This window comes from Vigna umbellata, chromosome 4 (genome assembly GCF_029865625.1).
Source record: "Vigna umbellata cultivar VRB3 chromosome 4, Vumbellata_1.0, whole genome shotgun sequence".
Classification (NCBI taxonomy): domain Eukaryota; kingdom Viridiplantae; phylum Streptophyta; class Magnoliopsida; order Fabales; family Fabaceae; genus Vigna; species Vigna umbellata.
In genome coordinates this window covers 58530573-58602661 of record NC_142168.1, presented here as the reverse complement: position 1 = coordinate 58602661, position 72089 = coordinate 58530573, and the positions used below count along the sequence as shown (strand labels likewise).

Here is a 72089-nt window from a genome sequence, read left to right as displayed (position 1 = left end):
CTGATCCAATCTTCTTCAGAATCTGATAGGGTCCTACGTACTTTGGTGACAGCTTCTTTGGACGAAGAACTCTTCCCACTCCAGTGATTGGATTCAATCTCAGAAAAACGTGATCACCAGCAGAGAACTCTAAGGGTCTTCTTCTCTTATCAGCATAAGATTTCTGTCTGCTTTGAGACGTTTTCAAACGTTCCTGGATCAGTTTCACCTTCTCGGTTGTTTGCTGGATCAAGTCAGGTCCGGTTAACACATTCTCGCCTTCTTGGAACCAACACAAAGGAGTTCTACACTTCCTTCCATAAAGAGCTTCAAACGGTGCCATTCCTATGCTTGCTTGAAAGCTGTTATTGTATGTGAATTCAACAAGCGGCAGAACTTCATCCCACACTCCCATATGATCTATAACGCAAGTCCTCAACAAGTCTTCAAGAGTCTGGATGGTTCGCTCAGATTGGCCATCCGTCTGAGGGTGATAAGCAGAACTCATTTGCAGTTTGCTTCCCAATTCTCCTTGCAGTGACTGCCAAAAACGAGATGTGAATCTCGTGTCCCGATCTGATATAATACTCGAAGGAACTCCATGCAGTCTAACAATCTCTCTAATGTACAATTTGGCCAAGTTTGTCATGGACATCTTTAAATTAACAGCCAGGAAATGGGCGCTCTTAGTCAATCTATCCACAATTACCCAAATTGAATCATGGTTTCGGACTGTACGTGGCAGATGAGTCACGAAATCCATGGAGATGCTATCCCACTTCCATTCTGGAATCTCCAACGGCTGCAGCAATCCTCCTGGTCTTTGATGTTCAGCCTTGGCTCTTTGACAGGTTAAACAGGATGACACAAAACGTGCAATGTCACTCTTCATACCAGGCCACCAGAATGACAAACGAAGGTCCTGATACATCTTAGTCATGCCAGGATGCATGCTAAGACGGCTGTGATGTGCTTCCTCCAGGATGATCCGTTTCAGTTCGCCGTCATTGGGAATGCACGTCCTACCACGGTATCGTAGCATACCATCCGTCCCAGCATTAAACTCCTTGGCCTGATCTGTACCAAGCACGCTAAAAATTTTCACCAATTCTTCATCCTCACGTTGCTTCATCCAAATTCTGTCAAACACATCACTGGAAATTCTAAGATTACAGCACTTTATAACGTTCGCTCCTAAATCAAATTGTAATCTTAGATCTCTAAAACTCTCCACCAAGTTCAGTTCCTTCACCATCATTGCAGAAACTCTTACGGCCTTCCTACTCAAGGCATCAGCCACCACATTAGCTTTTCCAGGATGATACAACAGTTCGAATTCATAATCCTTCAAGAATTCAAGCCACCTCCTTTGCCTCATATTTAATTCCTTTTGATCAAAGAGGTACTTGAGACTCTTGTGATCACTAAACACTTGAAACGTTGCACCATACAGATAATGTCTCCAGATTTTTAATGCAAACACGACTGCTGCTAGCTCCAAGTCGTGTGTGGGGTAATTCTTCTCATGAATTTTCAGCTGTCTGGAAGCATAAGCCACTGCCCTCTTTTCCTGCATCAGTACACAGCCCAAACCTTGATATGATGCATCACAATACACTTCAAAAGGTTTGGCTGTATCTGGAATGACCAACACAGGAGCGCTTGTCAATTTCCTCTTCAATTCCTGGAAGCTCTCCTCACATTTATCTGTCCAAGCAAACGGCTGGTCCTTCCTGGTAAGGTAAGTCAGAGGGGCTACTATCTTAGAAAATCCCTCAATGAACCGTCTATAGTAGCCCGCAAGTCCCACAAAGCTTCTAACTTCCGTGACAGAACGTGGACTCTCCCAATCTAGCACTGCCTTCACCTTGGCTGGATCCACTGCAATACCACCAGCAGAAACAACGTGCCCCAAAAATTGGATCTCCTTCATCCAGAACTCACACTTTGAACGCTTGGCATACAGCTCTTTCTCCCTCAATACGCTCAAGACAATCCTCAAGTGGTCTTCATGTTCTTCAAAGCTCTTGGAATAAATAAGGATGTCATCAATAAACACCACAACAAACTTATCAAGGTACGGCCTGAAGATTCTGTTCATATAGTCCATGAAGATTGCAGGTGCGTTTGTCACTCCAAAGGGCATCACCACATACTCATAATGGCCATAACGAGACCGAAATGCAGTCTTCTGAATGTCTTCTTCTTTCACTCTAATTTGATGATAGCCCGAACGTAAATCAATTTTAGAAAATACACACGCACCATGCAACTGGTCCAGCAGGTCATCAATCCTTGGAAGGGGATACTTGTTCTTGATGGTCAGCTTATTAAGTTGTCTATAATCAATGCATAGCCGTGAGCTGCCATCCTTCTTCTTGACCAACAATACAGGCGCTCCCCATGGTGAAGCACTTGGCCTGATGAACTTCTTATCCATTAACTCTTCAATTTGCTTCTTAAGCTCCACCAACTCAGCTGGTGCCATTCTGTAAGGTTGAACCGAGATGGGTGCAGCAGTGGTTACCAAATCAATTGTGAATTCTACCTCACGGATGGGAGGTAGACCAGGTACTTCATCCGGAAAAACATCTGGAAATTCATCCACTACTGTTCGTCCTCCACTGTTATCAACATTGGATGTACGCTCCATCTCACTGCCTTCATACGTCATGATAAGGAAACAGCTTGCTCCCTCCATGATGTCCTCCCTAAACTGCCCAACAGTGATTGACAGTTCTTCCTCTTCTTCACTGGGAAAAACTAATTCCTTCTTCCCACAATCTATAATAATACGGTTGGTAGCCAACCAATCCATTCCTAGAATTATTTCCAAGTCCTTCAAAGGTAAACAGATTAAGTTCACCTTATAACTATGCCCCTCAACCACAATAGGACATCTAATGCATACGGTAGATGTCCTAATCTCTCCAGCCGCTGGTGTTGATACCACCAAGTCAAACTGCATATCCCTCTCCACTATTCCCAGCTTTTCAACACACGCCTTCGAGATGAAGGAGTGCGTCGCCCCAGAATCAAACAGTACATGACAAGGCATTCCAAACAGCAAGCATTCACCAGTTATAAGATTACCTGCGCTTGCTGCCTCCGCTCCAGTGATAGCGTACACACGGCCTACTGCTTGTGCTCGTCCCCCCCTGGGCTGATTTCTTCCAGCGTTTGGTGGTCTCATCACTGCTCTTCCACTCATGTTACACTCGTTCCCCATGTGTCCACTTCGTCCACAACGGTTGCAGTATTTTCCTCCCACTAATTGAGGGCAGGACGAACGATAATGAGGCCCCCCACATTGAAAGCAAGTTACATTTCCTTGTCCAGTTTGTCCGACAGGAATCAATGCTTGAGAACCACTCATATTGGCTGATTGATTCGGACGAGAGTAAGGTAGTCTCCTTTGAACAGAACCTCCCCTGGACACAATTGGTCCCCTACTAACTTGTTGTTGCTTCTTGTGTCGTTCCGCCTCTGCCAAGTTCTTCTCCAACACCTTGGCCCTCTCAACCATAGCAGGGAACGTTCTGATACACAAACTGGAAATCACAACCTTTAGATCACTGCGTAGACCGTTCTCAAATTTTCTGCACTGCCACTCCTCACTAGCGGCCATTGTATTGAAGCGAATCAAGTGTTTGAACTTGTTCGTATATTCAGAAACTGACATTCCCCCCTGAACCAGATGTAAAAATTCAACCTCCTTTGCAAAACGGACACTGTCGGGGAAGTACTCTTCATAGAATTTGTTTCTGAACACTTCCCAAGTAATCTGCTGGTGAGTGTCCGTTAAAATGGCTCTAGCACTCGCCCACCAGTGGCTTGCTTCTCCCGTCAACAAGTACTCAGTGTACGCTAAACGGTTCTCATCCGGACACCTCTTAGCATTGAAGATCCTCTCCATATCCCTTAGCCACTGGTCCGCCTCATCAGGAAGGCATTTCCCACTGAATTTAGCCGGATGATGTTGGAGGAAACTCTCCAAACTCCATTCCGCTGCAGGTGGGGCAGCGTTAGAAGAAGATGCTCCAGGCGCACCTCTAGTTGCAGCCAGTATCTCCATCAACTGCCTTTGCGTGTTTTCAGAATTGACACGCGAGGCCTCCAAACCTTGCATAGCAGCTTGGTTTTGCTGCATCAAGGTAGCATTCTGCTCCAGTAACGTGGTATTCTGTTGATGCAGTCTTTCCACCACGGTTTCCAACAATCTAGTGTTGCTGGACGTTTCGGACTCATTCGGTTGAGGAGGAGGAGGAAGTCTAGGTGCCATTTGTTCTCTGGATGCAGAGAAAAACAAACGAGCATTAGTTATGTCAAGAGTTAAACAATAATAACTCATTAAACATGCAATAAGCACACAGCAAAAACACAGTGCACTCATAACCCTACAGTGTCCTTTAATAGAACAAAACTGCTCTGATACCACTAATGTAGCATCCCAAAATATAGTAATACCATAATTCAGAATTAATTACAATTAACAGTGAACAGTAAACAGTCTTAATATTAACAGGAAACCAAGTTTCAAAGCCTAACGGCTGGTGTACAAATAACGTGCGTATTCAAGTGCAGAGAATTTAAAACAGAACAACTTAGGATTTCAGAGTTACAAATTTCAGCTCAGAAATAACGAGCACTACTAACGAACGGTTTTTACAAAAATGATAACCGAACGTTCCAAAACGATCTAATATCTATACAGTACTAAACTAACAAGCACTCTAAGGCTCGGCTTTAACTTCGACTTCCACCAGATTTGCATCCTCCAAATTTTCTTCTTCCAGCATGACTTCAAGGGATGCATCACCATCTGCTCACATCCACAACGGATGATCATTGCATTTTGACAAGACGGAGATACATGGACAGTAGACAACACAAATGAAATGCAAGGGTAAGCTTATACTGTTTAATTAATACAATACACATACAGTTCGTAATTCGATTCACACACACATCAAGTAAATTGTTCATGTAAATTAACACAGAAAGATATATAAGACAGACCGTCCGGACTGTATGAACCGTGTAGCTACAGGCGTCCTTGCACCCGAGTGATGTAGTAACTGGGATACCCTCAACAGCTGCCACTCGAGGTTAATCCTTCGCCCCTGCTAAGTGAGGGATACGAAAGACCTCCTGCCATTCCCACACATGACTACTCCCTTCTACGTGAAGATGAGTATCACGGAATATCAGGATGGACCAAGCCAGCATTAGCTAACCATAGTCATACTTTACCAATTCAATCTTTCAATATATATATATATATATGAGACGTTCCTCCCTGGAACGCTCGTCCAAAATCCAACATCATAATTTCAGTTCTCATAGTGTTCACACTTTAACTTATCATATTCCATCATCTTTTACATCATTAGGTTCAGGAGTCAAAAATGACGAACGCTCAATTCACTGAAGAAGTATGACGAACGTCCAAATAAGGTTACTGGATACTCAGGGAAATATACAACAAACGTAATTTTCTATTTGGCCAGTTAGATGAACTGACTCGACTTGAAGTGTACTGGTACTTAGAAAATAATCATGATAGGAAATTGAACCAGATTTAATGTACAAAGGAGGATCAAGAACACTTAGAATTATTTTTCAAGAGATTTACATATGAATCCAATTCCAGGAATGGAACGAACGCAAAGAAAATGAACATTTAAATACTTTGAACGAATGCTATTTTATCAATTGAATATTCACTTAGTACGAACGCGAGGTAAAAGACCTAGCGAGATTCAGAACGGACGCTCGTGATAAGACCGAGCGCTTATTGAGAACGGACGCTCGACATAAGGCCGAACGCTACGAATAACGAACGCTCGACATAAGGCCGAACGATTATGAAAAACGAACGCTCGACATAAGGACGAGCGCTATCAAAGACGAACGTTCAACATAAGGTCGAACGCTAATTAGGACGAACGCTTCGGTATAAGACCGAGCGTTACTTATTCATAAAGTTTTAAATATTTAAATATTGCTGAGCTAGACGAACGCTCAGACATTCAATTTGGGACGCTCGTTCATGAGCAGAATTCCTTCCAAATGAAGGAATCCCAATCTAAGTTACTTTACTGAACTGCCGAACGGTTTAAGACCGTACAGGGACGAACGTCATTTATCAGTGGGAAAGAATGAAATTTCAGATTTCTCAGACTTAGAAAAATTGTCCAGATTTACCATTTATAACTTTATAACTTTCATTCCAGATTTAATTCACCTTAAACATCATCATCATACAGATTTCAACATTTGAATCATTCCAACTATACAATCACCATACTCCATTTATACATGATCCGATCAACATACATTTAATCACAATCAAAAACAACATATATAATACATACAAACAGTATTTATTCATGACAGATTAAACCAACATCAGAAATCATATCAGATATCAGTAACCATTCAAAACAGCTCCAACATCAGGCTTTACATACATGCAACTCATATCACAAAGAAATCAAGCAGTATGAATTAAACTTATAAGCTTCCCTTACCTGATCTAGCAGTGCACTTCCAATTGCTTAAGATTTTCTCTCGGTCAATAGCAGCTTTCTACCCAATGAATCACTCCACGATTTTCACTAAATCTAAGATACCAAAAATGACATAAGATTCAAACCTATAACCCATGCATGCAACCAGGATTTGGTTCGCATGACCTAAAACAGATAAGTGCAGGGACGAGAACTTACCAGTCCAGATTTTTGGTTTTTGTTCGGTTCAAAACAATGCTCACAGTGCAGGGAAGGTTTCTACGGTGTCTGAAATGATATTGGAAGAGATGATGGTGAGTTATTTCGAAGAGGAGATGAAAGAGTGCAGAGAAAATGCAGAGAAGATGGAAGATCAGAATTCGAGAGGAAGATGATGATTGCATGGAAGGAAGAGAAGTGTTTTCAGAGAAATTGTTTTTCTCTTCCTCGTCAAACGGTTGAGCAGTTACACACTGCCACCTGGTTTCCACTACAGCTTTTAGAAGCTTCCAAGATGACATATGGCATTCAGTGCATGCTGAGAGAAAGTGAGTGGATTTTGACGTGGCAATGTGCAGTAAAAATGTGATCAGAGAATGGATTAGTGTGCATTAGTTTATCAGGTTCTCACATTTGCCATCAATTAGTTTTAACTAAAATGGATTGAATCATATTGATGATGTTTCAAATAGATTAATTTAATTAGACTAAATCCACATTATATAGTTTAATTTATTTATCAAAAGATTGCATAATGAGAAAAATAAAATACTTAATAGTATATTCTACCCTTTTCATTATTATAATAAATTTATTATAAATGACAATTTTAAAGTGGATTATGCATTATCTTAAATTATTTTTTCTATACTTTTTAAATTTTATAGACCATCACAATTCATAAATTTGTATCACTAGTTTTCACAATGAACATTAATAATGAAATTCAATCCAATTTTCATTTAAAAAAATTATCATTTTTCTTTGCTAAGAGGAATGAACGGTTATATTTAATAAAAAAATTAAAAGATATTGTTAGAATCAATCATGTGAGACCCTAAATAATTAACTCTGAAATACATGTCAAATCACAATCAATTCACTGCTGAGTCACCTGGCTGCTTTCATTAAGGCACCGCGCCACACACTAGGATTCATTAAAAACGCACTAAACGCTGCATGCACGAGCGCCGCTTGTCACGTTGGAAGATTCTGAAGTCAGAGTGAGTGGGCAGGTGTCGGCTTGGGAGACGTTCATCCTAACTAACTTGGATTGAACAAAATGATTTTTCGAAAAACCCTCCCACTCACCTGCATCACTCATCTTCTTCCTCAGAACCTAACCTTTCATTTTTCTCCAGCTTCTCTCTAAAAACCTCCAACTTCTCTCTACTGTTACTCATCCATTTCTTCTCCGTTTAACCTTCAGAACCGTAGGAACGTTCCCTGCGCCGTGAACTTCCTTTTGGTCCGAACAACTTCAGATTCTGTAAACGGTGAGTTTTCCAACCCATACGCTCGTTTCTGGAATTCCTGCGAACCCAGATTCAGTTGCATGCAAGGATATAAGTTGATATTTTTCTACACTTCTTTGGTTAGATTTAGTTGAAGAAACTTAAGTGATCGTTGAGTGTAGAAGAGCCATAGTTGAACGAGTTAAAGTCATACTCTTAGGGCGTACACTGCTATCCGGGTAAGGGAAGCTTATTAATTTAATTTATACTTGTATGTTATATGAAAATATGAGATGAACTGGACGCATGAACTGTATGCTGATTGATTGGTTGTGAATGATCGCAAAATATGATGAATTCTATAATGAGAGCTGTATGATTATAGTATGGTTTGCGTATTAATATGACGAATTCTATAAAGTATGTGAATTAATAATGGATATGAAAGTATAAGATTATGAATCGTATGAGAAATATGAGCTGATATAGTTGAAATAAATCTGGATATAATGATTTTCTCTATGATAAGATACGCTCGTCATTGTACGGTCTTATACCGTTCGGTTTCCCTGAAATTGACTTAGAATGGAATTCTTTCATTCGGAAAGAATTCTGCATCTAGAACGAGCGTCTCCATTTAAATTACTATGTTTGAGCGTTCGGCTCAGCATAAAGATGTCGCCTACCTTAAATTAAATAATATTAAAATGGGTAACGTTTGGTCTTATACCAAGCGTTCGTTCTAAGTAGCGCTCGGTCTTATACCAAGCGTTCGTCATGATTGGTGCTCGGCCATCTACCTATCGTTAGCTTTAATGTAGTGTTCAGTCTTAGACCGAACGCTCATCCTTACCGTTTGATTCCTTAACGGACGTAAATAGCGTTCGTCCAAATAATTAGTAAATGTTTATTGAAGTGTTCGGTCATTGACTGACATTTGATTCCTTTAAACTAATGATTCTCAGTGTATTCAATTTCTCGTCTTGTTGTATATCCATCCAATTGGATTCGGCTTAACATTTGGGTACTTAGAATATTTTGAAAAATTGTTGTATCACTCTAGAGTCATTACATTCATATGATTCGAGTAGCTGTGTCGTTCGTCAAATACTTATGTGTCGTTTTGTTTGGTAACGAGTCCTTCTCGGGTTAGTTTTTCACGTTCGTCCTCGTCCTTCAGAGGGTTGAACGCTCGTCTTTTCATGGAAGTGGAACAAAGAATGAAATTATTATTAAGAGGAAGTGTTAAGATGTGCGAACCGTGTAAGAACTAAAATTATGAAATTGGATTTTGGACGAGCGTTCCAGGGAGGAACGTCTCATATATGTGAATAATTGGATTGGTAAAGTATGACTGTGGCTATTGCTAATGCTGGCTTGGTCCATCCTGATATTCCGTGAGTGATCGTTCTCAAGTAGAGAGGAGTAGTTCATGTGTGGGAATGGCAGGAGGTCCTTAGTCCATAAGTTAACGTGGACGACGTAAGAACGGACTAACCTCGAGTGGCAGCTGTTGAGTGTATCAGTTACTACACCACTCGGGTGCAAGGACGCCTGTAGCTACACAGATTCATACAGTCCGGACGGTCTGTCTAATATATATATGTGTGTGTATATTTCTATGTTAGATTACATGATGTTGTGTGTGAATTGAAATGTGATATGTATGTGTTAATTGTATGAATTAAATTATATAAGCTTACCCTTTCGTTTTTCCTTGTGTTGTCCATCTGTCTCTGTACGTTCGTCCTGTCTTGCAATGAGCATCCGTGTGGATGTGAGCAGAAGGCGAGGCCACTCTGGAAGATGTTATTGAAGAGGAGAATCTGGTCGAGGTGGAAGTAAAAGCCGAGCCTTAGAACGCTCGTTATGTTAGGATTTTAAATGTTAGATTTCTTTTTGACGTTCGGTTAAATATTTTGTAAAACCGTTCGTTCTAGACTTTCCTTGTTTCCTCTTCGTGTAATGGTATTTTCTGTATATAAGCCGTTCGGCTTCGGAACTTCGTTTTATTAATATAAAGACTGCATTGATTTACTGTTAATTGTAATTAATTCTGACTTATGGTAATTACTGTATTTTGGGATGTTACAAATCACATTATCTGATTTGAATCTTATATCACAATTTTATTTTTAAAAAATACTTCAAAGATAAAAGAGAAAAAAAATGTTTTAATGATCTTAAAGTTCAATTCATGTAAAACTATTAGATATAATCTTAAAAGCTTAAAAGATTAAGTTTAAATATTTTGTTTTATCTGATAATTAATGTATTAATATGAAATTTATACTTATACTTAAATACATAATTTCCTAAATAATAATAAATAACTTAAAAATCCAATAAGCCTAAGTCCTATATTAGAAATGAAAAATCAATTAAGATAAAATAGAAATTGAATTAGAATGTGATATTTGAAATGACAAAGCATAATTATTAGGTTAGGAGAAAAGGTAATTAAAGAAGCGTTTACCTGTGCCTATGACACCAATAGTAGAATCAATTGAAGAGTGTTGGATTATGATTTTGGAAGTGACATAATGAAGAGCCTTCAATCCCAAATTTGACTCCAAGAAATCCCAATATTTTGTTGTGTACAACTCAAGTATGGGATCTGGGAATATACTGACACCACATCATTGTGACCTGTTTCATGTTCACATGTCATCAAATTCTTTCACAATTATTATGATTTTCACATTTATCTTAAAAAAATGCTTATAATTTTCACAATGTTATATTGTAGATGTTTTTTGTAACATATATAAATTTTTCTGTTTAATATTAATGATATGGGTTCGTTCACATTTTAAATTTTGTTGGATAAATAGTAAGTTTTAAAATTAATATAATTGATTAGATATTTATTTTATAATATTTTTATTATATAAAAAATAAAAAATTAATATATAATTAATTTGAGAAAATTAGTATGAATGATTTTAGATTTACAAAAATAATAAGAAAAGAGTAAACAATTTTAATGTAACATCCCAAAATACAGTAATTACCATAAATTAGAATTAATTACAATTAACAGTAAAATAATGCAGTCTTTTCATTACTAAAACGAGAAGCAAAAGCCGAAACGGCTTAAGTACAGAATCAATATACATGAAACGGAAAAACACAGCTTTAGGACGAACGGTTTTACAAAAATAAATAACCGAACGTCCAATCCACACGTGATCACATAAACCAAAAGAAAGACGGACGTCCTACTGCTCCGCTTTCACTTTAACTTCAACCAAGTTTTCTTCCTCAATTACTTCCTCCAAAGTGGCCTCGCCTTCTGCTCACATCCACACGGATGATCATTGCAAGACATGACGAACGTACATAGACAGAGGTACAACACAAAGGAAAACGAAAGGGTAAGCTTATATAATTTAATTCATACAATCAACACATACATTTAACATTTCAATTCACACACACAACATCATGTAACTTAACATAGAAATTACATATATATATATATATATATATATATATATATATATATATATATATATATATATATATATTAGACAGACCGTCCGGACTGTATGAATCTGTGTAGCTACAGGCGTCCTTGCACCCGAGTGGTGTAGTAACTGATACACTCAACAGCTGCCACTCGAGATTAGTCCGTCTTACGTCGCCCATGTTAACTTATGGACTAAAGACCTCCTGCCATTCCCACACATGAACTACTCCTCTCTACTTGAGAACGAGCACTCACGGAATATCAGGATGGACCAAGCCAGCATTAGCAATAGCCATAGTCATACTTTACCAATCCAATTATTCCACATATATGAGACGTTCCTCCCTGGAACGCTCGTCCAAAATCCAATTTCATAATTTTAGTTCTTACACTGTTCGCACATCTTAACACTTTCTCTTAATAACATTTTCATTCTTTATTCCACTTCCATAAAAAGACGAGCGTTCAACCCTCTGAAGGACGAGGACGAACGTGAAAAGCGAGTCTTAGAAGGACTCGTCACCAACTAAAATAAAACGACACACAAGTATTTGACGAACGACACAGCTACTCGAATCATTTGAATGTAATGACTCTAGAGTGATACAAAATTATTCAAAACATTCTAAGTACCAAGATGTTAAGCCGAATCCAATCGGATGAATATACAACAAGACGAGAAATTGAATACACTGAAAATTATTAGTTTAAAGAAATCGAATGTCAATCAATGACTGAACGTTACAATATACTGTTACTAATAATTTGGACGAACGCTATTTACGCTCATTTATAAAAATCCATAGTAAGGACGAGCGTTCGGTATAAGACCGAACACTTCTTAGTAAGAACGCTAGTTATAAGACAGATAATCAACTAGAACAAACACTTGGTATAACACCGAGTACTAACGAGGACAAACGCTCAGTGTAAGACCGAGCGCTATTTAGAACGAACGTTCGGTATAAGACCGAACATCACGTATTTCAGTATATTTTAATTTAAGGTGTACGACCTCTCTATGCTGAGCCGAACGCTCAAACATAGTAATTCAAATGAGGACGCTCGTTCTCAAACCGAATTCTTCCCAAATGAAAGAATTCTACTCTAAGTCTTTTTAGGGAAACCGAACGGTATAAGACGTACGATAACGAGCGTAATTTATCATAGGGAGTAATTTATAATTCAGATTGTTCATCTATTTTAATTCTATATTTCTCATACAATTCATACTTTATAGTTTCATATGAATATCAATTTCCAGACTTATACAAATTATATTAATCATTCATAATCATACATATCAAACATGATTATACATCACAGCCAACATATACTCTATTCATTCAATTCCTCATCAATCATACATTTACACTCATACTATACACATACATTCATTCGTTCATCAACAGGCTTGCGTTATCTTCAATCATACAACAAAATATGAATTAAATACATAAGCTTCCCTTACCCGGATTCGTAAACAGCTTGTCCTAATGCAAAAGATTGGTTTGTTCTCTTACAGCGTTCTACTCCAAGGTTCACTTAACGACTTCCACTAAATCTAAACACCAAAAATCAATTATCTCATATATAACCCATGCATGAACCCAAAACCTGGTTTCGCATGAACCCTAATGGTCGAACGATCAGATATGAGAACTTACCAGCTCAGATTCTAATTCTGTTCGGTCCAGAATCACGCTCACGTCTCAGGGAACGTCCTCACGGTTCTGAAATGTGATCGGAGAAGAAGTGTGAGAATTACAGTAGAGAGAAGGTGGACTGGTTCTAGAGAGAAGGTGGAGAAAATGAAGGGTTGGGTTCTGAGGAAGAAGATGAGTGCGTGCAGGTGAGAGAAAGATTTCAAAAACTCAGTTTTGTTAAATCCACGTTCGTTTGGACGAACGTCTCCTCTGTCGACACCTGCACACCCACTCTGACTTTGGAAGCTTCTCTCGTGACACGTGGCACTCGTGCATGCAGTGCAAGGTGCGTTTTTAATATTTCTGAACCGTGAACGTGGGTGCTTTAACTTGATGTGACAGATATTATCATTGCTAATTATTTAGGGTCTCACATTTAACCAAATATTAATGTTAATTTTCTATTTAATAAATATATATTGAACAGACAATTATTAAAAATTAAACATGTATTTAATTACTTAAGTAATGACGAAATTTAAATAAAATATCCATGAAATTAAAATTTGTTTGTTAAGATTGTATTTTCTTTATTATATTGGAAAATAAATATTTAATATATATGTATTGTATAGATCTAATTATTTACTTAAATTTATATAGATTTTAATTTTTTTTTAAAACTGGTCGATAAAACTTGCGGCTTAAGAATTGATTTTATAATAAGATATGAATCAGTTCAGAAATAAGATATATTCGACAAAATTTGCGAAACAATTGTTGTATTATTAGTATAATTTATTTTATAATTACTGGCTTCCGTTTTTATAAATAAAGTGATGAGTAAGACTTTAAACACGTTTTAGTTTTTTTTTAACTGAAACATTTAGGAAGATTTTCAACTAAAACATTGTTCTCGAACTCAATATTTACTTACTAGTGTATAATTAAAGGGAAGTTGTTTGTACATAGAAATTTATGTATAAAAGAGTTTACAGGAAGATAAAAATTATCCATATTGAAATTATTCAAATATTTTTTACTTACCCACTAATTTTTTATTGAAATTTTTATATTAAATTATTTACTAATAAAAGTGAGAGCTATTATTGATTCAAAAGTATGAAATATTTGTAAAACATGCCATACAAAGAATTTGTGTATAAAATATCATCTATAAGCAAAAATCATATGATGTTGTATTCAGTTTTAGACATATACTTTCAAAGCCTCATAATTTTATCTACGCAAAATGATTTAAGAAACTAAGAATTTAAATTTAATAAAAACTTTCACAATGTTAGTTAATAAATAGTTTCTGAATAAATTATGATAAGACTTATTATTTGTTAATTATATAAAAATTATAATTAAGTGAAATTAAAAAAAAAAACGTATGTACTTTTAGTCTACTTTAATTAATTTTTTTTGTTAGTTAAACAACATTTACATATTTTATGTAACACAATAAAAATTTATAAACAAATTTTATTGAAAATTTAACGCTTGTATCATAGATTAATTATGGACATAAAAGTTTATTATTTTATTTTATATACACTAATTTATCCTTTTCTTTTATTATGTTCGTACATGATGAATTTTCGGAAGGAAAGATATACATATTCATATTTAATGATGAATCTTAAGTAGTTTATTTGTAGCCAAATAATACTTATTTTCACATTTTCTCTTTTACACTTCTCATGTTAAAGAGCAGGTGATGAATAAACTAAATTTTATATCAACAAACAAGTAATTATTAAAGAAAAAAATATATGTAAGCAGTGGCTGCATTATATAATAAAAATTACCGAAAAAAGACAATTAAATGTAAAATTTTACAATGTCGATTAATTAATTATGATTCATCTTGAATATGATTTTTATATAACTATTATAAAAATTAAGAACCAATAACCGGTGCTTTCCTCGTAGTAATGTATGCTAGAGACACCTTCTCCTCCTTTGTTCACTCCTTATAACCTCAAAGATGGGTAAATCCACTCTCTTCCTCCAACTGTGTTGCCCGCCATTGTGTTCGACTTCTCTCCCTCCGTCAGCTTCTTCTCTCCTGCCCCTCCGATTCTCATTGACGGATGTTTGGCTCCCACCAAACTCCCTCCCGACTTCAATGTAATATTACTAGTACAACCAAAAAGTTTACAATAAGGATATCTTACTCACTTTTCAAGGTTTATACCACACTTTCGGGTACCAAGGAAAACCTTCCTTTTAGTCGTGTTAAGTTTAACAAAACCAATAACCACTCTAATGCATTATAGAGAAACTCTGGATATCAAATTCAAAGAATTGGTGCGTCTTAGGTCTAGATTATATACTTAGTCTTGCTAAGAAAATGCAATGGGAAAAAAAAGGAAACAATATAAAAAGAAACTATATAAATGCTAATGAAGAAAATATACATACAGTGATGGGAACAATTGAAAATGATATTTATGAATGAATAATACAAGATAAAACAATGAATGTATGCATGGGTAAAATCCTATCGCTGAAACCTGAATTTTTACAATTTACAAAACCTGATGCAGATATGAAAGATTCAACCTAAATTGTATCCACAATGCTGTCTCACGCAGAAAAACAAAAGAATACTATGAATGGAGATAAACTGCATATGCAATGATCAAATTGAACAAGTACCAAACAATGCAATTAATTTAGTCAAATCTGATGCAATCAGACTATATGCAAAAATGGAATGAATTTAATAGTATTGAATTGGTAAAAAAGATGCAAAGTATGCACGAACTCTAAGTGGGTATTAAAGACAATGCATGAAAACACGAAAACGAATACAGAATTTAGATTCCTATGTGACAGACTACAAGAGAGATGTTTTTATGCAATTTTTCTGGTTTGAAAACAGAACTGGAGTTTCGAAGTTGCTAATGCAATTGAAATGACTTAAACAATTGAAACAGGGCCATTTCTAAGCAAATAAGGCTAGATGAGCAATTGAATAACGGTATAAAATAAAAATTTGCCTGATAAGAAACTAAATGAAAACTGGAATGACAATGCAAACAAAGAAAATACATAACCAAAAATGGCCAATTTGGCATCAACTATTATGCCCAAAGTGAGAATTCTAAATGCTTATACAGTGTAGGATTGGAAATAAAGAACAGAAATGTGGTTTTGATTTTGATTTGAACGTGGCACAATGAACAATTATGCAGCAAAAACAGTCCGAGACAAAATCCAGCAGCAATCATTACATTGGTTTGGTTAAATGAATCTCATTTTTTTTCAAAAAGACATTTTGGATTCGTTAAGCACAATCTGGGTTTTAGTTTCCATTTCAGAATGTTAAATTAAAGCTGGTAAATTAAAGCTTTGATGAATTGTAGAATTCTGAAAGCTCGTAAATTAAAGCTCACCAATTTCGGTAGGGATTATGGCTAGGGCATGCGCGTTTCTTTCTTCTATCAAGGATGTTTTAGATGAACTATCATTCAACCCCTGCAACCAAGAAAAAGAATGAAGTTTAAGAAAAACATAATCTTAACTAATTGAACCTTCTATTAAAGTTTTACCAGCAAGTCTCAAGTTGTATGCTTATATTTAGAGCTAAAATTAGGGTAAGAGTTATGATCAGGGTTAGGGTAAGGATTATGATTAGGGTCAAGGATATGATTAAGGATTAAATAGAAAAAAATGTTACATGGCCACAAATGCTGAACCTTTTCTCACAACATCAAAGCTTTTGAGATAACAGTTCCTTGATAGCAGCAACTCTTTGTACAATAATAGATGACAAAAGTAAATTTTAATTGCATTTGAGTATAAGCATGAACATGGTATAGAAACAAGATAACGAAGAGGTGACATACCCAAGGTATCCAATAAAGGTACACAATAAAGTCCGAGTCCAAGAGCATTGCAGGCTGGCGATTTTTTTGTCAACATGATAAAGACCATTGGGTGAAAGTAGTTCAGGAGCCGGGGATACCCATAACTGGCACAATATAAGCATAGAGATATAATTAAAGAATTGAAACTCTCTGAATAGAGTAGATATTCAATATATCAACTCATGAAACCAAGTTTTTGAATCAACTAAGTATTACCTAAGGAAAAAAAGATTAATATACTAACTGTATTGTTCAACTGAAGATTTAGTCACAATTGATGTAGATTTCTTCCCGCGATAACCCATGCCAAATTCTTCATCAATTACCCAAGAAGGCTGCCAAAGGAGTTAGAATTAATATGTTGAAACAAAATAAAGGTAAACTTTGTCGACAAAATAAAGGTAAACAAAAATCACGTGCTCCACTCTTGTTGTTTCTGGACAACTTTGTGCTCCTTTAATTCAATTCTTTTGGTCTGATTTTCAATCCTGCACACATATATCACACAGCTTAATATTCTCTTGGCTAAACAGATTGCAAGATACAATGCACAAGATAAAGAATTCTCCCTTTCCCGGTCTTGCACACTTGACGTGGAAAATGAATCCTAGGTGCACTCAATTTGCAATCTTGTGCGCTAACCTTCCTATTCTCATCAATCCAAAGCTGCACAGATATTTAAACTTCAATCAGTAGGGTATCCATTCAAAACTATCACTTAAAAGCTAAAACCGAAGCAACAATTCAAAACAAGGGTAAGTTAGACAACTTCCCTGTTTGGATGGTAGTTTCTAGCCTGCTCCAAGCTCCACACTGAGGTGTTGTTGCTGCTGTCTACTCAGAAATTCTTGACTCCAATTAGACTCTAAATGAGATGGAACTAAATGGCAATCAAGAATATACCCAAATCAAACTCGACAAACTGACATCTGCACATAAATCAACAAACAAATTTAAGAAATTGGAAGTGAATGTCGTAGTAGTAAAAAAATTTTAAAAGTTGAAGTAAATGCAATATAAATTTCCTCTTTTGTTATCTTGATTGCACTCCAGTTTAAGCAATCTGCACACGAAACAATTAGCAAGTCAGTTAGGCTAAACTCTCTCAATTTGCCAACAGACTTAGGCCAAGTTAGCCTCACAAAACATAATAAAAATTTAATCTCCAACTGAACACAACTTTACATTGAACAAAATATTAGAAGGACAAACAATTGATAAAACTACAACTCTGTATATAGCTTATCTAAAACAGAAAAAATAAATGACAAAAATGATGAGAGTGCATGATAAAAATGACAGAGTAGTAGCATAGATACACATTGATGTACCTTGGGAGTTGTAAAACTCGAGTTTCTACTTGAGTAAATCGAAACTGCTAGACATCCAGAGAACTGGTTCGAATCCGCATTTGCTTTGACCCTGTAATAACATAAGTAACATCAACAAAATCATCAAAACTTTGCAATAAAACAATTGCACAAAAAACATACTGTAGAGACTAACAGTTAACACCTTTTCCATCCTCCCTCGCGGCTTCTAATTCGATTTCTCGACAGATGAGTTCCTTTGACATGCGATTAAAGCTCTTTTGTAGGGACACCAAAGAACAAAGCGAGGCACAAAATAAGCGAAATTAAAAAATGTTGTTACTAAATGATGATCAATTTCATACCTGGGGCCAACAAAAGTCAAAAGAGTTCAACACATGAATACTGCAAAAAAAAGAACTCCCACATGTAGGGTAACTACTTCCGAGCGAGCAGCAAAATTAAGATGAAAAAAACACAGAAAACAGAAGGCAAGGGAAATCAATATAAAATTTACCTCCATGCTCATAATTCATTCTGCTGGATTGGCACCCTGCAAACCAGTAGATATATGAATTAAGCTCAAAAGAACAAAATGCTAGAAAATAAAAATATTATCATATCATATGCAAAAAAATAAAATATCAAAACATATAAACAAGGATCCAATATGCAAACTTATGTACAAAAGGGGAATCTGTCATATGCTACGCACTTCAACTCATGAAACCAAGTTTTTGAATCAACTAAGAATTACCTATGGAAAAAAAATTAAAAACAAAAAACTATTGATTACATATATGCATAACATAATACTCTTTACACAAATAATTCAATATTTCAACACCAAGTCCTCAACCACGTAAAAAACTAAACAAGAACTAAAAGATGGCAAGAACATAAGACCTAATAACAAAATATAAAGAAAGACTCCAAAAAAAAAGGAGTCCAAAAAGAATATCCGTTGTTTAGAAAAAGCAAATATAAGAAGGAAAAAAAAATAACAAGATAAAGCAAACAAGAAAACAGAGAGCACAAATAACACATAACATTTCATAAAATGCAAATAAAACAATTACAGAGACTAGAAAACTAGGTATAACTCAAATAGAAAAACCTTTAAGCCAGTAATGTTCAATGATCCACATTCAAACAAACAAAAAATTCTTGAAAAAAAACAGAAACAAAACAGAAGAAAAATAATACAAAAGACAGCAAAAATGAAATCCTGTTCTACTTTATCCAGTCTCAGATGTTTCCACCACACCACAATTGAAAAAGTTAATCATTTGGAAAACATCCGAAACCAAACTACATGGTCCTGAATTAATATGTCAACAAAATATATGATATAAGAACAGTACCATAATCACATACACAAAATAAAAGCAAAAAGAGAGCCACTCAATCAAAAATGGAATAGCACACCAGAAAACGACCCTTAGACTAGGAAGACATGCAGCAACTGAAATATTATGTCGACAAAATATAGGATATAAGAATGGTAATATAATCACAGACACAAAAAAATGAGTTCAGCATTTCACTGGCCAATTTTAACCGTGAATTCATTGGACAAGTGTGACTTTTACATCAACATAACCAATCAATGAAATAGAGTCATTCTGATGAGTTTCAATTAAACCAAATTAAATCAAGCAAGTTCCAGATCTACGGTAAGATTTATGATAGAAAGAAACTAAGTAAAATTACCTGGATAAATTCCATCTTCATTTTTCATGAGGAGTTCACACATGTCATAAAACACGATCTAGGATATTAAGGAGTGAAAACGCTGCACAAATAAAAGAAACATCAGAATCAAAAAAATTAGGATAATAATTTCAACCAAAGAAAACATTAACCTAAAAGAAAACAACTCCCAAACTGACTCTGGACTAGGCATCTTTAGGAATGTCTGACGCAGATTCTTTGTTAGTCAACAGAATATAATCTTTTTGAATTTCTGCATGAAATCAAAGGTTAAAAACATTCAAAGGCAAGGTATTTGCAGTATAGTATAGAAAAATATGATAGGAACATACTAAATTTGTATTTTTGGAGGCCTTTCAGCTTCTCAAACAATCGCCTTTCATCCATAGCCTTTGCCAGTAAACTACAAGTCTCATAATTTTCCCATAGATAAAAAAAGAAAGGAAAAGAAAAATCAACCTTAATTATCTCAAATGCATGCAAGCAAGAAGACAGTACCTAAAAATCAAAGTATGCAGACAACAACAATTGTGACAAATCTCATTCATAGACAGGACATCAAATTGCATACATCATACAAATCCTGAATGGCCCTAACATGAAGGTGGAAAATTGCATAACCCACCGGTCCCAGGATATGAGGTGTTTCGGTCTCTCTATAGTATGTCAATATAAGAATAACCTCAGACTTCAACATCTAGGTGTTTAACTCTCAACACATTATGCAAATTCACGCAATCATAAACTTGGAAAACTTCTAATCACACCAATTGAATTAGAAATACACTCAAGATCAATAAGACTTCAATCAAGGCTTATAAGGTGGCCAAGGTATAGGTGAGGAAAAAAGAGATAAAAATCAAGGCTAAAATCAAATAGAGGTGTTATGAAAAATGAATGCATAAATCATTCATGAATGCATAACATAAGCAATACAAGTTTTGAAATGTAAATAAACAGTATGAAAAGATATCGCTACCATAATGTTTTGATTTTATTTGTGCGCCTCATCCTCTTTCGGAAACATAAATTTCCATTTCAAAGAAATCTACAAAATACAACAAGTAAGCAATGTTAAAAAGAAAACAACCACAACAACAAAACCATTTAGTTGAAGCAATTCAAACTTTGAGAACAAATTTGAACTTAAATGGCAGAGCACTAAGTTCTAACCTTTAAGGCCTAAGTCTTATGTCTTAGTATATTAAGCCCTATTCCCTAATCATACTTTGACCTAAGCCTTTAAGCGCTACTAAGCGCTACTAAGCGCTACTAAGCGCTACTAAGCGCTACTAAGCGCTACTAAGCGACTAAGCGCTACTAAGCGCTACTAAGCGCTACTAAGCGCTACTAAGCGCTACTAAGCGCTACTAAGCGCTACTAAGCGCTACTAAGCGCTACTAAGCCCTACTAAGCGCTACTAAGCGCTACTAAGCCCTACTAAGCGGTAGTAAGCCCTAGTAAGCCCTAGTAAGCCCTACTACGCCCTACTAAGCCCTACTAAGCCCTACTAAGCCCTACTAAGCCCTACTAAGCCCTACTAAGCCCTACTAAGCCCTACAAGCCCTACAAGCCCTACTAAGCCCTACTAAGCCCTACTAAGCCCTACTAAGCCCTACTAAGCCCTACTAAGCCCTACTAAGCCCTACTAAGCCCTAATAAGCCCTATGCCCTATGCCCTATGTCCTATGTCCTATGCCCTATGCCCTATGCCCTATGTCCTATGTGCTATGCCCTATGTCCTATGTGCTTTGCCCTAAAATGGTATTCATACAATGCTAAACAATTCTTGGTTCAAAATAAAATGTGTCGTAAGGAGAACATAAGATTTCTTATCTGTCACTACTGTAATTGAAGGAGTAGCTCTTGGAGCAATGGACACAAGAGTGCCAATAATGAGGGTGGTAGCGTTGGAAACAAGTACGACTTCATCCGGTAGTATATAATTCAAGGCTCCAAGCTGTACAACAAAGAAAAATCATGATAAGACAAACAATTTTCAATTGCAAACAATTACTACAACTAATTATATTTGAAGACATAACAAATCAAATGTAATATTGTATATTAACTTTCATCTTCAACCAAAAACATAATAAGTTTGATTCTCACATTTAAAAAGAACATACCATATCCTTGTAGGACATTACAAGAAGTCACCACCCGTAAGTAACCTTTCCCACATGTGCAGATAAACGTGTTGCTCCAGACAAGACAAAATAAGACAAACTCTACCTCCTAAACCCTCCTTTGCCCGATGATGATTAGCAAAGTCGTAATCCATTGTACGCACAAAACAGTTGGTACGTATTATCTACCACACCTCACTAAATTGTAGAATTTTGTACATATTATCCACCACATCTTACTAAATTGTAGAATTTTGAAAGCTGGTAAATTAAAGCTCACCAATTTCGGTAGGGATTATGGCTAGGGCATGCGCGTTTCTTTCTTCTATCAAGGATGTTTTAGATGAACTATCATTCAACCCCTGCAACCAAGAAAAAGAATGAAGTTTAAGAAAAACATAATCTTAACTAATTGAACCTTCTATTAAAGTTTTACCAGCAAGTCTCAAGTTGTATGCTTATATTTAGAGCTAAGATTAGGGTAAGAGTTATGATCAGGTTAGGGTAAGGATTACAATTACGGTCAAGGATATGATTAAGGATTAAATAGAAAAAAATGTTACATGGCCACAAATGCTGCAACTTTTCTCACAACATCAAAGCTTTTGAGATAACACTTCCTTGATAGCTAGCAGCAACTCTGTACAATAATAGATGACAAAAGTAAATTTTAATTGCATTTGAGTATAAGCATGAACATGGTGTAGAAACAAGATAACGAAGAGGTGACATACCCAAGGTATCGTATAAAGGTACACAATAAAGTCCGAGTCCAAGAGCATTGCAGGCTGGTGATTTTTTTGTCAACATGATAAAGACCATTGGGTGAAAGTAGTTCAAGAGCCGGGGATACCCATAACTGGCACAATATAAGCATAGAGATATAATTAAAGAATTGAAACTCTCTGAATAGAGTAGATATTCAATATATCAACTCATGAAACCAAGTTTTTGAATCAACTAAGTATTACCTAAGGAAAAAAAGATTAATATACTAACTGTATTGTTCAACTGAAGATTTAGTCACAATTGATGTAGATTTCTTCCCGCGATAACCCATGCCAAATTCTTCATCAATTACCCAAGAAGGCTGCCAAAGGAGTTAGAATTAATATGTTGAAACAAAATAAAGGTAAACTTTGTCGACAAAAAAAGTAAACAAAAATCACGTGCTCCACTCTTGTTGTTTCTGGACAACTTTGTGCTCCTTTAATTCAATTCTTTTGGTCTGATTTTCAATCCTGCACACATATATCACACAGCTTAATATTCTCTTGGCTAAACAGATTGCAAGATACAATGCACAAGATAAAGAATTCTCCCTTTCCCGGTCTTGCACACTTGACGTGGAAAATGAATCCTAGGTGCACTCAATTTGCAATCTTGTGCGCTAACCTTCCTATTCTCATCAATCCAAAGCTGCACAGATATTTAAACTTCAATCAGTAGGGTATCCATTCAAAACTATCACTTAAAAGCTAAAACCGAAGCAACAATTCAAAACAAGGGTAAGTTAGACAACTTCCCTATTTGGATGGTTGTTTCTAGCCTGCTCCAAGCTCCACACTGAGGTGTTGTTGCTGCTGTCTACTCAGAAATTCTTGACTCCAATTAGACTCTAAATGAGATGGAACTAAATGGCAATCAAGAATATACCCAAATCAAACTCGACAAACTGACATCTGCACATAAATCAACAAACAAATTTAAGAAATTGGAAGTGAATGTCGTAGTAGTAAACAATTTTAAAAGTTGAAGTAAATGCAATAGAAATTTTCTCTTTTGTTATCTTGATTTCACTCCAGTTTAAGCAATCTCGACAAGACATCTGCACATAAATCAACAAACAAATTTAAGAAATTGGAAGTGAATGTCGTAGTAGTAAACAATTTTAAAAGTTGAAGTAAATGCAATAGAAATTTTCTCTTTTGTTATCTTGATTTCACTCCAATTTAAGCAATCTGCACAAGAAACAATTAGCAAGTCAGTTAGGCTAAACTCTCTCAATTTGCCAATAGACTTAGGCCAAGTTAGCCTCACAAAACATAATAAAAATTTGATCTCCAACTGAACACAACTTTACATTGAACAAAACATTAGTAGGACAAACAATTGATAAAACTACAACTCTGTATATAGCTTATCTCAAACAGAAAAAATAAATGACAAAAGTAATGAGAGTGCATGATAAAAATGACAGAGTAGTAGCATAGATACACATTAATCTACCTTGGGAGTTGTAAAACTCGAGTTTCTACTTGAGTAAATCCAAACTGCTAGACATCCGGAGCACAGGCTCGAATCCGCATTTGCTTTGACCCAATGTCTTTAATAACATAAGTAACATCAACAAAATCATCAAACCTTTGCAATAGAACAATTGCACAAAAAACATACCGTAGAGACTAACAGTTAACACCTTTTCCATCCTTCCTCGCGGCTTCTAATTCGATTTCTCGACAGATGAGTTCCTTCGACAGATGAGTTCCTTTGACACCTTTGCCACAAATGCTGCAACTTTTCACACAACATCAAAGCTTTTGAGAATACTATGAATGGAGATAAACTGCATATGCAATGATCAAATTGAACAAGTACCAAACAATGCAATTAATTTAGTCAAATCTGATGCAATCAGACTATATGCAAAAATGGAATGAATTTAATAGTATTGAATTGGTAAAAAAGATGCAAAGTATGCACGAACTCTAAGTGGGTATTAAAGACAATGCATGAAAACACGAAAACGAATACAGAATTTAGATTCCTATGTGACAGACTACAAGAGAGATGTTTTTATGCAATTTTTCTGGTTTGAAAACAGAACTGGAGTTTCGAAGTTGCTAATGCAATTGAAATGACTTAAACAATTGAAACAGGGCCATTTCTAAGCAAATAAGGCTAGATGAGCAATTGAATAACGGTATAAAATAAAAATTTGCCTGATAAGAAACTAAATGAAAACTGGAATGACAATGCAAACAAAGAAAATACATAACCAAAAATGGCCAATTTGGCATCAACTATTATGCCCAAAGTGAGAATTCTAAATGCTTATACAGTGTAGGATTGGAAATAAAGAACAGAAATGTGGTTTTGATTTTGATTTGAACGTGGCACAATGAACAATTATGCAGCAAAAACAGTCCGAGACAAAATCCAGCAGCAATCATTACATTGGTTTGGTTAAATGAATCTCATTTTTTTTTCAAAAAGACATTTTGGATTCGTTAAGCACAATCTGGGTTTTAGTTTCCATTTCAGAATGTTAAATTAAAGCTGGTAAATTAAAGCTTTGATGAATTGTAGAATTCTGAAAGCTCGTAAATTAAAGCTCACCAATTTCGGTAGGGATTATGGCTAGGGCATGCGCGTTTCTTTCTTCTATCAAGGATGTTTTAGATGAACTATCATTCAACCCCTGCAACCAAGAAAAAGAATGAAGTTTAAGAAAAACATAATCTTAACTAATTGAACCTTCTATTAAAGTTTTACCAGCAAGTCTCAAGTTGTATGCTTATATTTAGAGCTAAAATTAGGGTAAGAGTTATGATCAGGGTTAGGGTAAGGATTATGATTAGGGTCAAGGATATGATTAAGGATTAAATAGAAAAAAATGTTACATGGCCACAAATGCTGAACCTTTTCTCACAACATCAAAGCTTTTGAGATAACAGTTCCTTGATAGCAGCAACTCTTTGTACAATAATAGATGACAAAAGTAAATTTTAATTGCATTTGAGTATAAGCATGAACATGGTATAGAAACAAGATAACGAAGAGGTGACATACCCAAGGTATCCAATAAAGGTACACAATAAAGTCCGAGTCCAAGAGCATTGCAGGCTGGCGATTTTTTTGTCAACATGATAAAGACCATTGGGTGAAAGTAGTTCAGGAGCCGGGGATACCCATAACTGGCACAATATAAGCATAGAGATATAATTAAAGAATTGAAACTCTCTGAATAGAGTAGATATTCAATATATCAACTCATGAAACCAAGTTTTTGAATCAACTAAGTATTACCTAAGGAAAAAAAGATTAATATACTAACTGTATTGTTCAACTGAAGATTTAGTCACAATTGATGTAGATTTCTTCCCGCGATAACCCATGCCAAATTCTTCATCAATTACCCAAGAAGGCTGCCAAAGGAGTTAGAATTAATATGTTGAAACAAAATAAAGGTAAACTTTGTCGACAAAATAAAGGTAAACAAAAATCACGTGCTCCACTCTTGTTGTTTCTGGACAACTTTGTGCTCCTTTAATTCAATTCTTTTGGTCTGATTTTCAATCCTGCACACATATATCACACAGCTTAATATTCTCTTGGCTAAACAGATTGCAAGATACAATGCACAAGATAAAGAATTCTCCCTTTCCCGGTCTTGCACACTTGACGTGGAAAATGAATCCTAGGTGCACTCAATTTGCAATCTTGTGCGCTAACCTTCCTATTCTCATCAATCCAAAGCTGCACAGATATTTAAACTTCAATCAGTAGGGTATCCATTCAAAACTATCACTTAAAAGCTAAAACCGAAGCAACAATTCAAAACAAGGGTAAGTTAGACAACTTCCCTATTTGGATGGTAGTTTCTAGCCTGCTCCAAGCTCCACACTGAGGTGTTGTTGCTGCTGTCTACTCAGAAATTCTTGACTCCAATTAGACTCTAAATGAGATGGAACTAAATGGCAATCAAGAATATACCCAAATCAAACTCGACAAACTGACATCTGCACATAAATCAACAAACAAATTTAAGAAATTGGAAGTGAATGTCGTAGTAGTAAAAAAATTTTAAAAGTTGAAGTAAATGCAATATAAATTTCCTCTTTTGTTATCTTGATTGCACTCCAGTTTAAGCAATCTGCACACGAAACAATTAGCAAGTCAGTTAGGCTAAACTCTCTCAATTTGCCAACAGACTTAGGCCAAGTTAGCCTCACAAAACATAATAAAAATTTAATCTCCAACTGAACACAACTTTACATTGAACAAAATATTAGAAGGACAAACAATTGATAAAACTACAACTCTGTATATAGCTTATCTAAAACAGAAAAAATAAATGACAAAAATGATGAGAGTGCATGATAAAAATGACAGAGTAGTAGCATAGATACACATTGATGTACCTTGGGAGTTGTAAAACTCGAGTTTCTACTTGAGTAAATCGAAACTGCTAGACATCCAGAGAACTGGTTCGAATCCGCATTTGCTTTGACCCAATGTCTGTAATAACATAAGTAACATCAACAAAATCATCAAAACTTTGCAATAAAACAATTGCACAAAAAACATACTGTAGAGACTAACAGTTAACACCTTTTCCATCCTCCCTCGCGGCTTCTAATTCGATTTCTCGACAGATGAGTTCCTTTGACATGCGATTAAAGCTCTTTTGTAGGGACACCAAAGAACAAAGCGAGGCACAAAATAAGCGAAATTAAAAAATGTTGTTACTAAATGATGATCAATTTCATACCTGGGGCCAACAAAAGTCAAAAGAGTTCAACACATGAATACTGCAAAAAAAAAACTCCCACATGTAGGGTAACTACTTCCGAGCGAGCAGCAAAATTAAGATGAAAAAAACACAGAAAACAGAAGGCAAGGGAAATCAAATAAAATTTACCTCCATGCTCATAATTCATTCTGCTGGATTGGCACCCTGCAAACCAGTAGATATATGAATTAAGCTCAAAAGAACAAAATGCTAGAAAATAAAAATATTATCATATCATATGCAAAAAAATAAAATATCAAAACATATAAACAAGGATCCAATATGCAAACTTATGTACAAAAGGGGAATCTGTCATATGCTAAGCACTTCAACTCATGAAACCAAGTTTTTGAATCAACTAAGAATTACCTAAGGAAAAAAAATTAAAAACAAAAAACTATTGATTACATATATGCATAACATAATACTCTTTACACAAATAATTCAATATTTCAACACCAAGTCCTAACCACGTAAAAAACTAAACAAGAACTAAAAGATGGCAAGAACATAAGACCTAATAACAAAATATAAAGAAAGACTCCAAAAAAAAAGGAGTCCAAAAAGAATATCCGTTGTTTAGAAAAAGCAAATATAAGAAGGAAAAAAAAATAACAAGATAAAGCAAACAAGAAAACAGAGAGCACAAATAACACATAACATTTCATAAAATGCAAATAAAACAATTACAGAGACTAGAAAACTAGGTATAACTCAAATAGAAAAACCTTTAAGCCAGTAATGTTCAATGATCCACATTCAAACAAACAAAAAATTCTTGAAAAAAAACAGAAACAAAACAGAAGAAAAATACAAAAGACAGCAAAAATGAAATCCTGTTCTACTTTATCCAGTCTCAGATGTTTCCACCACACCACAATTGAAAAAGTTAATCATTTGGAAAACATCCGAAACCAAACTACATGGTCCTGAATTAATATGTCAACAAAATATATGATATAAGAACAGTACCATAATCACATACACAAAATAAAAGCAAAAAGAGAGCCACTCAATCAAAAATGGAATAGCACACCAGAAAACGACCCTTAGACTAGGAAGACATGCAGCAACTGAAATATTATGTCGACAAAATATAGGATATAAGAATGGTAATATAATCACAGACACAAAAAAATGAGTTCAGCATTTCACTGGCCAATTTTAACCGTGAATTCATTGGACAAGTGTGACTTTTACATCAACATAACCAATCAATGAAATAGAGTCATTCTGATGAGTTTCAATTAAACCAAATTAAATCAAGCAAGTTCCAGATCTACGGTAAGATTTATGATAGAAAGAAACTAAGTAAAATTACCTGGATAAATTCCATCTTCATTTTTCATGAGGAGTTCACACATGTCATAAAACACGATCTAGGATATTAAGGAGTGAAAACACTGCACAAATAAAAGAAACATCAGAATCAAAAAAATTAGGATAATAATTTCAACCAAAGAAAACATTAACCTAAAAGAAAACAACTCCCAAACTGACTCTGGACTAGGCATCTTTAGGAATGTCTGACGCAGATTCTTTGTTAGTCAACAGAATATAATCTTTTTGAATTTCTGCATGAAATCAAAGGTTAAAAACATTCAAAGGCAAGGTATTTGCAGTATAGTATAGAAAAATATGATAGGAACATACTAAATTTGTATTTTTGGAGGCCTTTCAGCTTCTCAAACAATCGCCTTTCATCCATAGCCTTTGCCAGTAAACTACAAGTCTCATAATTTTCCCATAGATAAAAAAAGAAAGGAAAAGAAAAATCAACCTTAATTATCTCAAATGCATGCAAGCAAGAAGACAGTACCTAAAAATCAAAGTATGCAGACAACAACAATTGTGACAAATCTCATTCATAGACAGGACATCAAATTGCATACATCATACAAATCCTGAATGGCCCTAACATGAAGGTGGAAAATTGCATAACCCACCGGTCCCAGGATATGAGGTGTTTCGGTCTCTCTATAGTATGTCAATATAAGAATAACCTCAGACTTCAACATCTAGGTGTTTAACTCTCAACACATTATGCAAATTCACGCAATCATAAACTTGGAAAACTTCTAATCACACCAATTGAATTAGAAATACACTCAAGATCAATAAGACTTCAATCAAGGCTTATAAGGTGGCCAAGGTATAGGTGAGGAAAAAAGAGATAAAAATCAAGGCTAAAATCAAATAGGTGTTATGAAAAATGAATGCATAAATCATTCATGAATGCATAACATAAGCAATACAAGTTTTGAAATGTAAATAAACAGTATGAAAAGATATCGCTACCATAATGTTTTGATTTTATTTGTGCGCCTCATCCTCTTTCGGAAACATAAATTTCCATTTCAAAGAAATCTACAAAATACAACAAGTAAGCAATGTTAAAAAGAAAACAACCACAACAACAAAACCATTTAGTTGAAGCAATTCAAACTTTGAGAACAAATTTGAACTTAAATGGCAGAGCACTAAGTTCTAACCTTTAAGGCCTAAGTCTTATGTCTTAGTATATTAAGCCCTATTCCCTAATCATACTTTGACCTAAGCCTTTAAGCGCTACTAAGCGCTACTAAGCGCTACTAAGCGCTACTAAGCGCTACTAAGCGCTACTAAGCGCTACTAAGCGCTACTAAGCGCTACTAAGCGCTACTAAGCGCTACTAAGCGCTACTAAGCGCTACTAAGCGCTACTAAGCGCTACTAAGCGCTACTAAGCCTACTAAGCGCTACTAAGCGCTACTAAGCCCTACTAAGCCTAGTAAGCCCTAGTAAGCCCTACTAAGCCCTACTAAGCCCTACTAAGCCCTACTAAGCCCTACTAAGCCCTACTAAGCCCTACTAAGCCCTACTAAGCCCTACAAGCCCTACAAAGCCTACTAAGCCCTACTAAGCCCTACTAAGCCCTACTAAGCCCTACTAAGCCCTACTAAGCCTACTAAGCCCTACTAAGCCCTACTAAGCCCTACTAAGCCCTACTAAGCCCTATAAGCCCTATGCCCTATGCCCTATGCCCTATGCCTATGTCCTATGCCCTATGCCCTATGCCTATGTGCTATGCCCTATGTCCTATGTGCTTTGCCCTAAAATGGTATCATACAATGCTAAACAATTCTTGGTTCAAAATAAAATGTGTCGTAAGGAGAACATAAGATTTCTTATCTGTCACTACTGTAATTGAAGGAGTAGCTCTTGGAGCAATGGACACAAGAGTGCCAATAATGAGGGTGGTAGCGTTGGAAACAAGTACGACTTCATCCGGTAGTATATAATTCAAGGCTCCAAGCTGTACAACAAAGAAAAATCATGATAAGACAAACAATTTTCAATTGCAAACAATTACTACAACTAATTATATTTGAAGACATAACAAATCAAATGTAATATTGTATATTAACTTTCATCTTCAACCAAAAACATAATAAGTTTGATTCTCACATTTAAAAAGAACATACCATATCCTTGTAGGACATTACAAGAAGTCACCACCCGTAAGTAACCTTTCCCACATGTGCAGATAAACGTGTTGCTCCAGACAAGACAAAATAAGACAAACTCTACCTCCTAAACCCTCCTTTGCCCGATGATGATTAGCAAAGTCGTAATCCATTGTACGCACAAAACAGTTGGTACGTATTATCTACCACACCTCACTAAATTGTAGAATTTTGTACATATTATCCACCACATCTTACTAAATTGTAGAATTTTGAAAGCTGGTAAATTAAAGCTCACCAATTTCGGTAGGGATTATGGCTAGGGCATGCGCGTTTCTTTCTTCTATCAAGGATGTTTTAGATGAACTATCATTCAACCCCTGCAACCAAGAAAAAGAATGAAGTTTAAGAAAAACATAATCTTAACTAATTGAACCTTCTATTAAAGTTTTACCAGCAAGTCTCAAGTTGTATGCTTATATTTAGAGCTAAGATTAGGGTAAGAGTTATGATCAAGGTTAGGGTAAGGATTACAATTACGGTCAAGGATATGATTAAGGATTAAATAGAAAAAAATGTTACATGGCCACAAATGCTGCAACTTTTCTCACAACATCAAAGCTTTTGAGATAACACTTCCTTGATAGCTAGCAGCAACTCTGTACAATAATAGATGACAAAAGTAAATTTTAATTGCATTTGAGTATAAGCATGAACATGGTGTAGAAACAAGATAACGAAGAGGTGACATACCCAAGGTATCGTATAAAGGTACACAATAAAGTCCGAGTCCAAGAGCATTGCAGGCTGGTGATTTTTTTGTCAACATGATAAAGACCATTGGGTGAAAGTAGTTCAGGAGCCGGGGATACCCATAACTGGCACAATATAAGCATAGAGATATAATTAAAGAATTGAAACTCTCTGAATAGAGTAGATATTCAATATATCAACTCATGAAACCAAGTTTTTGAATCAACTAAGTATTACCTAAGGAAAAAAAGATTAATATACTAACTGTATTGTTCAACTGAAGATTTAGTCACAATTGATGTAGATTTCTTCCCGCGATAACCCATGCCAAATTCTTCATCAATTACCCAAGAAGGCTGCCAAAGGAGTTAGAATTAATATGTTGAAACAAAATAAAGGTAAACTTTGTCGACAAAATAAAGGTAAACAAAAATCACGTGCTCCACTCTTGTTGTTTCTGGACAACTTTGTGCTCCTTTAATTCAATTCTTTTGGTCTGATTTTCAATCCTGCACACATATATCACACAGCTTAATATTCTCTTGGCTAAACAGATTGCAAGATACAATGCACAAGATAAAGAATTCTCCCTTTCCCGGTCTTGCACACTTGACGTGGAAAATGAATCCTAGGTGCACTCAATTTGCAATCTTGTGCGCTAACCTTCCTATTCTCATCAATCCAAAGCTGCACAGATATTTAAACTTCAATCAGTAGGGTATCCATTCAAACTATCACTTAAAAGCTAAAACCGAAGCAACAATTCAAAACAAGGGTAAGTTAGACAACTTCCCTATTTGGATGGTTGTTTCTAGCCTGCTCCAAGCTCCACACTGAGGTGTTGTTGCTGCTGTCTACTCAGAAATTCTTGACTCCAATTAGACTCTAAATGAGATGGAACTAAATGGCAATCAAGAATATACCCAAATCAAACTCGACAAACTGACATCTGCACATAAATCAACAAACAAATTTAAGAAATTGGAAGTGAATGTCGTAGTAGTAAACAATTTTAAAAGTTGAAGTAAATGCAATAGAAATTTTCTCTTTTGTTATCTTGATTTCACTCCAGTTTAAGCAATCTCGACAAGACATCTGCACATAAATCAACAAACAAATTTAAGAAATTGGAAGTGAATGTCGTAGTAGTAAACAATTTTAAAAGTTGAAGTAAATGCAATAGAAATTTTCTCTTTTGTTATCTTGATTTCACTCCAATTTAAGCAATCTGCACAAGAAACAATTAGCAAGTCAGTTAGGCTAAACTCTCTCAATTTGCCAATAGACTTAGGCCAAGTTAGCCTCACAAAACATAATAAAAATTTGATCTCCAACTGAACACAACTTTACATTGAACAAAACATTAGTAGGACAAACAATTGATAAAACTACAACTCTGTATATAGCTTATCTCAAACAGAAAAAATAAATGACAAAAGTAATGAGAGTGCATGATAAAAATGACAGAGTAGTAGCATAGATACACATTAATCTACCTTGGGAGTTGTAAAACTCGAGTTTCTACTTGAGTAAATCCAAACTGCTAGACATCCGGAGCACAGGCTCGAATCCGCATTTGCTTTGACCCAATGTCTTTAATAACATAAGTAACATCAACAAAATCATCAAACCTTTGCAATAGAACAATTGCACAAAAAACATACCGTAGAGACTAACAGTTAACACCTTTTCCATCCTTCCTCGCGGCTTCTAATTCGATTTCTCGACAGATGAGTTCCTTCGACAGATGAGTTCCTTTGACACCTTTGCCACAAATGCTGCAACTTTTCACACAACATCAAAGCTTTTGAGAATACTATGAATGGAGATAAACTGCATATGCAATGATCAAATTGAACAAGTACCAAACAATGCAATTAATTTAGTCAAATCTGATGCAATCAGACTATATGCAAAAATGGAATGAATTTAATAGTATTGAATTGGTAAAAAAGATGCAAAGTATGCACGAACTCTAAGTGGGTATTAAAGACAATGCATGAAAACACGAAAACGAATACAGAATTTAGATTCCTATGTGACAGACTACAAGAGAGATGTTTTTATGCAATTTTTCTGGTTTGAAAACAGAACTGGAGTTTCGAAGTTGCTAATGCAATTGAAATGACTTAAACAATTGAAACAGGGCCATTTCTAAGCAAATAAGGCTAGATGAGCAATTGAATAACGGTATAAAATAAAAATTTGCCTGATAAGAAACTAAATGAAAACTGGAATGACAATGCAAACAAAGAAAATACATAACCAAAAATGGCCAATTTGGCATCAACTATTATGCCCAAAGTGAGAATTCTTAATGCTTATACAGTGTAGGATTGGAAATAAAGAACAGAAATGTGGTTTTGATTTTGATTTGAACGTGGCACAATGAACAATTATGCAGCAAAAACAGTCCGAGACAAAATCCAGCAGCAATCATTACATTGGTTTGGTTAAATGAATCTCATTTTTTTTTCAAAAAGACATTTTGGATTCGTTAAGCACAATCTGGGTTTTAGTTTCCATTTCAGAATGTTAAATTAAAGCTGGTAAATTAAAGCTTTGATGAATTGTAGAATTCTGAAAGCTCGTAAATTAAAGCTCACCAATTTCGGTAGGGATTATGGCTAGGGCATGCGCGTTTCTTTCTTCTATCAAGGATGTTTTAGATGAACTATCATTCAACCCCTGCAACCAAGAAAAAGAATGAAGTTTAAGAAAAACATAATCTTAACTAATTGAACCTTCTATTAAAGTTTTACCAGCAAGTCTCAAGTTGTATGCTTATATTTAGAGCTAAAATTAGGGTAAGAGTTATGATCAGGGTTAGGGTAAGGATTATGATTAGGGTCAAGGATATGATTAAGGATTAAATAGAAAAAAATGTTACATGGCCACAAATGCTGAACCTTTTCTCACAACATCAAAGCTTTTGAGATAACAGTTCCTTGATAGCAGCAACTCTTTGTACAATAATAGATGACAAAAGTAAATTTTAATTGCATTTGAGTATAAGCATGAACATGGTATAGAAACAAGATAACGAAGAGGTGACATACCCAAGGTATCCAATAAAGGTACACAATAAAGTCCGAGTCCAAGAGCATTGCAGGCTGGCGATTTTTTTGTCAACATGATAAAGACCATTGGGTGAAAGTAGTTCAGGAGCCGGGGATACCCATAACTGGCACAATATAAGCATAGAGATATAATTAAAGAATTGAAACTCTCTGAATAGAGTAGATATTCAATATATCAACTCATGAAACCAAGTTTTTGAATCAACTAAGTATTACCTAAGGAAAAAAGATTAATATACTAACTGTATTGTTCAACTGAAGATTTAGTCACAATTGATGTAGATTTCTTCCCGCGATAACCCATGCCAAATTCTTCATCAATTACCCAAGAAGGCTGCCAAAGGAGTTAGAATTAATATGTTGAAACAAAATAAAGGTAAACTTTGTCGACAAAATAAAGGTAAACAAAAATCACGTGCTCCACTCTTGTTGTTTCTGGACAACTTTGTGCTCCTTTAATTCAATTCTTTTGGTCTGATTTTCAATCCTGCACACATATATCACACAGCTTAATATTCTCTTGGCTAAACAGATTGCAAGATACAATGCACAAGATAAAGAATTCTCCCTTTCCCGGTCTTGCACACTTGACGTGGAAAATGAATCCTAGGTGCACTCAATTTGCAATCTTGTGCGCTAACCTTCCTATTCTCATCAATCCAAAGCTGCACAGATATTTAAACTTCAATCAGTAGGGTATCCATTCAAAACTATCACTTAAAAGCTAAAACCGAAGCAACAATTCAAAACAAGGGTAAGTTAGACAACTTCCCTATTTGGATGGTAGGTTCTAGCCTGCTCCAAGCTCCACACTGAGGTGTTGTTGCTGCTGTCTACTCAGAAATTCTTGACTCCAATTAGACTCTAAATGAGATGGAACTAAATGGCAATCAAGAATATACCCAAATCAAACTCGACAAACTGACATCTGCACATAAATCAACAAACAAATTTAAGAAATTGGAAGTGAATGTCGTAGTAGTAAACAATTTTAAAAGTTGAAGTAAATGCAATAGAAATTTTCTCTTTTGTTATCTTGATTTCACTCCAGTTTAAGCAATCTCGACAAGACATCTGCACATAAATCAACAAACAAATTTAAGAAATTGGAAGTGAATGTCGTAGTAGTAAACAATTTTAAAAGTTGAAGTAAATGCAATAGAAATTTTCTCTTTTGTTATCATGATTTCACTCTAATTTAAGCAATCTGCACAAGAAACAATTAGCAAGTCAGTTAGGCTAAACTCTGAATTTGCCAATACACTTAGGCCAAGTTAGCCTCACAAAACATAATAAAAATTTGATCTCCAACTGAACACAACTTTACATTGAACAAAACATTAGTAGGACAAACAATTGATAAAACTACAACTCTGTATATAGCTTATCTCAAACAGAAAAAATAAATGACAAAAGTAATGAGAGTGCATGATAAAAATGACAGAGTAGTAGCATAGATACACATTAATCTACCTTGGGAGTTGTAAAACTCGAGTTTCTACTTGAGTAAATCCAAACTGCTAGACATCCGGAGCACAGGCTCGAATCCGCATTTGCTTTGACCCAATGTCTTTAATAACATAAGTAACATCAACAAAATCATCAAACCTTTGCAATAGAACAATTGCACAAAAAACATACCGTAGAGACTAACAGTTAACACCTTTTCCATCCTCCCTCGCGGCTTCTAATTCGATTTCTCGACAGATGAGTTCCTTTGACATGCGATTAAAGCTCTTTTGTAGGGACACCAAAGAACAAAGCGAGGCACAAAATAAGCGAAATTAAAAAATGTTGTTACTAAATGATGATCAATTTCATACCTAGGGCCAACAAAAGTCAAAAGAGCTCAACACATGAATACTGCAAAAAAAAAAACTCCCACATGTAGGGTAACTACTTCCGAGCGAGCAGCAAAATTAAGATGAAAAAAACACAGAAAACAGAAGGCAAGGGAAATCAAAATAAAATTTACCTCCATGCTCATAATTCATTCTGCTGGATTGGCACCCTGCAAACCAGTAGATATATGAATTAAGCTCAAAAGAACAAAATGCTAGAAAATAAAAATATTATCATATCATATGCAAAAAAATAAAATATCAAAACATATAAACAAGGATCCAATATGCAAACTTATGTACAAAAGGGGAATCTGTCATATGCTAAGCACTTCAACTCATGAAACCAAGTTTTTGAATCAACTAAGAATTACCTAAGGAAAAAAAATTAGAAACAAAAAACTATTGATTACATATATGCATAACATAATACTCTTTACACAAATAATTCAATATTTCAACACCAAGTCCTAAACCACGTAAAAAACTAAACAAGAACTAAAAGATGGCAAGAACATAAGACCTAATAACAAAATATAAAGAAAGACTCCAAAAAAAAAGGAGTCCAAAAAGAATATCCGTTGTTTAGAAAAAGCAAATATAAGAAGGAAAAAAAAATAACAAGATAAAGCAAACAAGAAAACAGAGAGCACAAATAACACATAACATTTCATAAAATGCAAATAAAACAATTACAGAGACTAGAAAACTAGGTATAACTCAAATAGAAAAACCTTTAAGCCAGTAATGTTCAATGATCCACATTCAAACAAACAAAAAATTCTTGAAAAAAAACAGAAACAAAACAGAAGAAAAATAATACAAAAGACAGCAAAAATGAAATCCTGTTCTACTTTATCCAGTCTCAGATGTTTCCACCACACCACAATTGAAAAAGTTAATCATCTAGGTGTTTAACTCTCAACACATTATGCAAATTCACGCAATCATAAACTTGGAAAACTTCTAATCACACCAATTGAATTAGAAATACACTCAAGATCAATAAGACTTCAATCAAGGCTTATAAGGTGGCCAAGGTATAGGTGAGGAAAAAAGAGATAAAAATCAAGGCTAAAATCAAATAGAGGTGTTATGAAAAATGAATGCATAAATCATTCATGAATGCATAACATAAGCAATACAAGTTTTGAAATGTAAATAAACAGTATGAAAAGATATCGCTACCATAATGTTTTGATTTTATTTGTGCGCCTCATCCTCTTTCGGAAACATAAATTTCCATTTCAAAGAAATCTACAAAATACAACAAGTAAGCAATGTTAAAAAGAAAACAACCACAACAACAAAACCATTTAGTTGAAGCAATTCAAACTTTGAGAACAAATTTGAACTTAAATGGCAGAGCACTAAGTTCTAACCTTTAAGGCCTAAGTCTTATGTCTTAGTATATTAAGCCCTATTCCCTAATCATACTTTGACCTAAGCCTTTAAGCGCTACTAAGCGCTACTAAGCGCTACTAAGCGCTACTAAGCGCTACTAAGCGCTACTAAGCGCTACTAAGCGCTACTAAGCGCTACTAAGCGCTACTAAGCGCTACTAAGCGCTACTAAGCGCTACTACGCTACTAGCGCTACTAAGCGCTACTAAGCGCTACTAAGCGCTACTAAGCGCTACTAAGCGCTACTAAGCGCTACTAAGCGCTACTAGCGCTACTAAGCCCTACTAAGCGCTACTAAGCGCTACTAAGCCCTACTAAGCTAGTAAGCCCTAGTAAGCCCTAGTAAGCCCTACTAAGCCCTACTAAGCCCTACTAAGCCCTTACTAAGCCCTACTAAGCCCTACTAAGCCCTACTAAGCCCTACAAGCCCTACTACTAAGCCCTACTAAGCCCTACTAAGCCCTACTAAGCCCTACTAAGCCCTACTAAGCCCTACTAAGCCCTATGCCCTATGCCCTATGCCCTATGTCCTATGCCCTATGCCCTATGCCCTATGCCCTATGCCCTATGTCCTATGTGCTATGCCCTATGTCCTATGTGCTTTGCCCTAAAATGGTACTCATACAATGCTAAACAATTCTTGGTTCAAAATAAAATGTGTCGTAAGGAGAACATAAGATTTCTTATCTGTCACTACTGTAATTGAAGGAGTAGCTCTTGGAGCAATGGACACAAGAGTGCCAATAATGAGGGTGGTAGCGTTGGAAACAAGTACGACTTCATCCGGTAGTATATAATTCAAGGCTCCAAGCTGTACAACAAAGAAAAATCATGATAAGACAAACAATTTTCAATTGCAAACAATTACTACAACTAATTATATTTGAAGACATAACAAATCAAATGTAATATTGTATATTAACTTTCATCTTCAACCAAAAACATAATAAGTTTGATTCTCACATTTAAAAAGAACATACCATATCCTTGTAGGACATTACAAGAAGTCACCACCCGTAAGTAACCTTTCCCACATGTGCAGATAAACGTGTTGCTCCAGACAAGACAAAATAAGACAAACTCTACCTCCTAAACCCTCCTTTGCCCGATGATGATTAGCAAAGTCGTAATCCATTGTACGCACAAAACAGTTGGTACGTATTATCTACCACACCTCACTAAATTGTAGAATTTTGTACATATTATCCACCACATCTTACTAAATTGTAGAATTTTGAAAGCTGGTAAATTAAAGCTCACCAATTTCGGTAGGGATTATGGCTAGGGCATGCGCGTTTCTTTCTTCTATCAAGGATGTTTTAGATGAACTATCATTCAACCCCTGCAACCAAGAAAAAGAATGAAGTTTAAGAAAAACATAATCTTAACTAATTGAACCTTCTATTAAAGTTTTACCAGCAAGTCTCAAGTTGTATGCTTATATTTAGAGCTAAGATAGGTAGAGTTATGATCAGGTTAGGGTAAGGATTACAATTACGGTCAAGGATATGATTAAGGATTAAATAGAAAAAAATGTTACATGGCCACAAATGCTGCAACTTTTCTCACAACATCAAAGCTTTTGAGATAACACTTCCTTGATAGCTAGCAGCAACTCTGTACAATAATAGATGACAAAAGTAAATTTTAATTGCATTTGAGTATAAGCATGAACATGGTGTAGAAACAAGATAACGAAGAGGTGACATACCCAAGGTATCGTATAAAGGTACACAATAAAGTCCGAGTCCAAGAGCATTGCAGGCTGGTGATTTTTTTGTCAACATGATAAAGACCATTGGGTGAAAGTAGTTCAAGAGCCGGGGATACCCATAACTGGCACAATATAAGCATAGAGATATAATTAAAGAATTGAAACTCTCTGAATAGAGTAGATATTCAATATATCAACTCATGAAACCAAGTTTTTGAATCAACTAAGTATTACCTAAGGAAAAAAAGATTAATATACTAACTGTATTGTTCAACTGAAGATTTAGTCACAATTGATGTAGATTTCTTCCCGCGATAACCCATGCCAAATTCTTCATCAATTACCCAAGAAGGCTGCCAAAGGAGTTAGAATTAATATGTTGAAACAAAATAAAGGTAAACTTTGTCGACAAAAAAAAGTAAACAAAAATCACGTGCTCCACTCTTGTTGTTTCTGGACAACTTTGTGCTCCTTTAATTCAATTCTTTTGGTCTGATTTTCAATCCTGCACACATATATCACACAGCTTAATATTCTCTTGGCTAAACAGATTGCAAGATACAATGCACAAGATAAAGAATTCTCCCTTTCCCGGTCTTGCACACTTGACGTGGAAAATGAATCCTAGGTGCACTCAATTTGCAATCTTGTGCGCTAACCTTCCTATTCTCATCAATCCAAAGCTGCACAGATATTTAAACTTCAATCAGTAGGGTATCCATTCAAACTATCACTTAAAAGCTAAAACCGAAGCAACAATTCAAAACAAGGGTAAGTTAGACAACTTCCCTATTTGGATGGTTGTTTCTAGCCTGCTCCAAGCTCCACACTGAGGTGTTGTTGCTGCTGTCTACTCAGAAATTCTTGACTCCAATTAGACTCTAAATGAGATGGAACTAAATGGCAATCAAGAATATACCCAAATCAAACTCGACAAACTGACATCTGCACATAAATCAACAAACAAATTTAAGAAATTGGAAGTGAATGTCGTAGTAGTAAACAATTTTAAAAGTTGAAGTAAATGCAATAGAAATTTTCTCTTTTGTTATCTTGATTTCACTCCAGTTTAAGCAATCTCGACAAGACATCTGCACATAAATCAACAAACAAATTTAAGAAATTGGAAGTGAATGTCGTAGTAGTAAACAATTTTAAAAGTTGAAGTAAATGCAATAGAAATTTTCTCTTTTGTTATCTTGATTTCACTCCAATTTAAGCAATCTGCACAAGAAACAATTAGCAAGTCAGTTAGGCTAAACTCTCTCAATTTGCCAATAGACTTAGGCCAAGTTAGCCTCACAAAACATAATAAAAATTTGATCTCCAACTGAACACAACTTTACATTGAACAAAACATTAGTAGGACAAACAATTGATAAAACTACAACTCTGTATATAGCTTATCTCAAACAGAAAAAATAAATGACAAAAGTAATGAGAGTGCATGATAAAAATGACAGAGTAGTAGCATAGATACACATTAATCTACCTTGGGAGTTGTAAAACTCGAGTTTCTACTTGAGTAAATCCAAACTGCTAGACATCCGGAGCACAGGCTCGAATCCGCATTTGCTTTGACCCAATGTCTTTAATAACATAAGTAACATCAACAAAATCATCAAACCTTTGCAATAGAACAATTGCACAAAAAACATACCGTAGAGACTAACAGTTAACACCTTTTCCATCCTTCCTCGCGGCTTCTAATTCGATTTCTCGACAGATGAGTTCCTTCGACAGATGAGTTCCTTTGACACCTTTGCCACAAATGCTGCAACTTTTCACACAACATCAAAGCTTTTGAGAATACTATGAATGGAGATAAACTGCATATGCAATGATCAAATTGAACAAGTACCAAACAATGCAATTAATTTAGTCAAATCTGATGCAATCAGACTATATGCAAAAATGGAATGAATTTAATAGTATTGAATTGGTAAAAAAGATGCAAAGTATGCACGAACTCTAAGTGGGTATTAAAGACAATGCATGAAAACACGAAAACGAATACAGAATTTAGATTCCTATGTGACAGACTACAAGAGAGATGTTTTTATGCAATTTTTCTGGTTTGAAAACAGAACTGGAGTTTCGAAGTTGCTAATGCAATTGAAATGACTTAAACAATTGAAACAGGGCCATTTCTAAGCAAATAAGGCTAGATGAGCAATTGAATAACGGTATAAAATAAAAATTTGCCTGATAAGAAACTAAATGAAAACTGGAATGACAATGCAAACAAAGAAAATACATAACCAAAAATGGCCAATTTGGCATCAACTATTATGCCCAAAGTGAGAATTCTAATGCTTATACAGTGTAGGATTGGAAATAAAGAACAGAAATGTGGTTTTGATTTTGATTTGAACGTGGCACAATGAACAATTATGCAGCAAAAACAGTCCGAGACAAAATCCAGCAGCAATCATTACATTGGTTTGGTTAAATGAATCTCATTTTTTTTTCAAAAAGACATTTTGGATTCGTTAAGCACAATCTGGGTTTTAGTTTCCATTTCAGAATGTTAAATTAAAGCTGGTAAATTAAAGCTTTGATGAATTGTAGAATTCTGAAAGCTCGTAAATTAAAGCTCACCAATTTCGGTAGGGATTATGGCTAGGGCATGCGCGTTTCTTTCTTCTATCAAGGATGTTTTAGATGAACTATCATTCAACCCCTGCAACCAAGAAAAAGAATGAAGTTTAAGAAAAACATAATCTTAACTAATTGAACCTTCTATTAAAGTTTTACCAGCAAGTCTCAAGTTGTATGCTTATATTTAGAGCTAAAATTAGGGTAAGAGTTATGATCAGGGTTAGGGTAAGGATTATGATTAGGGTCAAGGATATGATTAAGGATTAAATAGAAAAAAATGTTACATGGCCACAAATGCTGAACCTTTTCTCACAACATCAAAGCTTTTGAGATAACAGTTCCTTGATAGCAGCAACTCTTTGTACAATAATAGATGACAAAAGTAAATTTTAATTGCATTTGAGTATAAGCATGAACATGGTATAGAAACAAGATAACGAAGAGGTGACATACCCAAGGTATCCAATAAAGGTACACAATAAAGTCCGAGTCCAAGAGCATTGCAGGCTGGCGATTTTTTTGTCAACATGATAAAGACCATTGGGTGAAAGTAGTTCAGGAGCCGGGGATACCCATAACTGGCACAATATAAGCATAGAGATATAATTAAAGAATTGAAACTCTCTGAATAGAGTAGATATTCAATATATCAACTCATGAAACCAAGTTTTTGAATCAACTAAGTATTACCTAAGGAAAAAAAGATTAATATACTAACTGTATTGTTCAACTGAAGATTTAGTCACAATTGATGTAGATTTCTTCCCGCGATAACCCATGCCAAATTCTTCATCAATTACCCAAGAAGGCTGCCAAAGGAGTTAGAATTAATATGTTGAAACAAAATAAAGGTAAACTTTGTCGACAAAATAAAGGTAAACAAAAATCACGTGCTCCACTCTTGTTGTTTCTGGACAACTTTGTGCTCCTTTAATTCAATTCTTTTGGTCTGATTTTCAATCCTGCACACATATATCACACAGCTTAATATTCTCTTGGCTAAACAGATTGCAAGATACAATGCACAAGATAAAGAATTCTCCCTTTCCCGGTCTTGCACACATGTCATAAAACACGATCTAGGATATTAAGGAGTGAAAACGCTGCACAAATAAAAGAAACATCAGAATCAAAAAAATTAGGATAATAATTTCAACCAAAGAAAACATTAACCTAAAAGAAAACAACTCCCAAACTGACTCTGGACTAGGCATCTTTAGGAATGTCTGACGCAGATTCTTTGTTAGTCAACAGAATATAATCTTTTTGAATTTCTGCATGAAATCAAAGGTTAAAAACATTCAAAGGCAAGGTATTTGCAGTATAGTATAGAAAAATATGATAGGAACATACTAAATTTGTATTTTTGGAGGCCTTTCAGCTTCTCAAACAATCGCCTTTCATCCATAGCCTTTGCCAGTAAACTACAAGTCTCATAATTTTCCCATAGATAAAAAAAGAAAGGAAAAGAAAAATCAACCTTAATTATCTCAAATGCATGCAAGCAAGAAGACAGTACCTAAAAATCAAAGTATGCAGACAACAACAATTGTGACAAATCTCATTCATAGACAGGACATCAAATTGCATACATCATACAGGTGACAACCATAAGTGATTTGTGTACTCACTATAAACAAAAGTGACTTGTGTAATAAACCAGCAACAACAAGGTGAACCAGTGATACGACAACCACTGCATGACAGATAAAAGCAAAAAGAAAGCCAACCCCAACCCAACCCAACACATTGGAAAACATCAATACTAATAATAGCAAAAGAAAACATTTACCTAAAAGAAAACAACTCCCAAACTGCAAAGAACGGCAAAGTCAACCAAACAGACATCTGAAATTAAAACAAGAACGGTAAAGAAAAGAGAAAAGATAAGAGATAAGCGAGAAAAAACCTGCAAGGCGTTGACGAAACCATGGAGGCATCGTCGTAGGTCATGGCGGAGTTGAGCGGTGCGGCGGTTGGGCGCTCATACTCCATTGCTGCAACGGAACCGAAAACGCACGCTTAGAAGATACGCGACGAATGAAATTGCGAAAAGGAAAAAGAGAAAATGTAGCCGAAATGCCATTGGTGAAGTCAATCAAACAAACACAAACCTCAAATTAAAGCAAGAATGGCAAAGAAGAAAAACTAAGAGATAAGAGAGAGGAAACTTGCAAGGCGTTGACGAAGCTCTTGCTGCGCTCCATGGAGGCCTCGTCGTAGTCATGGCGGAGTTGAGCGGTGCGGCGGTTGGGCGCTCAAACTCCATTGCTGCAACGGAACCGCACGCGGAGAAGAACGATGCTCTGATGAGTGCATAATGAATGCGAATTGAGAACTGAAGAGATAGAAAAGAAAACTCGAAGAGAAAAAGGTAAAGAGTTACCGTGAGGTGGCAAGTGATGTGTGAGTGGGAGCTTATTCAATGCACTGCCACGTGACATTATGTAGGCGCCACCTCTATTAACCTTTCACGGTGAAAAGACAGCACTACCCTCTCGGTTGCCTTTTAGATTCTATTAACCTTTCACGTTGAAAAGACACCACTATCCTCTCGGTTGCCTTTTAGATTCGCTAGCCTCATTGGTTGACCGTCCAATGAATTTTTTTTTCTTATACCTTATATTCATTTTAATTTTAAATATTTTACAAACTAAAACAGATTTTATATTTAAACATAAATTTAATCATTCAATTATTTTCTAAATGTGACATACTATTTTGTGTAAAAAAGATATTTATTATTAAAATGTTAAAGGTTTAATCATTCACGAAGTCCCTATTTTCGCTTGGAATCTCAATTTAGTCCCATTGTTTATGGAAATCTCAATTGGGTCCCAAATTTATGAAAATTGCAACAGCTGGATCATTTCCGTTAAATTGTCTCCAACGGCGTTAGTGTGTGTTTGACGTGGTACGCTGTAGTCAGTTTCTTAACTGACGTGGCTGACTGAAGTAGGGTCAGCTCAAGCACGTGGATAATTCAATTTTTTAAGTAAAAAGAAAATGAAAGTTTTAAACCAAAATTGGGATTGAGATTGTTATTTTATTCAATTTAACCCGTTCAGCCATGTAGACGTCCGTTTCGACACAAACGGACGTCTATATAGACGTCTGTTGTGTCGGAACGGACGTCTACATAGACGTCCGACCTTGCACAACAGACGTTTGGTTTACGTCGCCCACAAAGACGTCGGGTGCGTGTCGGACGTCAAAAGGCCAAAATAACAGACGTCTAAAGCCCTTTCTGCACTAGTGCTAACATAAAATATGCTACTTATGAAAATAGTACATACATTGGATTGCATGTGAATGATGGGAAACAAACAAGAAAAAAAATAAATAATTGAAGTCAGATGAACCTATAGAATTGTTCCACTTGGTAGGGTTGAAAGAGCAAAATCAAACTTTAAAATTGGGTGTGGGATCCACCTCTCTATGTCACTTATGAAAAATAATTAGCACCATTTAGGGTTCTTTCAAAACAAACTTCTTTGGTCATATTTCTTTTAAGGGTCAGAATATAAGTGAGTATATCACTATCAAATAAATAAGACATTTCAACAGAATATATGAAAAAAAGAGCATAACTTTGTTTTTTGGTTTCAATTTGTTTTTGTTGAATTGGTTGATGGTCGGTCGTCCTTCCTTACTTTGTTCTCTTTCTATCGTTCAATCCTCTACGAGAATGTAGTCCACTCCGATGGGTTGTTGACCTGCATAAAACACTCTAACGCTTAGGTCAAATATCTTTTTCAAAGAGGTCTTTATTTTATTAGGATAGATCAAGGTTAGAAAAGGATGTCTTTACTTGGACATCAATTGTATATTTATAGGACTTGTGGCAGCCAAGCCCCTTGATTAACCATTAATGCAATATATTTTTAAGCAATCAAAACCAGTAATCAATTACTAATACTGTATATTTGTAAAGCGTAAGGTAATTTGACCATTAATACCTGCTAATATACCTGTTAACTGTCCATAAATGATCGTTACCTCAGATCAGTATATTTCATATAGTACATAAGTCCCCCAAACCCAAGCAAGCTCTGTTTTGAAAGAGGTGCGCAGGGATTATTATGAGTTTAAGAGAGGTCGCTCACGTTGTGTTAGGAAGTCTATTTTCGATGCGCTAGTCTTCATTCCTTTTTGTACCAAAGAACAGACTCTAGGAGTTCTTTATGGAACTGTTCCATAGACTGAGCAGAAAATGTTAGGAGTTATTTTTGGAACCTTTTCCTAGGTTGAGTAGTAAACACTAGGAGTTCTCTTTGGAACTTTTTCCTGTGCAAGAAATTTTCACTCCAAAAAATATGCGTTAAACAAAATAAAGTAAATACTTCAATATTTTATAATCTATTTTTATAATGAAAAAGCATTGGAACATGAGACGGCTGAACGTAGGTGGTCCGAGCATAAAGGGACTGAATCTGTTAAGTAATTGACGCTAGGAGTTCTCTTTGGAACTTTTTCTCTAGGCCGAGCGACGAGTGATAAGAGTCTTTTAAGAACTTTTTCCTATGTTGATCAGGGGCTCTAGAAGTTCTCTTTGGAACTTTTTCTCTAGGCCGAGCGACGAGCGATAGGAGTTCTTTGTAGAACTTTTTCCTACGTTGATCAACGAGCGGTAGGGATTCTTTTTAGAGCTTAAGGGCTCCATAACCTTTTCCTACGTTGAAAAACGAGCAATAGAGATTCTTTTTAGAGCTTAAGAGCTCTAGAACCTTTTCCTACGTTGAACGACAGGCAGTAGGGATTCTTTTTAGAGCTTAAGAGCTCTAGAACCTTTTCCTACGTTGAACGACGAGCGGTAGAGATTCTTTTTAGAGCTTAAGAGCTCTAGAACCTTTTCCTATGTTGAACGACGGGCGGTAGGGATTCTTTTTAGAGCTTAAGAGCTTCAAAACCTTTTCCTACGTTGAACGACAAGCGGTAAAGATTCTTTTTAGAGCTTAAGAGCTTCATAACCTTTTCCTACGTTGAATGACGAGCGATAGAGATTCTTTTTAGAGCTTAGGAGCTCCACAATTGCTTTTCACACCCCGCTCAAACTTTTAAATAACTATTTTATCCTCCGAAAAAATGACTCTCGAATTTCGTACGAAGTTTTTTGGAACAAGTTTTCCATTGTTTTCGGAATAGCATTTCTGAAACAATTTCCAGAATAAAATTTCTGGAACTAAATTTTGAAAATGTTATTTCTGAAAAAAAAATTTTGAAAACATATGAAATATGTTTTGGAATAAAGTTTTCAAAATGAGATTTTCATAAAAATGTGAAATACTGGATGTATCTTTGTAAATATGATGTGATTTTCAAAATGTTTAACTATCCCCTAAAATAAAATTCTAAAATAAACAAAACATATTTTTTAGTTTTTTGGGCCCGACAAGGATTGACCTTGCTCCTACGTATTCTCATTCAAAATGAGAAATCAGGGTTACGTAGTTCTTTTTGAAAACGTTTGAGAGATTTGTTTGAGAAATTGATTGAAAGATTTGTTTGAGAAAATGATTACGGATAAATTTGGATTTTTGGGAAAGTGAACCTGACAAGGGCTAGCCTTGCTCCTACGTATCTCCACTTTCGATGGAGAATCAAGGATCACGTAGTTTTGGGAGGAAGATTGTTTGTTGTTTAAAATTGTTGATGTTTTTGGGTTTTTTGAAGATTTTATACCTTTTTTGTATTTTGTTTTTTTGGAAAGAGAAAAGGTTTTTAGCACAAGGACGATGCGTGCGATCACACATGTGCTTAACCTTTTAAAACATATTTTTGTAATTTTACTTAAGAAAGGGAAAAGGTTTTTAGCACAAGGACGATGCGTGCGATCACACATGTGCTTAAACCTTTAAAATATATTTTTTGTAATTTTAGAAAAGAAGAAGAAAAGGTTTTAGCACAAGGACGATGCGTGCGATCACACATGTGCCTAAACCTTTAAAATATTTTTGTAATTTTAGAAAAGAAGAAGAAAAGGTTTTAGCACAAGGACGATGCGTGCGATCACACATGTGCCTAAACCTTTTAAATATATTTTTTGTAATTTTAGAAAAGAAGAAGAAAAGGTTTTATAGCACAAGGACGATGCGTGCGATCACACATGTGCCTAAACCTTTTAAAATATTTGGTTTAATCCTTTACTACATCCCTATTTATGTACGAATGTCTCAATTGGGTCCTCGTTTTTTAAAGTGTATCAAAATGGTCCTTAATTTTGAAATTTGATATCAATTGAGTCCTTTCCGTTAAGTTGGCTGGACGGCGTTAAAAAAATTGATGAGTGGGATGCTGAGATGACGAAAGAACGCTCGTCCAACACCGAACGAACGTTCGTCCACCAACGAACGAACGCTCGGCGACCACTGAACGAACGATCGTCCAGTGTGGAACGAACGGTCGTCCAGCGGTAAGAGGTCGTCGAGCGTTCGTTCGCTGGTGGACGAGCGTTCGTTAGTCATCTCAGCATCCCACTCATCAATTTTTTTAACGCCGTCCAGCCAACTTAACGGAAAGGACTCAATTGATATGAATTTTCAAAATTAAGGACCATTTTGATACACTTTAAAAAACGAGGACCCAATTGAGACATGCGTACATAAATAGGGATGTAGTAAAGGATTAAACCAAAATATTTTTGTTAATTTTATTTTTTTTATAAGTAAAATTATTATATATATTTTGAAATAAGTGGATATTTAAAAGAAATAAATAAAATAAAATGAAATGAATTAAGATGAATAAAAAGCCAAATAAATAATAAAAAAAAGGCTTAATTACCTACTTAGTCCCCATGTTCGGAGGTAATTTGCTGTTTACTACCCGGTTTTAAAAATGTAGGCATTTGATACCTATGTTTTGAAATTTGTATCAATTGAATCCTACCCACTTAACGCCGTTATAAATCTAACGTTTTTCTGACATCAACTTTGAATTGTGGACGAGCGATAGTGGACGAGCGTCCGAGCATCGTTGGACGAGCGTCCTCTTCTGTTGGACGAGCGTCCTCCTCTGTTTGGACGAGCGTCCTCCACTGTTGGACGAGCGTCCTCCACTGTTGGATGAGCGTCCTCCTCTGTTTGGCCGAGCGTCCTCCTCTCTTTGGACGAGCGTCCTTCACTGTTGGCCGAGCGTCCTCCACTGTTGGACGAGCGTCCTCCTCTGTTTGGACGAGCGTCCTCCACTGTTGGACGAGCGTCCTCCTCTGTTTGGACGAGCGTCCTCCAGTGTTGGACGAGCGTCCTCCTCTGTTTGGACGATCGTCCACAACCGCTCGTCCACAATTCAAAGTTGATGTCAGAAAAACGTTAGATTTATAACGGCGTTAAGTGGGTAGGATTCAATTGATACAAATTTCAAAACATAGGTATCAAATGCCTACATTTTTAAAACCGGGTACTAAACAGCAAATTACCTCCGAACATGGGGACTAAGTAGGTAATTAAGCCTAAAAAAAAATAACAAAATGGGGGTGCCAAAATAAAAAAAAAAAAGATAAAAAAAGGGGTGGAACGGTCAGTCGAAAAGCTTGATTAACGAGCGGTCCGTAGTAAACGCCGAACGTACGTTGCGAAAGGATTCAGAGTCACGAGCGCTCGTTGGGGAGAGTTGACGAACGTACGTTGAGAAAAATAGCCTGGATGACGAGCGTTCGTTGGGTGATACGACGAACGTACGTTGAGAAAAACAGCCTGGATGACGAGCGTTCGTTGGGTGATATGAGGGACGTACGTTGAGTACAGGAGGGTAGATGACGAGCGTTCATTGGATGATGTGACGAACGGACGCTGAGAAGAGGAGGCTGGTCGACGGGCGCTCGTTGGGGACGAGCGTTCTTTGGGAAGATGGGGCGGGATGACGAACGGATGCTGGGAAATAGGCTGAATGACGATCGCTTGTTGGGGACGAGCGTTCGTTGGGTACGAGCGTTCGTTGGGAATTGGCGATGGGACGCTGGGAAACGGGCTGAATGACGAGCGTTCGTTGGGGGACGAGAGTTCGTTGGGTGATGGTCACCAAATGGTCCGTCCAAGTGGCATGGCGGACGTTCGGTGAGGAGGTAGATGACGAACGTTCGCTGGGAAAGGGGCTTAATGACGAGCGCTCGTTGGGGACGAGCGTTCGTTGGCGATGACGAACGGATGCTAGGAAATGGGCTGAATGACGAGCGCTCGTTGTGGCGACCGTTCGTCGGGGACGAGCGTTCGTTGGGGTGATTGTCACCAAACGGTCCGTCCAAGAAATGGCCGGACGGACGTTCGGTGAGGAGGTAGATGACGAACGTTCGCTATGAAAGGGGCTGAATGACGAGCGCTCGTTGAGGACGAGCGTTCGTTGGGCGATGACGAACGGAATCTGGGAAATGGTCTGAATGACGAGCGCTCGTTGGGGACGAGCGTTCGTTGGGGACGAGCGTTCGTTGGGGTGATTGTCACCAAACGGTCCGTCCAAGAAGTGGCCGGACGGACGTTCGGTGAGGAGGTAGATGACGAACGTTCGCTGGGAAAGGGGTGAATGACGAGCGCTCGTGGGGACGAGCGTTCGTTGGGCGATGACGAACGGATGCTTGGAAATGGGCTGAATGACGAGCGCTCGTTGGGGACGAGCGTTCGTTGTGGACGAGCGTTCGTTGGGGTGATGGTCACCAAACGGTCCGTCCAAGAAGTGGCCGGACGGACGTTCGGTGAGGAGGTAGATGACGAACGTTCGAAAAAGGCTTAATGTGCGTTTATTTATGGAAAATGGGAGAGCTCGAAAATGGGCTTAATGTGCGTTCGAAAAAGGTAGATGACGAACGTTCGAAAAACGTTTCTTTGTGAGTATCCTGTTTACTGTTTCAATTTCAATGTTGATGGTTGGAAATGGGCAGAGGCGTGGAAGCCTATGGAAAATGGGAGAGCTCGTGATGCTCGGTGGTTATGAAACGGATTGACTGCAAAAGGTTTTTTTTTTTTTTTTTTTTTTTAGCTTCACCATGCAGGTTGTGGTCAGGGGAAAGGGATGAAAGTGTGCAATAAGAATCTAGGAAGGAGAATGTGGAAGACTCACCACAGACATACTCAAGCAAAACGAAATAAGCATAAAAGGCAGTATAATGCAGTAAGCGTATATGACCACCCAAGTGAAGTGAGCAAGGTGCTTACCTCTCGGAGCTCTACTGGCTGCTGCTAGCTACGTGTATCCGCTGGCCTTTGTCAAATGGTGGATGCCCTTACGGCTGGATGATGATCGAAGATGAAAACCCCAGAAGCTGTGTGAAATCCTCCTTTTTTCCTTATTTTTCTCCCTTACCTCCTACTCCCCCTGTGCCTTTTGTGCGATTTGTATACCCCCAAATCCAACCGTACCCAATTCCGTATGCCCTGCCATCACCCCGCGTCCTTACCTGCAGAAACGGTTTTCTGCCCCTCACTCTCCAACATACGTACTGTTTTTTTTTGTCCCCCAATCCGAAAACATTCTCTCCTTTCTCATAATTTTCTTCTTTTATTTTTTTTTTATTATATTTTTTTTATTTAATTTTTTTTTTTAAAAAAAAACCGTATTAATTATATTAAGCAAAATAAACTTTAAATAGGTAAAATTGAAGATGAAAATAAAATAAAATAAAAATAAAATAATAAAAGTGTAAGAAAAATATATTTGCATTTATATGAAGAAAAATAAGATAATATATGTAAATAAAACTAGAATAATACAAAAATAATAATAACAATAAGGCTTAATTACCTACTTAGTCCCCATGTTCGGAGGTAATTTGCTGTTTAGTACCCGGTTTTAAAAATGTAGGCATTTGATACCTATGTTTTGAAGTTTGTATCAATTGAATCCTACCCACTTAACGCCGTTATAATTGATAACGTTTTTCTGACTGTGTATGTGATTTGTGCAATCGTGGCAATGAGGTGGCTTAAGTGAGTTGACGTGGCAGAGCAGGCTCAATTGGGAATTTGAAATGGGGTTACATTTTTAAATTTGGGAAATAAACTAATTAGGGTTTTTTTATAGGTAGCTAGTAGCAGAGGTTAAAGAGGTGAACTGAGGTGGGGGTGGCCTTCGTTGTTTGGTTGGTGTGAAGTGGGTGCCCTATGTTGAGTAACTATTGTTGTTTTCTGAGGTGAAGAAGGTCGCAGAGGTGGGGTGCCCTTCGTTGTTTGCTTCGTCTGAGGTGGGTGTCGTATCCCTGTTCTCTTCTCTGATTGTGGTTCATTTTTGGGGTTGGGGTTTTTTGTTGGTGTGGACGACGACGCAATGTCAACGAATGACTGTTCGTCTTGCTCACGGGGGAGCTGTCGTGGTGTTTCATCAAGAGGAATGCTTGGCACACAAATATGTTATTGTGGAGAGCTTGCCGTATTGAGAGTCGCGAAAACTGCTAAGAACCAAGGCAAGCCTTTTTGGGGCTGCCCTAATTACAAGGTTTCTTCCCTTCGTGGTGTTTTTTATTTTCGGATACATTTATTTGGTTTTGGCTGAGATGATTTTGGTTGCATGTTTTGTACAGCGTAGTCGAAATGAAGAAGTGCGAGGATGTAATTTCTTCAAATGGGCCAGTGAAGATAATGTTGATGAAAGGGATACTACAATTGGGTGGCAAAGGAGAAAGATTATGAATTTGGAAAAATCACTTTTGGTTTGTCAGAGAAGGGAAAAGGTCTTCATCTGGATGTTATGTTTGATGGGGTTGATTAATATCGTCTTTGTATGTGTTATGTTTTAATTCTGTTGAAGTGTTGTAATGAGATTGTGCTTCTAATGCCATTGTATTTAATGAAGAAGATGGTTATATTAGAATGTAATTTTCAGAGAAGTGTTATGTTTCTGGCAAGAAGTACCAAATCGTTCTAATTTTCAAAGAAGTGTTATAATAATTTAACTCATTTAGACTAAGAATAATCTCTTTTTAGTATGGCTGAAGTACACTTTACAATTATACTCAGACCCAATCTCCAACCTTCCTATTATACTCAGACCGAATCTCCTATAGGTGTTAATTCCAGTTCAAAATCCCCACAAGTGGAAAAACAGCATCCAGTGAGCGTGGACGAGCGTCCCACTTCTGGATGCCGAGCGTCCACTAAGCGGATGTGGACGAGCGTCGTGTTACTTCGCTGAACGAGCCTCCTCTTCTGACTGACTGGGCGTTCGCTTCGCTGGACGAGCCTCCTCTTCTGCCTCACTGGGCGTTCGGTTCGCTGGACGAGCGTCCTCTTCTGACTGACTGGGCGTTCGCTTCGCTGGACGAGCCTCCTCTTCTGACTGACTGGGCGTTCGCTTCGCTAGACGAGCCTCCTCTTCTGCCTCACTGGGCGTTCGCTTCGCTGGACGAGCCTCCTCTTCTGCCTCAGTGGGCGTTCGCTTCGCTGGACGAGACTCCTCTTCTGCCTCACGGGGCGTTCGTTCTCGTGGCGAGCATTTGTTAAGTGCAAAATATCAAATCAGCCAATACAATATGACAGAAAATACTTCAGAAAACATCACATATCATCCAAAATAGTTCAGATATCATCCAAAATGTATACATTGTTAACTCCAAAATACACTACAGAAAGCAAAGCAACACTATTTAAAGTCAAAGTACATATCCAAAATAGAACAAAGATGTACTTAATGTTTGAAACTAGAACAATCTAAAGTTGTGCTGTTATTTCATCAGTCTGGGGTTCTTGAGTTATCTGACTTGCTTGAGTTGGGTCTGGTGTACGTTCTTCGTTTGATTGTTGAGTTGGTTGAGAAGGGTGTGGGTAGTCTTGTTGTTGACTTCTCTGTGGGCACTTAGTTTTTCTATGCCCAAGTTCTCTACATATGGAACATCTCTTAGGGATTCCTTTTTGTCCAAGTTGTGTATCATCCTTTTTTTGCTCCCAACTCTCGAGCCTTCTTTTCTTTTTTGGTCTACCTGGCAACACCCGTTTTGGTGGAGGCAAAATATCAGGATATGAAGTCCTTTGCCATAGATCAGGTCCATTGAGAGGGAAAATGATTGGAATGTATGCTTCTTGATAGGTGGAGGTTCTGAACCAGTGCAGGATGAAGTCTTCTGGATTCATGTTCAAAAACCTCATTGCTGTGAGTGCATGAGAGCAAGGAATTCCTGATACAGTCCACTTTCTACAGCTACAGTCTCTTTTGTCTAAATCAACGACATACTTTTCAGCTATGTTGGATGTATGGCAGATCTCAAATATTTGCATCCCTGACCAACTGCAAAATCATAAACAATGAATGTTAAATGGAAACAGTATAAACAACAATAGTAAAGGAAATCACAAGTTGTCATACTTTGGTAGCCAATATTTTGTGTTCTGTAACTCTTTTTGTAGCCTCTTTTGAATTTTGGGGCAAATGAGACCTTGAAATCTACTTATCTTCTCTCTATTGGATGCCCACCTCTTCATCAAGTATATACAAATCTCTTCCAACATTGTTATGATTGGTTTCCCCCTTGCATCTAAGATCACACTGTTAAATCCTTCTGAAATGTTATTAACAAGTGTGTCACAAACAGGTCTTCCTGTAAATCTGGATCTAGACCAAAATCTGGAAAAAAAGATTAAGTTAAACATTTGGAAAAGAACAAAGATGTACAACACATGAAACAACAATTACAATTTTCAATACTAGCCTGGGTGGAATAGCTATCAAATGTTTGAATGCATCTTCATTAACATCCTTAATTTGTCGCATCACTGACTCCCATGCTTGAGGATGTGTTGATGATGCTGCCTTCCATAGTAATTGTCTCAGAGTTATGCCAGTAAATTTCTTCCTAAAATTTGCATATATGTGCCTTACACAAAAACGTTGGTCCACCCCAGGCAAAAGATTTTGTAAAGCTGGGAGAAGTCCCTATCACAGTAAAAAAAGAAAGTATGACTCATAAATTTCAATCCTCATCAAAGTAATAAATAAAAGTTACACATTTACTTACTTTTTGTTGATCTGATACAAATGTGCACCTTGAACAAAAGCCCCCACCTCCAACATCATCAATTAACAATTCTAAAAACCAAGTCCATGTTTCCTTATTCTCTACTTCAACAACAGCATATGCTAACGGACACATCTGGTCATTGGCATCTCTTCCAACAGCAGTTAAAAGTTCCCCTCCATATTTCCCTTTTAAGAAACAACCATCCAAATGTATAATAGGCCTACAACTTACAAAGCTGTCCTTACATGCTTTGAAACACACATACATTCTCTTGAATATGGCCTTATCCTCAGTTGGTTGTACCTTAACTTTAATTGTTGAGCCAGGGTTTGATCTGAGTAACTCGTGTGCATAATCAAATAGTCTTTCATATTGTTGTTCGAAACAACCATCAATATTGGCGGATGCCATTGCCTTTGCCCTACTTGTTGTAGACCTAGACACACCAATGTTGTACTTTTTACATAATTTATTGTGCAGGTTTTTCATATTAATATCCGGATTTCGTGTCATGCTCTTCTCTAACCTCCCACTTAACCATTTAGAGGTAACTAAACCAATTTTGAATTCCCTACTGCATGTATGACTGTCTACAATTTTCCTTAACTGCCATGTACGTTGGCTACTCCTATATCCACAATATGCATACCATGGACATTTCCCTTGTGAACCAATACATTTGACGCATATTCTTCTGTTGTCATTCTTAGAAATCTTCAACTTCCTACCGTTATGTACTCCATAAGTTCTAATTGCATCAGTGAAATCTTTTTTTCCAGCAAAGTATGTTCCCAGTTGCCATTTATATTCTTTCATAGTAACTGGCTCTGAAAAGATCCCAAAATCTCCATATCCAGTTGTTTCATTATCTGACTCATCACTTAAATAAATACTGCCACAACTATCAGATTCCCACTCACTATCAGATAATCCCCGGGCCTGTACATGCTTTTTTCGAGTAGGACATCCACTTCTTGTACCCACTTTAGCAAACAAACTACCTTCGGATTCCTCTTGTTCGGGTTCTTCATCTCCTTCCAATATAACATCCTCCAAATCATCTCCTTCCAATATAATATCCTCCAAATCATCTTCATTCACAGAAGCTTCTTCATCAGAACCTACCCAACTACTAACATCAAACTCATCCTGTACATCCCCTACACCACCATCTACACCACCACCAATGATATCATCTTCACCAACTTGTTGTTCACCATCCTCACCATGTTCAGGCAGTTGACCTTGAACATCCTCAACATCCTCACCAACTTGTTGTTCACCATCCTCACCATGTTGAGGCAGTTGACCTTGAACATCCTCAACATCCTCACCAACTTCTTGTTCACCATCCTCACCATGTTCAGGCAGTTGACCTTGAACATCCTCAACATCCTCACCAACTTGTTGTTCACCATGCTCACCAATTCCTTCTTCACCACCATTCTGACCAACCTCACCAACCTCATCATCGTGATCTTCACCTTCATGACGATGTTCCAACATTTCTATATAATCTGGTTCGGACACCGTGTGAACCACAAATAAATGAGCTTGACCATTCAATATCGCAATGCTGACCAATGCATTGCACATATGTCATCACTTAACAATTCCAACCTAGCTTCTAATACAGAACCACCCAGGGAATACCACACCTCCTTAACATTTCTATATCCCATCTCCTTCAGTATGGACAAGATTTCAAAATAACTCCATCTGTCTGTGTCAACCATCAAGGTACTGGTAGAACCTCCATGGTATCTAAATGACCCATCATTGACAAACTTACCCCCATGGTGAAACACCACCTCAACATCAGGGTCTGACATTTTCTTTAATTCTCAACTATTATATGCCTATATAAAAGTAAGTGTCAGACTACATATGGAACAACTTAATGACCTTCACATGCATCTACTATCATTATTTAATGACCTTCACATGCATTGTAAAGATGTCACGTTTTTAACAGCTATTAAACAATTAGGCATACAAAGTTAATTACACCAAAACTTCTGGATTCACCTACAACATTCCATTTTGTCTCAATGCTTAAATAAATACGCAAGGACCACACAATAAACAACAACCACTCATGGGGAACCAAAAACATACAAACAATAAGCATAAGAAAACGACAGGCACTAAAGAAAGGGACCACTCCAAACACAACAAAGGGGACCACGACAGAAACACAACATGACACACTAAGGGGACAAGAATCCAACATATTACCATGGGGGACCAAAACTACATAAAAGAAATCATAAAAACTGCACCTTTCACCTTTCCGCCTCCAAAGGGATACCGCTATCGCTATCGCTCACCCGCCGCAATAGCTGACACACCGCAAGATACTTCACAACGCCTTTTCGCTCAACAAATCTCCTTCCACAACCACGACAATCCTTCACTCAGTATCAACCTTTGCTCGCAAATCCTTCCACACTATCAACCACAACAATGAATGAAAAATCCCCAATTTCTAACTTACTATTCGTAATGTTTTTTAACGTACGAAAAAAAAACCCTAATTAGTTTATTTCCCCAATTTAAAAATGTAACCCCATTTCAAATTCCCAATTGAGCCTGCTCTGCCACGTCAACTCACTTAAGCCACCTCATTGCCACGATTGCACAAATCACATACACAGTCAGAAAAACGTTATCAATTATAACGGCGTTAAGTGGGTAGGATTCAATTGATACAAACTTCAAAACATAGGTATCAAATGCCTACATTTTTAAAACCGGGTACTAAACAGCAAATTACCTCCGAACATGGGGACTAAGTAGGTAATTAAGCCTAACAATAAATAATAAAAAAAATAATGAGAAAAGAAATAAATAAATAAATAACAATAAATAAATAAATAAAAGATAAAAACGAAAATAAAAGATAAAAATAAGAAATAAAAATGAGTAATAATATAATAGACTATAGTAAAGCCAAAAACGATCCGGACGAAATTTAGTATTGACACTAGGTCCCCTACCTCTAACTGTACATCCCTCCTCTTTTTATCCACTTGGAATTTCATGTAGTTCTATGAATGATGTAGTTTTTTTTTAAAGTTTTGTTAACATCGCATCACAAACTTTTAGACAGTCTTGGAGATTTGTTGGATCATGCTCACTATGTTCATATCCGATGATAGAAGGTGGTGATTTTCCATACACGACCGGATAAGGAGACATGCCAATGTTGTGATGGAATGAAGAGTTATACCAATACTGATAAGCCCATAGCAACATATTCATCCAATCTTTAGTATGATCAAAGACAAAACACCTTAAGTACATTTCTAAGGTCTTGTTTAAATTCTCAGTTTGACCATCTGTATGGAGATCATGGTGCCTTGAGATTTAAACAATTATTTCCAAAAATTGCTGATAAACACCTTATCTTGATCCGATCACTAGTGTAGAAAAGGCATTTAACGTCTGTTATTTTGGCCTTTTAACGTCAGCTCCAAAACTGACGTCTTTATGGGTGACGTTAATCAAACGTCGGACTCAAACAGGTCCGACGTCTTTATAGACGTCGATTACTACACGACCCCAACGTCTAAAGGGCTCCATAGACGTCGAACATTGCATTAACTGACGTCTACCGCAACTCATGTCTTTGGGTAGCGTAGTAGTACTTTCTTCCTTTGCTAGTTTCGTCATAGAAAATGTTGCGTCTTTTGGATCTCTTATGGAATTTCAACCAAAAACCGAATCGGGGTCCTTGCCTAGTTCCATTAAAAGCGCCAATTAAAACGAACGATGACAATAGAACTAGGCAAGGACCGAAGTTCGGTTTTGGGTTGAAACGCTATAAGACATCCAAAAGATGCAAGCTTTTCTTACAAGAAAACTAGCAATGGGAGAATGTGGTACAATGCTACCCAAAGACACGAGAAAAACTACACCAAAACATAACAAAAACTCATTTTAATCGGTTCAAATGAAAGATCAACAAAAGACTAATATAATCAGAATAAAAGTACATTTGAACGGTTCAAAAGAGACAAAAACGCACCTGGAAAAGTAATGCCGCAGAGAGAAAATGCGAGAAGGAAGACAATGAAGTGCTTGTAACAGCGGGTTTGATGTATTATTTAACAGCAAACTAGACGTCGGTTCCCTAGGTGAACCGACGTCTATTCTGACCTAGACGTCGAGGCCCTCACTAATATGTCGTCCAAAACAACTTTTCATCAGGCCATTTAGACGTCGGATGGCGTGATCCGACGTTTGTACGACAGAAAAAATAACTTTTCATCTACCTGTCAGACATATGCACGCTCGTTAGGAGGGGCACCGACGTCTATAATCGAATATAGACATCAGGGTGACAGGATCAGACGTCTCTAAGGCGGAAAGAAATGACTTTTCACCTACCTATCAAGCATTAAGATGTCTATATGCCTACTTATTTACAAAAATGTCACCAGTCAATAATTTGCGTTGGTTATTTTGTGGTTCGACGTCTACGGGGTGACGTTAAAGCCCAATTTTGCACTAGTGGATACAATGGACTTTGGAAACCCATACAGTACGAGCATGTTTAGCAATGCAAAATTACACATCAGTTTAATTTTCAAAGCATAAGTTGAAACAATATAAGGATGCACAAATATTGATTGATCATAAACCACAAATCAATGATCCAAGAGTCCATGTCACAAGCATTAAGTGAAAAACAAATGAAAGCTTTGTCTTGGATTTCTCATTAGGTGAATGACCAACCTGAGAACTTACATTCACTTGCACTTATGAATATTGATCATATTAGAGTATACTTATGAGTTTTTCACATTGTTCAGTTATAAGATTTGGCATCACATATCTTGATGAGTTTGTAATTGTTTTGCCAATCATTTTGTATAACAGTAGAAAGAGTTTTGTTAATTGTAAGAACCGGATAAAATAAAAATATTTTTTATTTTAATTATATATATATTTTTAATAATCAATGTTTAATTATGGTATGGTATTGGATGGTAAAAGTATTTAAGAGTTGTATAAAAATAATTTAATAATTATTTTTATTTTTAATAATTATTTTTATTTTAATTTTTGAAATTTGTTTAGGTAAGGTTTAAGTATAATTAATTGTGTTATTAATTTAACGATTTTTGAGTGTAGTTTCTAATAAAAAAAGAATCACATCATTTGGAGGTCGGTGGGAAAAGTTATCAGTAAAATAGCCAGCAAAGGTCAAAGTTGACAGCATGTTATCTCACCCAAGTTGCTCATCTCATAAACATTGTTTTTTTCCTCCATCATGGGGTGCCAAAAGATCACTTCCCACCACTGAAACACCAGGACCAGCCTAAGAAAAGTGCAAAAGTGCTTGAAACTCACCTTTTTGGCCAATGGTGACCCCAATTCACCTGACTGAGTACCTGTGTTGGACTTTCTGTACAAAATCCAGTTTTGTCTCGGGTAATCGTTTACAGTGTCCTTGTAATCGATTACAGTGTCAAAAAAGGTGTAAACTCAAAGGTGAGAGTTGGCAAAAATATATGAAACGCTAACTTGAAAGAATAAACTGTACCAACTCAGATGTCCAAAAATTACAAATTAGTAGTCATTGGAAAGATTTTTGAGTCTAGTTTCTAATAAAAAAAGAATCACATCATTTGGAAGTCGGTGGGAAAAATTATCAGTAAAATAGCCAGCAAAGGTCAAAGTTGACAGCATGTTATCTCACCCAAGTTGCTCATCTCATAAACATTGTTTTTTTCCTTCATCATGGGGTGCCAAAACATCACTTTCCACCACTGAAACACCAGGACCAGCATAAGAAAAGTGCAAAAGTGCTTAAAACTCACCTTTTTGGCCAATGGTGACCCCAGTTCACCTGACTGAGTACCTGTGTTGGGTGCCAAAACATCACTTTCCACCACTGAAACACCAGGACCAGCATAAGAAAAGTGCAAAAGTGCTTAAAACTCACCTTTTTGGCCAATGGTGACCCCAGTTCACCTGACTGAGTACCTGTGTTGGACTTTCTGTACAAAATCCAGTTTTGTCTCGGGTAATCGTTTACAGTGTCCTTGTAATCGATTACAGTGTCAAAAAAGGTGTAAACTTGATTTCTAAGGCATAATTTGAAAGGTCTTTGAGTATAGATTCCAACAAAACAAGAATCAACTCATTTGGAGTTCGGTGGAGAAAGTTATGAGCAAAAGAACAAGCAAAGGTCAGAGTTGTCAAAAATATATGGAACGCTAACTTGAAAGAATAAACTGTACCAACTCAGATGTCCAAAAAATACAAATTAGTAGTCATTGGAAAGATTTTTGAGTCTAGTTTCTAATAAAAAAAGAATCACATCATTTGGAGGTCGGTGGGAAAAGTTATCAGTAAAATAGCCAGCAAAGGTCAAAGTTGACAGCATGTTATCTCACCCAAGTTGCTCATCTCATAAACATTGTTTTTTTCCTCCATCATGGGGTGCCAAAAGATCACTTCCCACCACTGAAACACCAGGACCAGCCTACGAAAAGTGCAAAAGTGCTTAAAACTCACCTTTTTGGCCAATGGTGACCCCAATTCACCTGACTGAGTACCTGTGTTGGACTTTCTGTACAAAATCCAGTTTTGTCTCGGGTAATCGTTTACAGTGTCCTTGTAATCGTTTACAGTGTCCTTGTAATCGATTACAGTGTCAAAAAAGGTGTAAACTTGATTTCTAAGGCATAATTTGAAAGGTCTTTGAGTATAGATTCCAACAAAACAAGAATCAACTCATTTGGAGTTCGGTGGAGAAAGTTATGAGCAAAAGAACAAGCAAAGGTGAGAGTTGGCAAAAATATATGAAACGCTAACTTGAAAGAATAAACTGTACCAACTCAGATGTCCAAAAATTACAAATTAGTAGTCATTGGAAAGATTTTTGAGTCTAGTTTCTAATAAAAAAAGAATCACATCATTTGGAAGTCGGTGGGAAAAGTTATCAGTAAAATAGCCAGCAAAGGTCAAAGTTGACAGCATGTTATCTCACCCAAGTTGCTCATCTCATAAACATTGTTTTTTTCCTTCCTCATGGGGTGCCAAAACATCACTTTCCACCACTGAAACACCAGGACCAGCATAAGAAAAGTGCAAAAGTGCTTAAAACTCACCTTTTTGGCCAATGGTGACCCCAGTTCACCTGACTGAGTACCTGTGTTGGACTTTCTGTACAAACTCCAGTTTTGTCTCGGGTAATCGTTTACAGTGTCCTTGTAATCGATTACAGTGTCAAAAAAGGTGTAAACTTGATTTCTAAGGCATAATTTGAAAGGTCTTTGAGTATAGATTCCAACAAAACAAGAATCAACTCATTTGGAGTTCGGTGGAGAAAGTTATGAGCAAAAGAACAAGCAAAGGTCAGAGTTGTCAAAAATATATGGAACGCTAACTTGAAAGAATAAACTGTACCAACTCAGATGTCCAAAAAAATACAAATTAGTAGTCATTGGAAAGATTTTTGAGTCTAGTTTCTAATAAAAAAAGAATCAATCATTTGGAGGTCGGTGGGAAAAGTTATCAGTAAAATAGCCAGCAAAGGTCAAAGTTGACAGCATGTTATCTCACCCAAGTTGCTCATCTCATAAACATTGTTTTTTTCCTCCATCATGGGGTGCCAAAAGATCACTTCCCACCACTGAAACACCAGGACCAGCCTAAGAAAAGTGCAAAAGTGATTAAAACTCACCTTTTTGGCCAATGGTGACCCCAGTTCACCTGACTGAGTACCTGTGTTGGACTTTCTGTACAAAATCCAGTTTTGTCTCGGGTAATCGTTTACAGTGTCCTTGTAATCGATTACAGTGTCAAAAAAGGTGTAAACTTGATTTCTAAGGCATAATTTGAAAGGTCTTTGAGTATAGATTCCAACAAAACAGGAATCAACTCATTTGGAGTTCGGTGGAGAAAGTTATGAGCAAAAGAACAAGCAAAGGTGAGACTTGGAAAAAATATATGAAACGCTAACTTGAAAGAATAAACTGTACCAACTCAGATGTCCAAAAATTACAAATTAGTAGTCATTGGAAAGATTTTTGAGTCTAGTTTCTAATAAAAAAAGAATCACATCATTTGGAAGTCGGTGGGAAAAGTTATCAGTAAAATAGCCAGCAAAGGTCAAAGTTGACAGCATGTTATCTCACCCAAGTTGCTCATCTCATAAACATTGTTTTTTTCCTTCATCATGGGGTGCCAAAACATCACTTTCCACCACTGAAACACCAGGACCAGCATAAGAAAAGTGCAAAAGTGCTTAAAACTCACCTTTTTGGCCAATGGTGACCCCAGTTCACCTGACTGAGTACCTGTGTTGGACTTTCTGTACAAAATCCGGTTTTGTCTCGGGTAATCGTTTACAGTGTCCTTGTAATCGATTACAGTGTCAAAAAAGGTGTAAACTTGATTTCTAAGGCATAATTTGAAAGGTCTTTGAGTATAGATTCCAACAAAACAAGAATCAACTCATTTGGAGTTCGGTGGAGAAAGTTATGAGCAAAAGAACAAGCAAAGGTGAGAGTTGGCAAAAATATATGAAACGCTAACTTGAAAGAATAAACTGTACCAACTCAGATGTCTAAAAATTACAAATTAGTAGTCGTTGGAAAGATTTTTGAGTCTAGTTTCTAATAAAAAAAGAATCACATCATTTGGAAGTCGGTGGGAAAAGTTATCAGTAAAATAGCCAGCAAAGGTCAAAGTTGACAGCATCTTATCTCACCCAAGTTGCTCATCTCATAAACATTGTTTTTTTCCTTCCTCATGGGGTGCCAAAACATCACTTTCCCCCACTGAAACACCAGGACCAACATAAGAAAAGTGCAAAAGTGCTTAAAACTCACCTTTTTGGCCAATGGTGACCCCAGTTCACCTGACTGAGTACCTGTGTTGGACTTTCTGTACAAAATCCAGTTTTGTCTCGGGTAATCGTTTACAGTGTCCTTGTAATCGATTACAGTGTCAAAAAAGGTGTAAACTTGATTTCTAAGGCATAATTTGAAAGGTCTTTGAGTATAGATTCCAACAAAACAAGAATCAACTCATTTGGAGTTCGGTGGAGAAAGTTATGAGCAGAAGAACAAGCAAAGGTCAGAGTTGTCAAAAATATATGGAACGCTAACTTGAAAGAATAAACTGTACCAACTCAGATGTCCAAAAAATACAAATTAGTAGTCATTGGAAAGATTTTTGAGTGTAGTTTCTAATAAAAAAAGAATCACATCATTTGGAGGTCGGTGGGAAAAGTTATCAGTAAAATAGCCAGCAAAGGTCAAAGTTGACAGCATGTTATCTCACCCAAGTTGCTCATCTCATAAACATTGTTTTTTTCCTCCATCATGGGGTGCCAAAAGATCACTTCCCACCACTCAAACACCTGGACCAGCATAAGAAAAGTGCAAAAGTGCTTGAAACTCACCTTTTTGGCCAATGGTGACCCCAATTCACCTGACTGAGTACCTCTGTTGGACTTTCTGTACAAAATCCAGTTTTGTCTCGGGTAATCGTTTACAGTGTCCTTGTAATCGATTACAGTGTCAAAAAAGGTGTAAACTTGATTTCTAAGGCATAATTTGAAAGGTCTTTGAGTATAGATTCCAACAAAACAAGAATCAACTCATTTGGAGTTCGGTGGAGAAAGTTATGAGCAAAAGAACAAGCAAAGGTGAGAGTTGGCAAAAATATATGAAACGCTAACTTGAAAGAATAAACTGTACCAACTCAGATGTCCAAAAATTACAAATTAGTAGTCATTGGAAAGATTTTTGAGTCTAGTTTCTAATAAAAAAAGAATCACATCATTTGGAAGTCGGTGGGAAAAGTTATCAGTAAAATAGCCAGCAAAGGTCAAAGTTGACAGCATGTTATCTCACCCAAGTTGCTCATCTCATAAACATTGTTTTTTTCCTTCATCATGGGGTGCCAAAACATCACTTTCCACCACTGAAACACCAGGACCAGCATAAGAAAAGTGCAAAAGTGCTTAAAACTGACCTTTTTGGCCAATGGTGACCCCAGTTCACCTGACTGAGTACCTGTGTTGGGTGCCAAAACATCACTTTCCACCACTGAAACACCAGGACCAGCATAAGAAAAGTGCAAAAGTGCTTAAAACTCACCTTTTTGGCCAATGGTGACCCTAGTTCACCTGACTGAGTACCTGTGTTGGACTTTCTGTACAAAATCCAGTTTTGTCTCGGGTAATCGTTTACAGTGTCCTTGTAATCGTTTACAGTGTCCTTGTAATCGATTACAGTGTCAAAAAAGGTGTAAACTTGATTTCTAAGGCATAATTTGAAAGGTCTTTGAGTATAGATTCCAACAAAACAAGAATCAACTCATTTGGAGTTCGGTGGAGAAAGTTATGAGCAAAAGAACAAGCAAAGGTCAGAGTTGTCAAAAATATATGGAACGCTAACTTGAAAGAATAAACTGTACCAACTCAGATGTCCAAAAAATACAAATTAGTAGTCATTGGAAAGATTTTTGAGTCTAGTTTCTAATAAAAAAAGAATCACATCATTTGGAGGTCGGTGGGAAAAGTTATCAGTAAAATAGCCAGCAAAGGTCAAAGTTGACAGCATGTTATCTCACCCAAGTTGCTCATCTCATAAACATTGTTTTTTTCCTCCATCATGGGGTGCCAAAAGATCACTTCCCACCACTGAAACACCAGGACCAGCCTACGAAAAGTGCAAAAGTGCTTAAAACTCACCTTTTTGGCCAATGGTGACCCCAATTCACCTGACTGAGTACCTGTGTTGGACTTTCTGTACAAAATCCAGTTTTGTCTCGGGTAATCGTTTACAGTGTCCTTGTAATCGATTACAGTGTCAAAAAAGGTGTAAACTTGATTTCTAAGGCATAATTTGAAAGGTCTTTGAGTATAGATTCCAACAAAACAAGAATCAACTCATTTGGAGTTCGGTGGAGAAAGTTATGAGCAAAAGAACAAGCAAAGGTGAGAGTTGGCAAAAATATATGAAACGCTAACTTGAAAGAATAAACTGTACCAACTCAGATGTCCAAAAATTACAAATTAGTAGTCATTGGAAAGATTTTTGAGTCTAGTTTCTAATAAAAAAGAATCACATCATTTGGAAGTCGGTGGGAAAAGTTATCAGTAAAATAGCCAGCAAAGGTCAAAGTTGACAGCATGTTATCTCACCCAAGTTGCTCATCTCATAAACATTGTTTTTTTCCTTCATCATGGGGTGCCAAAACATCACTTTCCACCACTGAAACACCAGGACCAGCATAAGAAAAGTGCAAAAGTGCTTAAAACTCACCTTTTTGGCCAATGGTGACCCCAGTTCACCTGACTGAGTACCTGTGTTGGGTGCCAAAACATCACTTTCCACCACTGAAACACCAGGACCAGCATAAGAAAAGTGCAAAAGTGCTTAAAACTCACCTTTTTGGCCAATGGTGACCCCAGTTCACCTGACTGAGTACCTGTGTTGGACTTTCTGTACAAAATCCAGTTTTGTCTCGGGTAATCGTTTACAGTGTCCTTGTAATCGATTACAGTGTCAAAAAAGGTGTAAACTTGATTTCTAAGGCATAATTTGAAAGGTCTTTGAGTATAGATTCCAACAAAACAAGAATCAACTCATTTGGAGTTCGGTGGAGAAAGTTATGAGCAAAAGAACAAGCAAAGGTCAGAGTTGTCAAAAATATATGGAACGCTAACTTGAAAGAATAAACTGTACCAACTCAGATGTCCAAAAAATACAAATTAGTAGTCATTGGAAAGATTTTTGAGTCTAGTTTCTAATAAAAAAAGAATCACATCATTTGGAAGTCGGTGGGAAAAGTTATCAGTAAAATAGCCAGCAAAGGTCAAAGTTGACAGCATGTTATCTCACCCAAGTTGCTCATCTCATAAACATTGTTTTTTTCCTTCATCATGGGGTGCCAAAACATCACTTTCCACCACTGAAACACCAGGACCAGCCTAAGAAAAGTGCAAAAGTGCTTGAAACTCACCTTTTTGGCCAATGGTAACCCTAGTTCAACTCACTGAGTACCTGTGTTGGACTTTCTGTACAAAATCCAGTTTTGTCTCGGGTAATCGTTTACAGTGTCCTTGTAATCGATTACAGTGTCAAAAAAGGTGTAAACTTGATTTCTAAGGCATAATTTGAAAGGTCTTTGAGTATAGATTCCAACAAAACAAGAATCAACTCATTTGGAGTTCGGTGGAGAAAGTTATGAGCAAAAGAACAAGCAAAGGTGAGAGTTGGAAAAAATATATGAAACGCTAACTTGAAAGAATAAACTGTACCAACTCAGATGTCCAAAAATTACAAATTAGTAGTCATTGGAAAGATTTTGAGTCTAGTTTCTAATAAAAAAAGAATCACATCATTTGGAAGTCGGTGGGAAAAGTTATCAGTAAAATAGCCAGCAAAGGTCAAAGTTGACAGCATGTTATCTCACCCAAGTTGCTCATCTCATAAACATTGTTTTTTTCCTTCCTCATGGGGTGCCAAAACATCACTTTCCACCACTGAAACACCAGGACCAGCATAAGAAAAGTGCAAAAGTGCTTAAAACTCACCTTTTTGGCCAATGGTGACCCCAGTTCACCTGACTGAGTACCTGTGTTGGACTTTCTGTACAAAATCCAGTTTTGTCTCGGGTAATCGTTTACAGTGTCCTTGTAATCGATTACAGTGTCAAAAAAGGTGTAAACTTGATTTCTAAGGCATAATTTGAAAGGTCTTTGAGTATAGATTCCAACAAAACAAGAATCAACTCATTTGGAGTTCGGTGGAGAAAGTTATGAGCAAAAGAACAAGCAAAGGTGAGAGTTGGCAAAAATATATGAAACGCTAACTTGAAAGAATAAACTGTACCAACTCAGATGTCCTAAAAATTACAAATTAGTAGTCATTGGAAAGATTTTTGAGTCTAGTTTCTAATAAAAAAAGAATCACATCATTTGGAAGTCGGTGGGAAAAGTTATCAGTAAAATAGCCAGCAAAGGTCAAAGTTGACAGCATGTTATCTCACCCAAGTTGCTCATCTCATAAACATTGTTTTTTTCCTTCATCATGGGGTGCCAAAACATCACTTTCCACCACTGAAACACCAGGACCAGCATAAGAAAAGTGCAAAAGTGCTTAAAACTCACCTTTTTGGCCAATGGTGACCCCAGTTCACCTGACTGAGTACCTGTGTTGGACTTTCTAGTACAAAATCCAGTTTTGTCTCGGGTAATCGTTTACAGTGTCGCTTGTAATCGATTACAGTGTCAAAAAAGGTGTAAACTTGATTTCTAAGGCATAATTTGAAAGGTCTTTGAGTATAGATTCCAACAAAACAAGAATCAACTCATTTGGAGTTCGGTGGAGAAAGTTATGAGCAAAAGAACAAGCAAAGGTCAGAGTTGTCAAAAATATATGGAACGCTAACTTGAAAGAATAAACTGTACCAACTCAGATGTCCAAAAATACAAATTAGTAGTCATTGGAAAGATTTTTGAGTCTAGTTTCTAATAAAAAAAGAATCACATCATTTGGAGGTCGGTGGGAAAAGTTATCAGTAAAATAGCCAGCAAAGGTCAAAGTTGACAGCATGTTATCTCACCCAAGTTGCTCATCTCATAAACATTGTTTTTTTCCATTCATCATGGGGTGCCAAAACATCACTTTCCACCACTGAAACACCAGGACCAGCCTAAGAAAAGTGCAAAAGTGCTTAAAACTCACCTTTTTGGCCAATGGTGACCCCAGTTCACCTGACTGAGTACCTGTGTTGGACTTTCTGTACAAAATCCAGTTTTGTCTCGGGTAATCGTTTACAGTGTCCTTGTAATCGATTACAGTGTCAAAAAAGGTGTAAACTTGATTTCTAAGGCATAATTTGAAAGGTCTTTGAGTATAGATTCCAACAAAACAAGAATCAACTCATTTGGAGTTCGGTGGAGAAAGTTATGAGCAAAAGAACAAGCAAAGGTCAGAGTTGTCAAAAATATATGGAACGCTAACTTGAAAGAATAAACTGTACCAACTCAGATGTCCAAAAATTACAAATTAGTAGTCATTGGAAAGATTTTTGAGTCTAGTTTCTAATAAAAAAGAATCACATCATTTGGAGGTCGGTGGGAAAAGTTATCAGTAAAATAGCCAGCAAAGGTCAAAGTTGACAGCATGTTATCTCACCCAAGTTGCTCATCTCATAAACATTGTTTTTTTCCTTCATCATGGGGTGCCAAAACATCACTTTCCACCACTGAAACACCAGGACCAGCATAAGAAAAGTGCAAAAGTGCTTAAAACTCACCTTTTTGGCCAATGGTGAACCCCAGTTCACCTGACTGAGTACCTGTGTTCGGACTTTCTGTACAAACTCCAGTTTTGTCTCGGGTAATCGTTTACAGTGTCCTTGTAATCGATTACAGTGTCAAAAAAGGTTTAAACTTGATTTCTAAGGCATAATTTGAAAGGTCTTTGAGTATAGATTCCAACAAAACAAGAATCAACTCATTTGGAGTTCGGTGGAGAAAGTTATGAGCAAAAGAACAAGCAAAGGTCAGAGTTGTCAAAAATATATGGAACGCTAACTTGAAAGAATAAACTGTACCAACTCAGATGTCCAAAAAATACAAATTAGTAGTCATTGGAAAGATTTTTGAGTCTAGTTTCTAATAAAAAAAGAATCACATCATTTGGAAGTCGGTGGGAAAAGTTATCAGTAAATAGCCAGCAAAGGTCAAAGTTGACAGCATGTTATCTCACCCAAGTTGCTCATCTCATAAACATTGTTTTTTTCCTTCATCATGGGGTGCCAAAACATCACTTTCCACCACTGAAACACCAGGACCAGCATAAGAAAAGTGCAAAAGTGCTTAAAACTCACCTTTTTGGCCAATGGTGACCCCAGTTCACCTGACTGAGTACCTGTGTTCGACTTTCTGTACAAACTCCAGTTTTGTCTCGGGTAATCGTTTACAGTGTCCTTGTAATCGATTACAGTGTCAAAAAAGGTTTAAACTTGATTTCTAAGGCATAATTTGAAAGGTCTTTGAGTATAGATTCCAACAAAACAAGAATCAACTCATTTGGAGTTCGGTGGAGAAAGTTATGAGCAAAAGAACAAGCAAAGGTGAGAGTTGGCAAAAATATATGAAACGCTAACTTGAAAGAATAAACTGTACCAACTCAGATGTCCAAAAATTACAAATTAGTAGTCATTGGAAAGATTTTTGAGTCTAGTTTCTAATAAAAAAAGAATCACATCATTTGGAAGTCGGTGGGAAAAGTTATCAGTAAAATAGCCAGCAAAGGTCAAAGTTGACAGCATGTTATCTCACCCAAGTTGCTCATCTCATAAACATTGTTTTTTTCCTTCATCATGGGGTGCCAAAACATCACTTTCCACCACTGAAACACCAGGACCAGCATAAGAAAAGTGCAAAAGTGCTTAAAACTCACCTTTTTGGCCAATGGTGACCCCAGTTCACCTGACTGAGTACCTGTGTTGGACTTTCTGTACAAAATCCAGTTTTGTCTCGGGTAATCGTTTACAGTGTCCTTGTAATCGATTACAGTGTCAAAAAAGGTGTAAACTTGATTTCTAAGGCATAATTTGAAAGGTCTTTGAGTATAGATTCCAACAAAACAAGAATCAACTCATTTGGAGTTCGGTGGAGAAAGTTATGAGCAAAAGAACAAGCAAAGGTGAGAGTTGGCAAAAAATATATGAACGCTAACTTGAAAGAATAAACTGTACCAACTCAGATGTCCAAAAAATACAAATTAGTAGTCATTGGAAAGATTTTTGAGTCTAGTTTCTAATAAAAAAAGAATCACATCATTTGGAAGGTCGGTGGGAAAAGTTATCAGTAAAATAGCCAGCAAAGGTCAAAGTTGACAGCATGTTATCTCACCCAAGTTGCTCATCTCATAAACATTGTTTTTTTCCTTCATCATGGGGTGCCAAAACATCACTTTCCACCACTGAAACACCAGGACCAGCATAAGAAAAGTGCAAAAGTGCTTAAAACTCACCTTTTTGGCCAATGGTGACCCCAGTTCACCTGACTGAGTACCTGTGTTCGACTTTCTGTACAAACTCCAGTTTTGTCTCGGGTAATCGTTTTACAGTGTCCTTGTAATCGATTACAGTGTCAAAAAAGGTGTAAACTTGATTTCTAAGGCATAATTTGAAAGGTCTTTGAGTATAGATTCCAACAAAACAAGAATCAACTCATTTGGAGTTCGGTGGAGAAAGTTATGAGCAAAAGAACAAGCAAAGGTGCAGAGTTGTCAAAAATATATGGAAACGCTAACTTGAAAGAATAAACTGTACCAACTCAGATGTCCAAAAAATACAAATTAGTAGTCATTGGAAAGATTTTTGAGTCTAGTTTCTAATAAAAAAAGAATCACATCATTTGGAAGGTCGGTGGGAAAAGTTATCAGTAAAATAGCCAGCAAAGGTCAAAGTTGACAGCATGTTATCTCACCCAAGTTGCTCATCTCATAAACATTGTTTTTTTCCTTCATCATGGGGTGCCAAAAGATCACTTTCCACCACTGAAACACCAGGACCAGCCTACGAAAAGTGCAAAAGTGCTTAAAACTCACCTTTTTGGCCAATGGTGACCCCAAGTTCACCTGACTGAGTACCTGTGTTGGACTTTCTGTACAAAATCCAGTTTTGTCTCGGGTAATCGTTTACAGGGATGCT

The 72089-nt window shown here is 36.5% G+C and overlaps 9 long non-coding RNA genes across 11 annotated transcripts; all 9 read right to left on the bottom strand.

The window, feature by feature from the left end:
- Positions 1 to 15002: 15002 nt before the first annotated feature.
- Positions 15003 to 18368, bottom strand: LOC148200704 (uncharacterized). 2 transcript variants are annotated; one of them, XR_015786382.1, is made up of 5 exons: positions 18276 to 18368; positions 17161 to 18007; positions 16924 to 17048; positions 16471 to 16552; positions 15003 to 15208 (listed from the first exon to the last, which is right to left on the bottom strand). It is a non-coding gene; the product is annotated as an uncharacterized LOC148200704 (long non-coding RNA). The 2 variants fall into 2 exon arrangements; XR_015786381.1 differs by having other exon boundaries at positions 17189 to 18007.
- A 3178-nt stretch (positions 18369 to 21546) lies between these two features.
- LOC148200703 (uncharacterized) lies at positions 21547 to 22928 on the bottom strand. Its single transcript, XR_015785511.1, has 3 exons — positions 22831 to 22928; positions 22660 to 22736; positions 21547 to 22458 (listed from the first exon to the last, which is right to left on the bottom strand). It is a non-coding gene; the product is annotated as an uncharacterized LOC148200703 (long non-coding RNA).
- Positions 22929 to 23651: 723 nt separating this feature from the next.
- LOC148200702 (uncharacterized) lies at positions 23652 to 25480 on the bottom strand. The gene is made up of 3 exons (XR_015785442.1): positions 25436 to 25480; positions 24516 to 24613; positions 23652 to 24422 (listed from the first exon to the last, which is right to left on the bottom strand). It is a non-coding gene; the product is annotated as an uncharacterized LOC148200702 (long non-coding RNA).
- A 5242-nt stretch (positions 25481 to 30722) lies between these two features.
- LOC148200701 (uncharacterized) lies at positions 30723 to 31907 on the bottom strand. The gene is made up of 3 exons (XR_015785579.1): positions 31810 to 31907; positions 31639 to 31715; positions 30723 to 31436 (listed from the first exon to the last, which is right to left on the bottom strand). It is a non-coding gene; the product is annotated as an uncharacterized LOC148200701 (long non-coding RNA).
- A 724-nt stretch (positions 31908 to 32631) lies between these two features.
- On the bottom strand, positions 32632 to 34460 carry LOC148200700 (uncharacterized). The gene is made up of 3 exons (XR_015785508.1): positions 34416 to 34460; positions 33496 to 33593; positions 32632 to 33402 (listed from the first exon to the last, which is right to left on the bottom strand). It is a non-coding gene; the product is annotated as an uncharacterized LOC148200700 (long non-coding RNA).
- Positions 34461 to 36534: 2074 nt separating this feature from the next.
- On the bottom strand, positions 36535 to 38301 carry LOC148200699 (uncharacterized). 2 transcript variants are annotated; one of them, XR_015786363.1, is made up of 4 exons: positions 37919 to 38301; positions 36865 to 36900; positions 36713 to 36752; positions 36535 to 36625 (listed from the first exon to the last, which is right to left on the bottom strand). It is a non-coding gene; the product is annotated as an uncharacterized LOC148200699 (long non-coding RNA). The 2 variants fall into 2 exon arrangements; XR_015786362.1 differs by having other exon boundaries at positions 36538 to 36752.
- Positions 38302 to 38658: 357 nt separating this feature from the next.
- Positions 38659 to 39942, bottom strand: LOC148200698 (uncharacterized). Its single transcript, XR_015785516.1, has 3 exons — positions 39845 to 39942; positions 39674 to 39750; positions 38659 to 39475 (listed from the first exon to the last, which is right to left on the bottom strand). It is a non-coding gene; the product is annotated as an uncharacterized LOC148200698 (long non-coding RNA).
- Positions 39943 to 40665: 723 nt separating this feature from the next.
- On the bottom strand, positions 40666 to 42531 carry LOC148200697 (uncharacterized). The gene is made up of 3 exons (XR_015785507.1): positions 42449 to 42531; positions 41530 to 41627; positions 40666 to 41436 (listed from the first exon to the last, which is right to left on the bottom strand). It is a non-coding gene; the product is annotated as an uncharacterized LOC148200697 (long non-coding RNA).
- A 641-nt stretch (positions 42532 to 43172) lies between these two features.
- LOC148200696 (uncharacterized) lies at positions 43173 to 44439 on the bottom strand. Its single transcript, XR_015785532.1, has 3 exons — positions 43802 to 44439; positions 43649 to 43722; positions 43173 to 43551 (listed from the first exon to the last, which is right to left on the bottom strand). It is a non-coding gene; the product is annotated as an uncharacterized LOC148200696 (long non-coding RNA).
- Positions 44440 to 72089: the final 27650 nt, after the last annotated feature.